This window comes from Cygnus atratus, chromosome 1 (genome assembly GCF_013377495.2).
Source record: "Cygnus atratus isolate AKBS03 ecotype Queensland, Australia chromosome 1, CAtr_DNAZoo_HiC_assembly, whole genome shotgun sequence".
Classification (NCBI taxonomy): Eukaryota; Metazoa; Chordata; class Aves; order Anseriformes; family Anatidae; genus Cygnus; species Cygnus atratus.
In genome coordinates this window covers 188421244-188493332 of record NC_066362.1, presented here as the reverse complement: position 1 = coordinate 188493332, position 72089 = coordinate 188421244, and positions in this window count along the sequence as shown.

Genomic DNA, 72089 nt, shown 5'->3' with positions numbered 1-72089 from the left:
GACAGGAACAAATCCCATGAAAGTGTTAGTTTGTTTTAAACTACTGTGCAGTTCCTTTGCCCTTCAGGGCTACGAGAGCTTTGAGCCACTTTGAGTCAATTCAGATAATGCTATGTTTGTACCTGGACAGTCAAAGGAATTTAGTGGGGGAAAAAGATCTGGAAAAAAACAGCAGAAGATTAAATTCTCCCTTTCCATCACCCTCGTGTACTTCCATTTGAATTCTTTCCTTCTGTTTTACCAAGTCATCTTGTGATTCTTTGCAGGTAAGCATACACAGCTCCCACCCAGCCCTGGTATGCTGACATCATCTTCCTCCTCCCGGGTGGCCCTCGCCGGATGATGAAATACTCCTGAGAGGAGAAGGAAACTCAGGCAGCATCAAATATCAGTCTTGAGTGCCAGCACACCATAGCAGGCTGGTGCAGTCACCCCTGGCTTTCTTTCAGAAACATTTTGGGAATGTCACTTCTTTTTGTCTTATGTTTTGTAGCAAATGCTTGCAGACTGACATTCTGCCTCCTGCCTTGCTAGCCTTTGCACTGCACAGGCTGCACACAGTGCTTATGGGAGTGACTTTCTAACTTTCCTGTTTACAGGGAGGAATCATCTCTTGGGGTTAGGTAGCTTGCCTTCTAAAAAGGAAAATCCTTTCAAAGGTCTTGAAATACTGGTGCGCAAGGCTCTTGCTCAGCTGGCCCAGCAAGTTGAAAGACCAGTTTGAATTCTGCCATGCCCGACAGTTTTAAATTTCCTCCTCTATCCGTGAATCTTCCCTCTGGAGGAAAAGCAGTCAGAGAGAGGCAGAACTTGCAAAATGGATGCTTTCCCAAGCACGGCCTTCTCATTGCACTGCGTCGTTCAACCCATCACAACCAGAACATTGTTCTTTAAATGTGTGATGCTTCTGCACGTGGTCCGAGCCGTGAGACCAACTCCACCAGCAGCTTCTGGAAAGAATTGTGCATGAATCTGCTGGGCTTGCTTATGCTGGAGAGTCCCCAGACAAGACTAACACTGCAGCTGCTGCTGCTCGGGGATCTGGCTGCCACAGCAAGGAGCAATCTTTCTCCGCTCTCCTCTTTTCTGGTTCCCTTTCTGTCCGCACCCATTTCCAGCTGCACATTCCTCCTTCCCCTAGTCCCCTGTTCTGCGGACTTAATCCTCTGCCATTTCAGTGAGTTGAATGGGCTTACTCTGTAATCAGAGCAGTGCCAGAGCAGGCAACAAGGGGAGCAGCAAGGATAAGTGGGGAAGGACAGTGGGAGGAAGAAAAGGTGAAGAAGTTGGATTTCGCTCTACTAATGCAAAAATGCAACCGAATAGCAGGCTGGGGTGCAGGGCAGGGCACGTAGGGTCTAAGACCTGCAGGTACAATGAGGGTAGGAAATTGTGATGGGTCTATGCAGAATGCTGTAGCCTGAGAAGCTCCCGGTGAGCAGCTGTTTCCCATCCTGGTTATATAAAAGTTCAGGACAAAATGGGAGCAAGGAGTTGCTCATTGCACATTCTCATGTCGGAGACAGTCTTGGCGTGAGCCCATGGGTCCCCAGCACTATGTTGGCATACTGCACTGACTATAAAAGCAACCACAGCAGGAAAGCTTGGTGGGTGGCTGCAGGAAGCACATCTAATTTATCCATTTCAATCCCCATGAAATTAGCCCTTTCCTCTACATGGCAAGCCTTGCTCTTTGGCAAAGCGCACAGACCAGGCCTGCTGCCAGGCCCCGGGGATGCCCATCAGGATGCTCTGGGCAGCGCCTTTCATAACAAACCCTCCTGCAGCCCAGCGTGAGATGAACATGGAGAGCTCTGCAGAGCCCAGCTGGGTCACACTCTGCAGGGCTTTCCACACCACCTGTCTTGTTTGGGATATCCCACCAGCTGAACTATCCTATATGGGAGACCTGGTTAGCTCATCTTCTGAGTGGTCCCATCCCAGACCCCGAGCACACCAGCATTGCCCATTTCACATCTGCCACATGGGAGCTGCAACTGAGCCTTTGTGCAGCCAGCTCAAAAAGCCTCATGCTATCAGCGCTGGCATCCTGGCAAGATGACCTCATATTTTCCTGCCCCAAGGCCTTTTGAGCAATATGTATGTAAAAGATGAAGCTGAGCATACTTTTAACTGAATCAGTCCTATAGGTAATCAGGGCCTTATTAGATTTCCAGAAATGCAAGGGGTCTAATAGTTAATTTGTTCTTGGAAGTAGCTTTTTCATTTTATGCTTACCAGTATTTTTCCACGTTGCTCCATGTAACTAAATCAAGTGTTCTGATAACAGTGCTAAGAGCAATGGAAAAGCCAACATATTAAATAAACTTGGCCACTTCTCATATTTTACGTGCCATCTCTTGCTCACAGCCTGTGGGTTTAAATGCTTGGCAGCTGGAGCCAGGGCAGCGAGCGGAGAGCCCTTGGCACTGGAATTCACTCTTCCTTGCTCCAGCTCAGCCTGAGTTTGTCGACCTTTACTCTTATCTGTTCACCAAGGCAGGAAAGCCAGAGCTTTTTGCACAGTTACTTCATACGCTGATCTGCAGGCCAGATGTTTGGAAGCCTATGAGGACCAAGGAAGTGTGGTTTAGAGCTACCCTGCAAGGCCTTTGAACCTCAGGGTTGTAGTGAAGCTTTCAAACATCAGCCAAAGAAAGGACCTGAACCATCCACTCCATCCGTGGCACTGCCATGGCTCCAAGAAGATCAAAAGAGGATTTATTTTCTAGGTTACCAGGACCATTATCCATCTGAACATCACTGCTGCCTGTTTTAATTTCGCTGCATGGGTTCTGTTGCATTTTGGTGCCCACTTTTGGCCGTGGCCGGGTGAGGAGCTGCCCTCCCAGGCTGCCCAAAGCATGGCAGCAGCAGCAACAGGCAACCCAGGGCAGGTGTGGGGAACTCAGGGGCCGTTCGCCAGCACAGAAACCTGCTCTCTCCAACACTGGTGGCAAACTCTGGGGATGCTGTTTACTGCTTTTACCTACACTGACATCCTGCTGAGTGCGCTCAGTAGGTTCAAAGTCAAATTAAATCGGCTGTGTTGTTAGAAGCCTGTTACTCCTACATGGAGGTACTTGAATACTCCATTGACGAGTGCTGTGGAAATGTTAGTTTAAGTAAGGTGAAGCAGAACCACTTACAGACCATAAAAGCAAAAGCGCTCATTAGAGGAAATGACCCTGCAAATTACCAAGTGAGGAGAGTGCTGCCGTCCCACCCATCCTCTGGAAACCTGCCGCCCCCTGCTCTGCTGCTTGGTGTCAGCAAAGCCAGGACATCCTCCCACTGTGATCCGTGCTGCCTATCCCAGCAGGGTCTGACCTCCTGCCTCTGCCAGTGGCCGACACCGCCTGCCTCTCTGCTTCACCCTGCTTGCAGAAACCACAGCTCGGGGGCTCAAAGCTCTCTGCGTTTTGCCTGGGTCACCCTCCAAACCACAGGGGCCCCACAGATGTTTTCACCCAAATTTGCTGAGGCCAGTTATGACACCTTGAGTTGGTCACAGCAGGCCACGCATTTAGTTGCTGGTGAGACAAGTGCTGTAGCTGTCAGATTGTAATTGAGTTGGTGCTACAACCAGCAGTCAAATGTCACTTTACACGGGACTTTAGTCTCCTAAAATCATCACTTTCTCCATTTTTACAAGGTTTTACAAGATTTGTTCATTTCTGAACAAGTTGATCAGCAAACGCCTTTTTTAAAGTCACAGGAAACTACGTAGAAAGTTGTGGTTTTGTAGGGAAGCCTGATGCTGACACAGGAATGACAAGTGTCCTTTTCCTTTTAAACCCCTGAGCCTGTTGCCATTTACTTTGTCTCTCTCTGTTTACCAGGCGGGAGAAGTGACATAGCTCAGGCCCCCCCAGAAGCGAGTGTGTTGTGGCCCCAACCACGCGGGGTTTGCTTACGGCAGAGCCTTCCCCAGAGCCTGGTGTTTTGGTGTAAGTAAACAACAAGCACTGCAAGCAGAGGGAAGATGACTCAGGTAAAAGTACACAGAACTGTTATAGAGCAAACATATGTGCTTAGGGCTCCTCTGAGACTTTAAAAAGGCAAATGTAAAAGGTCTAAATTATCACCCTCTGAGACTTTGTAAGTTCCAATTTAAACAACTAGAATTAAGCTAGCTTTTTCATTTTTTAAAAATAGAAATACCCCTGCTTCTTCAAGCTATGCCAAATAGCACCTTTTAAACTAAAAATATATTACTTTGGACATAAATAGCCTGAATTTCTAGCTGACTTTTGCTATTTTCAGAAACTATGACACTCGGTTCTACTTAGAAAAGGAAAGGGGGGGGGGGGGAAATACCCAAACATCTGAGCTGGACCTTGAAGGGTTTTCATGGGTTGAAGAATTTCTGACAATTTCTCTCTTTCAGAGCTTGCAAAGCATTTCTCAGACACTCACAGAGTGTCAGAGTGAGATCACAGATCTCAGAGTGATCCATTCTTGAAATGTGCTTCTTCCCCACCTACCCTTATGTACAGGGCAGGGTGCTTGGCCAAAACAGGGACTTGCAGAGACTCCAGGGAAGGTCAGTCATGGAAGGCTCTTTGTGGCCTCTTCCTTCATTATGTGTGCACCCACATAGTCACCTCTAGACAAAACGTATCCTCAGATTCCTCATGAACACCCAACTGAACCAATCTGGAGAGAAAGAAACCAATATGCAACAATGGCTTGCCAGGAATGAAGACATATACCAAAGCTGCCCTCAAACATAGGAAGATATTAACTGTTGAACACAGGTTTCCTTCCCCAAACTCTGGGAAAGGGCCCCTGGACTAATGAGGGCAAGCCCAGGTCAGTGAAAGGAGGATGTTTAACATGTAATGACGATTGTCATGTAGTGATGATCCTTCAACATGTAATGACACAGAACCTAAAAATCTACTGAAGACAAAGGAAAGGCAACCAGGTCAACGAGGAAAGTCAGAAGCAGCCCTGAATCTGACGGATATTATGATGGGGAAAAACTGCATGGAGGACCCAGACATGACAGGGACTCCACCACCTGAATCCCGGTTTTCTTTTGCAATCCAGCAAAAACCCCAACCCACGAGGCACTAAACCTCTCCCAGCATAGGGCTACCGGGAGAAACACCACACTCAGCTTTGGGTCCATGGTTTCTTCTTTGTGCGATGGTTCTGGAGACAGATTGCTCAAGTGCCTTAGTCATGAGGGGAAACTTGGGCTTCTAGACCTGCATCTAGACTGAGATGTGCTAAAAGATGACAACTGACCTCAAAGAGGACTTTGAGCTGGAAACCACCCTGGAGTTCAGAATCGAAACCCATAGTCAGAGCCTGTCACCTTTCTGCCTTCTCCAGAGTGTGGATCAAGGCAGAAACTAGTTTTAGCATTAGTAAAATGAGTGTAGACAGTTAATTAGCACTTCATTGGCAATTCCATATTATTTTCTATCCCACGAGACATGAATAGAGCCTAAGTAAAAGTGCTACAATGCAGCATCGTCTCTCTTCATATAGTTATGTTACTTTGTTGGGCAAAATTGTCATGCTTCCAGAAAATGGCAGAGAGAGATGCAATAACACAAGAAAGACAGAATAGGCAACTTTGCTGCTGAGGAAGGTACGTGACACTGAGGTCACTGATGTCACATTCACCTGCCAGCCCGGAGGTAACACGTGCAGTTTCCAGAATATCTATGTCTTCCTGACTGGGTCCCTCTCACCAGCTGGCACAGCCAGTACTGCCCCCAAGTGATTACGCACAGTCATGGAAATGCCTCTTTGGCATCACATTTTAAATCCAAACACAGTGTTTGGAATGGAAATGGTGGGTGACAATAGTCCTTTCATCTTCACTTCACAGGGCCTTTTAATCTTCACTAACAAAAAAAAAATCTCTTGCTTTCCATTTTGGCATATTCCTGAAAGACTTTATGGAGACAGAAGTCAGAATTAATTAAAATGCTGAGCACAAAGCCAGCACTCCACAAATAATAAGCAACACCAATAAATAATGAATGCATTTAGCACTTGTGCAAAGTGTCTGTCTTACTGTGCCATAGCCAAATTCTCTGTTTATCTTCTCTAGGAAGCAAAGATAACACCCGTGTGGCAGCTCAGGTATACCCTGCTGCCCAGGAGTGGCAGCCAGACTTGGAGAGGCCACCTCAGAGCTCAGTGACACTGGGATGGCATGTTGGTGATCAGTGCCCTGTCACTCTGATGAGTGGTTTTGTGCAGTGGGTATCTTTCTGCAGAGTATCCAACAGGATACTTCCATCTTGTCTGCAGAAGTGTCCTCAGTCACTGCCTACCACAGGCCTACATCTTAAGGATGTGACGTTCATCATGTGTCACCTCCTGCAAATGCCCCAAGAAACACATGCAATATCCAGCAGCAATTGGAAAAAGTTAAAAGGAATATCTGAAAGGTATTCCCTTGCCTTTTCCTTCTCCCTGGGGCCAGGCAAAGGTATGAAGAGGGTTGCTGCTCGTAACGCTGGCTTTATTCAGAGAAGTGGCTCGAGCCATCCAGTCCTGTAGCACTGGATTATTTTAATTAACCAGCTCCTTGAGGATTGTTTAAGATTTTACAATCTTATTACACCCACTGATGTAGGAAATCCTGAGGAAAGGGCACAGAGACTCTGTAATAGTCTGTCTGATTCTCAGCCACTGGAGCTGCAAGTTTTGGGGAACTCTTCCCATGTACCAGGCACAGCAAGCTGTGCTCTTGATCCACATGTGAGCTGCGAGCTCCAACTGAGCAGACCAGAGACACCTCAAACCTGCCAGAGCAACCACATGAGGAGCCCTTCCAGTGCCTATGAAGGTAAAAGCCAAGCATCTCCCTCTTCTCAGTAGCCAGGCACCAAAAAGAAACCCACTTGTATTCCTCACATCTACTGTTAGTCATGATACAACATAATATTGACATACAATGTTAATGTACCATGGTTATTCATTGCCCTCTGTAACCACTTGAGCCACTCACTCCATTTGTGAGATATGAAGGTATAGGAGAAAACAAAATAACACCTTCTTCCTCCTCAAAACACATCGTGTTACGTCCCACATTTCCAGAGAGAAAGTGGCTACAGAGAAACACAACATCAAAGTCCTACAGAGAGCCTACAAAGCTAACATCTGGAGAGCTGGCTTTCTTACTCTGAATTGAAGATGACTTAAATGAAGTAATCAACTAAAGATATTTTGGTACAACGTAGTAACACAGCTATTAAATGTAATAAAGATCTTCTTGCCTTTGCTGAGGATGGATGATACTCTAGATGGCTAATTTCAAGCTCAGCGAAGCTCCCTGATTATGCACAGGGCAGCACCAGACTTGTGGGCAAGTCATCACAGCCGCCTGCAAGATACAGCATGGAGCGAGAACAAACGGTTTTATTCAGACATCTGTGGGTCAGGGAGCTTTTCATCTGGTCCTGATTACAGGGGAACAGATTCCTCACTTGCATGCTTAGCATCAGGTGATCAGCAATAACAAGCACTTTGCAGACATGTGCACTAGCCCTGCTCAGAACGAGCTGGGAGGGAGAAGAAATGAGCATCCTGCAAACATCTTCCTCTTACGGGCCATGCAGAAACAGCAATAGGGCTAGAAGTTGGTTCAGGAGCTGGTCTGTCCGCATGCAGCAGTATTTCATGAGCAGACAGCTCTGCAGCTCAGGCCTTGTGAGCTGTCTCTGAGGTGGCAGTGTGACATGGACAACGTAATTATTGTAATTACAAAAGAAAACAAAACGGCATACAAATCTTCCAAAACTTGTATCTTACAGTTGCTCAGTCTCACCAGTGTTATTTTTCTTCTTCTCATGTGAGTGGAAAAAAAAATTAAGGACTAAGAGAGCCAGAACACATGAGCGTTATACAAGTCCATGTTAAAGTGAAGGTGGGAGCATGTGCATCTTGCAGAGATTTAACCATGGACCACAGGGCAGGAGGGGCTGTAATGGAGCTACAAATACATGGATGCAGAGGAGTAAGAGACAGGAGACAGTTAAGTGAGCCCCACATTTAGCACAACAGGTTCTGCAAATCCTCTAAGGTGGTAGTACCACAGTCAAAGACACAATAGAAAAAATGTGATGGTAAAATGTACCAAGTAAACTGATGAAGAACACACGAAGAGACCAGGACTGCAACTCTGAAAGGTGCAGACATGAGGAGGAACAGGATAATACAGACGTGGAAGGGAAACCTTCCTCCCTCTACACCAATGCAAGTAGCAGATGAAGTCTAGCCATCTGTGAAAACCACAAACCATGGCACAAAAGCGGAGAAGAAAGTGTTAAATGTGCTGCTGTGAGGGTCTCTGATGGGCTGCTGGTTTTGGAGCTGAACTCTGGGCCTTGAGGCCATGAAGTGAATCTTTAACTCTGAGATTAGCTGACATTTATTGAGTCATCTTGTGGTTATGTAAAGTAGACTTAGAGGCTTACAGTGGACTGTCAAAGGCTTTGAGAAAAAAACATGAAATCTAGCATTGTCAAATCCAGTGTTCTAAAAAGAAACACACACTAAGTGCACATTTGGCCAAAGGAAAAGTTGAATTTGTTCTTTTAACGACAACATGTGTGTTCAGTCAGTGTGAATTCTCCAGGCTACCTTTATGCACTTAATATCTTTTCTGAGTCCCTTGGAGACATCCCCTGGGGTTTAGGCAGTGCAGAACAGGCAGCCCAGATCTCTGTCTGGGACTCCAGGCATCTAAGTGACGTGAACCCTATATGATACACAGCTGTGCTAGGTTTACCTGGGGATATTTGAAGAAATCAGAGGGACAAGGAGCTCTAAGGACCCATGATGGTCTCCAGACCCAGGTCTAACTAGTGGCTGAAACAGCCCCATTTCAGCCCTGATAAACCTCAGCTCTCCACCACCTGCAGTGGTTCCTTCCCCCATTAGACCAGTGGCACAGCCCTTTACTCCCCTACTCCCTGTCTGCCAACTACATTTATTCAGGATTGACCTCCAGGTTCTTTACATCTTTAGAGCAGCTTTCTGGCAGCATTGTGAGTCTGACATAGCAGGGGTTAAGTACTGCCTTGTATTTCAAGTGTTTCTTTCACAGGGATTCATTTAAAATACACTGTACTGACTTGCATTTTTAAATTCTCTCTCTGGGTAAGATTTAAATGTTAGTTTGGAAATGGTGTGTACCTTCAGACAGCTCAAAGCAATTGCTATTTTGTCTTGAAGCAAGACATCCTATCACCTTAAGACATGTGTGCACTGAACAAGGAGCCATTTAATGATACCTCAGTACTGGGTGAACTCGATATCCCTGTCTGCAGTCTGCTTAAGTGGAGATACAAAAGATGTAAGAGGAGAAATCCCACACGCTGCCAGCACTACAGCACCTATACGTGGGGAGCTGCACCTAAACCTTAAGAGATGTCTCTCTTCATCCTTTTCACACAGAAGAAAGATTCAAGGCTAGTATCAAAGCACAGTGGAAGGAAAAAAAAATGATAACAGGTTTCTGATAGAGTCACAGGTGCTGAACAGGAGCATAATGTAGCAGCTGGCAGAGGCAGCCCTGGGAGCAGTCAAGGCAATGGGGAAAAGGAGTGGACCCAGAGCCAAGGATACAACCCCATGACCCAGAACTGTGCAGAAAGAGGGGCCCACGGGGGCACTGGAGCTGGGGCGATGCCCTCCAGCCTCACACCTTGCTGGGAAACTTTGCATTCAAAGTTCAAGGCAGGAGGAACAGCCTACAAAGATCCCCAAACAGAAATCTATGGGAATTCAGGGAACTCTGCACATCTTTCACTGACCAGCTGGACCTTTTATGACTGTCCTTTCTCATCCTGCCATCACAGCCTGCCTCCACGTACAGCTCCTTGAGCTTCCCTCTCCTCTGCACTGTCCCCTCTGTGTTATTCCTTCTTTTTTTACTTTTTTCTTGTTTTACTACACGTTTCATCCCCCACTAAATAAGGCAACATGGATGGTTTTTGCTGCAGACTGGTTGTGAGCTCTGCCCTTTGGTACTGCCTCTCTTTCTCGTGGAGTGAGATTCGTTTCACGTGTTGGTATCTGAGGCTCTTTGTCGATAGTGAGAAAAAGACATTTCTGGGAGGAAATTCATTTTTATGATGTGTAGCAGACATCTCTGTGCCTTTGGCCAGGTGAGTCATATCTTTAATGTCTATTTCCTTCCTAAATCCATAAGGCTGAGCAGGAGCTGTCTGCCATTCTCAATTTGTACAGTGCCTAGCACAACAACAATCCTTCAAGGTTACTGTTTCATCAGTCTCACGATAAACATGATTAATAACATTTCTGCTCAACAGCAGTGAGTAAAACATTAACTAGACCTCTTTTTTTCCCAAACATTTTGCAAACCCTTTAACCAACTGGTTATTACAGTGGTTAGCTACTTTTCTCCCTACCTGGGCCACTGCAAAGAGATGAAATGATGAAAGATTCATGGGGCCACAAAGAGAGAGCAAAAGGAAGGAGTCAGACTATACAGCCCAACAACCCTACTGCTTACAAGCCTCTGCTCCCAGTACTATGAATACATTTTATGCAATGATTCTTCCATGCAAAATGCATAATCTATTCCTGATGCTGAAAAACAAAACAAAACAAAACACACCGAATTGAGAAGAGTCACAGAGAGTGAGCCAGGCTCCCTGTTGTTTATTCCCTCTTTCTGGTTTTCTGAAGTCTTCAGTCTTTTCTGCACAATGGCTTCAACACTGGGCAGAAGTTGTATGAAGTTCTCTCAAAAGAGAATAATTCCCATTCCCATCTGATCTCAGGCCATGTCCTAGGATGTCGAGCTGTGGGTTTGAATCCCTTTGGGCTGTCCTGGGCCTCCCTTTCTGGATGAGTGCTTCAACCACTGAATTAAGGTTCTTGAGGTTCAAAAAATAAGGTGTTGTTTCTATTTCATGTGGCACAGTTAGGTGGCACTGACTTTAGGGCTTAAGTGTTTTTCTGATCTTGGTACCTAAATCCTGCCCAAATCTCAGCTGAATGAAGCAGTCAGTTCTTTACATCTTCCAAGCATTGGAACAATAGCAAATCAGGGTAGCATAAACAATAGCATAAAGAGGAAAAGAAATAATATCCTATTTCAACAATCAGGACAAAAACAAGAACAAAAACCAAAACAAAGAGAGAGAGGAGAGAGAGTGGGAGAATCAAAGTGATTGCCCAGTGCTGTGCCGTGCCATGAAGATGTAGCCCCCAGTCCCTTCTGGCTTTCAATCTCATGTGTGCTTGTCTGGGGCACACATTTGCTGTCATAATCCATCTGTTCTCTAACAATTTGCATATGATTATTTCTCATAAGTCACTCAAAAGTTAGCAACCTAAAGGTGAAGTACTTTGTGAGTCCCATAGCCACCCTGTGCCTTTCACGTTCTGCCACAGCTTTTCATGCTAGTGCTCCTAGGAATTGCTGACACTGTGGTGACAACAGAACAACTGTCCCTTCTGCCCTGCTCTGCCCTGACAAGGATTATGTTTAGGTTCAAAGGATGACAAAACTAAAGGAGGAAACACTTTTGTAGTAGTACCTGACACAAGAGTACAAGATGGAGATGCGGAGTGACTGACTTAGAAAGTGGGTTAATAGGAAAAGATCTGGGGGTCCTGGTGAAAATGAAGTTGAACATGGAACTAGACGATATTTAAGGTCCCTTCCAACCCAAACCATTCTATGATTCTATGAAGCAAGTGTGCCCTTGTACAAAGATGAACAACTTCATAGTGGGTTCAATTAGCAAGGCTATAGGCAGCAGGTCTGTAGAAGTGATTATTCCCCTCTATCTGGCACTTAAGAGACCACACCTGGGGTACCAGACCCAGTTCGGGGTTCCCCAGTAGAAGGGAAACATTGACATACTACAGTGAGTCAAGCACAAAGCCACCAAGATGATTGGAGCACATGACATATGATGTAGGACATTCTTTCTTTCTCTTCACTAGGATTTTAAATATCAGCCAGAAGTCTTCATGTCATTTGTATGATATTTACTATAGGATTCTCTTCAGCTGAGATAAGTTTGTTGAACATTGGAGCAGTACATCGAAGTGTTTATAAAATTCTAGGTGGACTAAGTTGATGCTTGTAATAAATTGATGAAGGATGGACAATGCATTCTTATGGCATGCAGCCACAAGAAGTGGATTGATATTCTGTGAATGCTGCATTATTTTTACACTTGCAGGCTGAAGGGCATCAGGTCTGAAGCACATTCATTATTGATTACCAGATTCATGATTCAGTTTTTTAAATTACTTTCATGAATTGGTACAGAATATATGCAACATACTAATAAAATCAGAAGATTCACATGCTTGGAAGCAAAATAGATTTTATTTTATTTTATTTTAAAACTGGAATGCAATTAAGAACTAACTTTCATTGTCTTTGTTATGGATACTCACTACTAATTCCATGAAAAAAATTACAGAACCGAATAAACTCCATATGGAATTTATCACCAATGGATCAGATACAGTTCAGAATAACCTTCTTTTGTGGAAAAACAAAACAAAACAAAACAAAACAAAACAAAAAAAAACCATCAACCAGAAAGAATGAAAGAAAGAAACTGCTGCCCAAATCCCTCCTGCAAAGTTTTTGTGAAAAGCTATGTAAAAAATGCAATTATGTAGGCACTTTTCTGTCACCATAAAGTTCACTGGAGTCATTTTAGAATATGCATCCTGAATAAAAGTTTCAGACTCCCGGCGCAATCCTACCCAGGCTTCCTATTTCTCTGTGCTCTGTCTATTTGTACGTTTTCCATTAGATCTGTATCAGAATTTTGCTTCAAGAAAGTTCTAAGCAGTATTAAGGTAATTCACTTTTTTTTTTCTTCAAAATAATTTAACAAACTTCCAAAAAAGTGTTCAGAAAGGCTGAGAGGCAAGATTTAATCTTGTTTAAATTATTTTATGCCCAGGGAAATTTCCACTGTTTCTTACCCTCCAAATAATACTCTTTGAATAACTTCTGAGGATTTATTCAAGGCTCTTTAAAGTGGGATCAATCCTGCACAAAAAACTGAACTATAAAAAGTTCTCTCCATCCCCACCCTTCTTTTCAGCTTTGCTAAATGTGCAAGCTCTCCATGTGACAAATTAGTTCAGGAACTAGCAAGGGAACCATTTCAGAGCTTCTTCAAAACTGTCACAATTTGTTCTAAAAATAATGTACTTTCATGTGTCAGAATTGTATTAGCATCCATTCACAGATAAAGGGGTTATGAATGGGCTTAGTAAACACATCAGTGTTATTCCTGTTTTGGTGAGAAGCTGGCCATGGGACAGACAATATTTACTTTATGTGAACTGAGCATACTGGTGTTTTCTGTGCACGGTCCCTCATTGACTAGGCCCAGAACATAAAGGGATTAATTTTGTAGGGCGCATAATCCGAAGTCATAATGAAGACTTTTCAGAGTAAAAAAATGGTTAAGCCTAAATTCACTCAATGTCAGTCAGATATGTAAGACAACTGATAAATGGGGCTATGCTGAAGCTTTGTGATAAAATACCAAATTTGCAAAATTCTAGTGTGTTTTGGGCTTGCTCTAGTTAGCATTTGGCCACATAACTCAGAGCAGACAGTGCTTTGCCAGTACACGACCAAACTAATTTACAGGGTAAAATGGTTATCACATGCAATTACCCCTTGGAACAAGAATTCCAGCCACAAATTGGAAGATCTAACATCTTTCCATGTAATTAACAACTTATACATATTCTTTCAGTGCAAGCTGTAATTAATATCCCAAATTAAGCAGTGTTTAGATACGTATTACATGCAAGTGAGCTAGCTGATAATCCGATTAGTTAAGCAGTGGTTTTCCTCTGTGGTTTGCAGATCACTGAAGATCAAGGGACTACTTCTAAAGAATTTGGACAGGACAGCTGTGGGAGCATCTCACGTTACACCAACCCGACACAATCCCCAGCAGTCACCAAAACTGCCTGCCCGACTGCCCCACTGCCAGCTCCACTGCCTGCCAGAGGGCACAGGCAGACAAAAAACCAGGGAGCAGCAGGGCAGGTCAATCCTGCTCACTTTCCCAAATAGAAACCAAATTGTTCCTTTTCCGCTGGGTACATTTTCCAATGGAAACGTGGGCTAGATCCGACTCCAAGAAAACAAGTGGTGCAAGAGAGAAAGAAAAATGGGAGGCTGTTAGGTTGCTTTAAGAAAGTCTGTAAGTACTGAAAATGGGATGTAATTAATGTGAAATTGCACCCATGCTACTCTCAATAGGCAGATATGTTCCCTACAGAAGACTCTGCACTGTCAGTGGAAAACCTTGAGGTTCTGCAAGACAAAAAACATGAAAACATGAGCCTTCTCTTGTCCCAGAAATTTTTGTAGTATGAAAAAAAATAAAAATATAAAAGGAATATAATTAAGAGAACTAGTATTAGTAATGTAATTTAGCTGGAATAATGTTATTACAGTGCTGAAAAAATGTTATTTATCCCTTTGACTGCCAAAAAAGCCATTAGGTCTCAGCATCTCCCTGGTGGGGTACCTTTATTTCACAAGATCACATGCTCAATTTGCAGCAGCAATGTCCTCCAAAGTAATCTAGTGCTGCAGAAACTGGAAGTCCATCGGGGACTCAGCAGCCTGAAAGAGGGCACATTCTGCCAAGGAAATCTTATCTCAGATCAGTGAACAGCACCGACCATGATGTGTGCACAGCAAGGAAGAGGGGATGATGCCATAGGCCCAAATACAAGATTCTCACCCTCCATAAAATTTTATGTGAGAGTTCTAAGAGGGTATATAGACCAAAAGGCAAACAAACAGGTTCTAGGACCTTGCAAGGCCTTGTTTGAAGTATTAGAAGTCCCCATCTGGTGGCATGCTGGATACTTGAAATATGAAATCATTATTTCATCATGACATCTCTGAAAGACCACTTACCCTAACACAATGCAAATTGTGAATACTTGAAGTGAGAGTCTGAAAATTTTGTTTGAGATGCAGGCTTTCATTTCTGTACTATGAAATCTTGGACACGTGCTCATGATAGAGAGATGGGTGGAAATGCTTATCCACCTACATTTTGGGGCACTATAGACACCATTTGGATAGGGTGAAGTTTAGCATTCAATAGTTTATCACTTCCATAAAATTTCAAGCTCTTGGGCCTCCTTCTGTACCCGTAGGAAAAGCACAGTGGTCTGGGTGAAAACTTAAAAAGGTCATTTGCCACAGAAGTGAGCTCCAGGTTAGGATGAGGTTGAGGAGGTTGAGTTGCATCCTGTGTTTTCATATAGAAAAACATGATAAAATGGAGATTGTCATCCTTTGCTTTGATTTCTCTGTTTCATGCTGAATCTGGGTCACTGTAATGCTATAGGAGAGCAATGCTGTGCATAGCTGAATAAGAGATGTGTTTGTGAACAACTTCGCCACAGATTTAAGCACAAGGAGAAAGGAAGGATCAAACATGGGAAAGTCAGGATTACAGTGCAGATGTGCTAGTGAGAAGTCTGTCGGGCCTCTCTTTTCCTCCCACACATGACAAATTCCTCACTTTGTTCTCTGGACACTGAATGACCCCTCAACTTGTTGCTTTTTAACATGTTCTTATTAGGGGTAGTAAGTACTTTTCTCTGAAGTCTAATTTGTACTTATACACGGTGGCAACAAAATATCCCACAGGAGCCCTGGAAGCTCTGGTTCAATGCTGTTGAAAGCACATAGGTCTTAGCTGTCATTCACAGAAAGAATATTTTTCACCATAATTTACTCCAGCTCCCAGGCTGCCTTTCATAGCCATTAGAGCCGCTTACAGACCCTTTCACACAACCAAAGTAATGCAAAAAATCATTTGCATAAATAATTATGAGCTGCTCTATTTCCTCACTGTCTCTCCATCCATTTCCAAATGACACCTCGTGCAAGCTCACTTTCAGGAGAAGACTGGGATATATTCTCATTGAGCATGAGGTGGATGTTATGCTCATGCCACAACAGATCTCCCTCTATAGTGCAGAAGGCAGGCTGTTATGTGATAATCTATTTTCAGGTTAATTTAACTAACGTGACCAACATCACACAGCAGAGAAAATATATACAGGGCACATGAAGGATTTTTCTCTTGGTTTTGATGTACTTGTGTTACCAGTGACCCAGTAGTTGTGATAGTATTTCAGCTACATTTTCCATTTCTTATAACTTGTTATAACAAACATATGCATGCAGCTAGTACTTTGTTGTTCATCCACACCATCTTACTTTTAAAAAAGTTGGACCCTTTAGGTTTGCCATTAGATATCTGAAGAGATAACACATTTCTGAGGAGCAGAGTTGGTGGCCTACCTTGGATTATAGCAGTTTGTTGAAGATATTTTTTCGTAGCCCTTAGAGATTTATTCTGCTCTCCCCCTGTCCCAACTAAAATCTGTAATTCTGAAAAGCACCACTGCAAATCACATAAATATACCGGACGTGCTAGTATATATTGAAAATGTGATGTGACTTAAGTGGGTGGGCCTTTATACTTCTGAAACTGAGATCTTGCTGCTGCTGTTCCTTGAGGCTCACAGAATTAATACAATAAAAATCATTGTTAATACAATAAATTGAATACAATAAATGAAATACAATAAATAAATCATTGCTAATACAATAAAAATCATAGCTGTTCATTGTGAAGTGGCACCTGAAGTACGTTCAGACTGAGTGTTTCTACCTTCCTGTATCCATTAAAAGTCAGTTACTCGTGAAAAGAAAGTTTGCACGCTGAGCACTTATTAAATCCAGTATTTCTGTATTTCTGAAACCTAAGTATAATGTTACCTTGTGCCTATGAATAATCTGCAATCTTTTATAACTGAGGTTGCACCTCTCCTCTCCTTGGAGTCTTCCTTCTCCCTTCTTCTCCCTTTCCCTCTCTGCATGCCAAGCTGAGCTGGTGAGCTCCCTGGTGACATTACGGTGTCATAATGATGTCACCCATCGCCACCCCTGCTCTCTCACATCCTTGCTGTGATACACCAGGATTTACGATAACTGTGTCTTGACCTACCTCACAAAGTCTGTTGAGACTCCTTTGAATAGCCCATGGCAGCGCTCCTATCATTACATTTCTATGTAGAAGATGACTCATGAGAGCAGGGAAGCCAATATTTAAAACCTGTTGTTGCAGTGAAGCTGGACCTTGACAGCAGTGAAAGTCCTACCCAAGATGGTAGGACAGCTTAATCAGCTGGGTATTCTCTTGGTAGCAAAGGCAAAACACCGCAGTGATGCACAGCTTATGCAACAAGCAGCCCAACATCCCTGTGTCCTCTGCAAAGATCATTTTATAGAGGCTCTGAATCCTTTCTGGGCCATGAATGTTCAAGGACCACTGTTTCACAAATGCATTTCACAGCAGTGGCAAAAAGTTTGGTACTGAAGCGTCATGCTGTTTACTTCCAGAAATCACTCGCTGATCCCTTTTTATCTCATGTATTAGCTCTTCAAAATTTAATTTCCGCAAAGAATATAACACATGCCAAATTGGTCTGACCTGGGATTTTTCAGTGGATTCCAGTTTCAGGCTACCCACATTATGTAACAAACTTTTCTACATTAATCACACAAACAATCCTTCTCGTGGGCAAATCTATCCAGCCCCCATGCACCGGAGCCTGATGATGCCCTGCAGTGAGAAAAGGGCAAGAAAACAGCAGTCAGTAGGGTAGGAGATTACTTTGCTTCTCCAACTCATCACAAAAATAACAGCAGCTATGTTAAGAAATTGTCATAGGGGATCTAGCCATAGAAAATGAAAAAAAAATATATCTGAAAAAACATCAACTACCAAACCAAACCAAACCAATCAAGCACAACAACAACAGCAAAAATCAAAACAACGACAGCAAAAACAACCACCAAGCCCAGTAAACACAAGCTTGAAAATAATGGGAAGACAAGCCACTGGTTTTAATAAGGTTTGAATAGCAGGGGGCATGGATAATATACTCATTTCCTGGCTTCTGAGAGCATGTATGTTGCAAATCATAGAACAGTGTATTGTGAATCAGCAAGGCTTGTATGCTTTTGAAATGAAACGTTTAATTTTGGAAATATCTATAGACTCCATAGGTGTTACAAAAAATAGGATGTTTATTATCCTTGATAGCATAACCTTGACTTAATTGCAATCTGTTCAGTAACCTTGTTATACTTTTTGCACAGTCTTTATTAAACGATTGCAAAAAGGTCGTCAGTTGCAATGACCTTTAATGACCGTGGCTGCAGAAAGCCTACTTTCTGCATAACTGTGTGTGCACTAGGGGTGTGAATAGTCAGCATGTAAAAGTTTTGGGAGAGACTGGGAGTGAAAAACCTAACTACATCATTTACTTGAAAAAGTTAATGTTTTATACACTGAGATGTGACTGTGGAGGTCAGCAGCTGTCATGGTTTTGGCTGGGATAGAGTTATTTTTCTTCATAGGGGCTTGTATGATGTTGTGTCTTGGATTTTTGATGAAAACAGCGATGATAACACACCAATGTTTCAGTCGTTGCAGAGCAGTGCTCACACAGAGCCAAGGACTGTTCAGCTCCTGGTGCTGCCCTGCCAGCGAGGCACCTGGGGGTGCACAGGGAGCTGGGAGGGGACACAGCCAGGAGCTGGCCCAGACTGGCCAAAGGGACATCCCATGCCATGTGGCGTCATGCTCAGCAATAACAGCTGGGGTAAAGAAGGAGGAAGGTGGGGATGTTGGGAGTGATGGCGTTTTTCTTCCCAAGGAACCATTACACAGGATGAGCCCTGCTTTCCTGGATGTAGCTGAACACCTGCCTGCCAATGGGAGTAGCAAATGAATTCCTTGGTTTGCTTTGACTGCATGCACAGCTTTTACTTTACCTACTGATGCGTCTGTATTTCAACCCAGGAGTTCTCACACTTTTCCCTTTCTGACTTTCTCCCCCATCCTACTGGGGAGAGCCAGTGAGCAGCTGTGTGGTGCTGAGCTGCCTGCCGGATTAAACCACAGCAGCAGCCTACACAAATGCTACCCAGAACCTTAAGCACAGGAAGGCCAATAAAACAACCAGATGTGCTGGAGAGTGCCAGTCTTTTAAAGGGCTGCCCAGAAATGTATCTGTGTGGTGTTCAGATGAACTTCTCCCAAAGTAGCCTGGTTAGCATCATCTGAAGACATACAGGTTCAAATGAAGCATGACCCAAACAGAAATGCACTTCATTTAAATATGAAAAATCAGCAATTATTCCCTTCCTTCCAGTGAGTCAGATTGAAAGATTTTCTCTGCTATCCTTGGAAAGGAGCCCGCAAAATTCTCCAAAAAGAATGTTCTTGATAATAATCCATATTTAATGAAACTGCACGGTGGTTATATAACCAATGCTGATTTCAGAAAGAACCTAATTTAGACTTCACAAAGTACATAGTGCTTGTGTTGGGAAGGCTCAAACATGTTTTACTAAGTCTGAACAGATAGTGTTATTGGCAAGAGATAAATGCTTCAAACAATTTGGTGCTAAGATTTCAAGTCTCTGCAGAAAAAAAGGAAATGTACTGAGAAAAATACCAAGCAAAATTAATCTTGGCTGCAATTTCACTCCTTCTGATAGTGCTGAACAGTGGAATCATTCCATCTTTTAATTACTCAATTCTGTACATTTGTTTCAGACAGTAAATCAGTTGATTTAGATCAATAGTGGACTCATCTTGTAAAAGGACAAGCCGTACCAGATAAGCCACAAAGATAAGCTTTTTATTGCATGCAACTAATGTTCTGCAGAGGTGGGCTAAATCCTCACCAACCACGGAGAGAGCAGACTAGGACTTTAGAAAGAAGAATACAAGGAAACATCAATATACAATTGCAAATATTTTGTGATACATTGCATAGAAAAATGATTTTTGGTTATAAGTAAGTGCTTCGGAGGCAATGCATGGAGTCTGCTCCCTCATTACATTTTGGAAATGAACTTTGCTTGTTCCAGATGCCTGGCTGGCTGCAGAATTCCTTTTAGAGGCTTGCTGGTCAGATGAATATCTGTGAGAGATCCAGAATTTCTCATTTGTGGAGCTCTCTGTAATTAATGCAAATAAGTGTCACACTGTGTGTAGTCAGATATGTGGCTGGATGAGATGTATCTAGGTCTAGGAAAGACTTTTAACGAACACAGGACCAGCTGATGGGATTGGCCTAACTTTATTTATGCCAGTTAGTAATCTTCCATCTAAAAGTGTTGGTTTTGACTCAAGCATGTAAACCAACCCAGTTTAAACTGCCTTGATTTAGTAGGCCACCTTAAGAGGTGACTATGATATGAAGCTGTGAAATACACATAGGCTGCAAATCTAAATTTGGTCTCCTAACCAAACCAAAAACAACCACATTAGAGAAATTCCAGTATGTGTCCCTCTCACCTGGAAAAAAAAAAAAAAACTTGGCTAAGAATTAGGATGGAGACAACCAAGCAGGGTTTGGGAGGATTTGGACATGTGTGTGGACTTTGGCTGAGTTGAGGAAAATACACAGAAAGCAATCTGTGTACACTCACAATCAAAAGTATGTTGTAATGGCACTGGGGAAGTACAACAGCAGGCAGTGCTGCAGCCTCTTACATGCCAGGCTGCAATGAGATGAGGGCACTCATCTTTTGGCTTTTATGGACACGGAGATTATACAGATGATGTGCATGCAGTGCAAGTCGCACGACAGCAAATCAAAGCTAAGTGGAGCAAGAGTGGTGCTGCAGGCAGGCAGGGAAACATGAGCAGACATGGTGAAGTTTCCTTCCATCAAAGATATGCAGCCACCATCAGTGTCAGCCTGCAATATGGATCTCCTGTTTCTTTGTGGGTTTTGTTCGTTTGTTTGCTTGTTGTGTGTTTTGTTGTTGTTCTTGTTGTTGTCTTTGTTTTTCCAGAAGTTAAGCTCTCACAAAGCTGCATTACACCTGCTTCCTTCCACCATCTCTACCACAGGACAGTCAGAGAACCCTTGCAGCTGAGCGGCCACCGCCAGTTCTACTAATGTCAATTCAACATACCTGGAGGCTTTGTTAAGGTTCAGAATATCATATTGAAACACAGAATACCAAAAGGGCAAGATAAAAAGCTCAACATTGTTTAGACAGTGAGAAAGACTGAGAAATGATTTGGCCATATTGTGTAGCGATTTTAATGGAAGAAAATGCCAAGAAGCAGTGAAAAACAGAGTAAAAGCAACCTGCTCATCTCCTTAATGCTTAAGAACAAGAACAAACAATTTTACTTTATGGTATTTGTTCCTGGAATGCCAAGGCACCGTCATCATCTTCTGGAAGCAGGGTCTTGTCTGTGCTGCAAGGCTTTGTGTTATGCTTTCAGGTTTTGTCTGAATACAGACGTTCATATGTAAATATGTGAGTCACTAGCTTGAACAATATCCATATGCTGTCATGATGGTGTTACTTTTCATTTTATTTAATAACAGTATTATTAAGTAATTTAAAAAAAAGGTGAAAAATAATTTGATTTTATCAGGAATAAGTAATAAAAGGTAAAATGCTAATTTTAACAAATCTGTTAAACCTGTAAGCATAAGTATCATTTTGTCTAACTATACAAACTCGCCATAATCAAGAGTAAAGCACCTCTCAAAAATATATTTCAAAACAGCTTCCAGACAGTGCCTGGAAAATCACTGTGCATGTGAACTGCATGAAACGAGGATTTCTGCTATTGTACTCTTGGGTCACTCATATGTGCTGCTCTATGGGGACAGGAAGACTCTGCACATGTATAATAGGGAAATATTGTTGATTCAGACTAGTGCCTTCTCAGTTACAGAGCAACAAGTTCCTCCAGCGATACACTCGGTTTTTTACTACATTTTTAATGAACAATGACATAATTTGCAATTGTCCTGGGCAGACTTAGGATGACATTTATATTGAATTGGAAAAGACACAAAAAAAAAGGGCCTCAAAAGAGCTGGAGAGAATGCCTTACAGTAACAGACAGAAAGGAATCAAATGATTCAGTTTATCAGAAAGAAGTAGTTATACAGGAACGAGGGGAGTCTTTAATTTAGCAGCAAAAACATAAGAATCAATGTCTCAAAACTGAGACTAGACAAATGCAGATTTCTAAATTGGGATGTAGGCAAAATCTAATTGTGTAAGGCCAAAAATATGAATCTTCTGCATCCCCTTCAGCATTTGCGTATTAAGCTTCCTGCTCAGCCTGGAGGTTTCCCATTTGGCAGTGATCTTTGGCTGCTAGATGCCTAGCAAATGTGAGAGTTAGCTGTGGGTACACAAGCAGCAGGATGAATCTATTGACCTGAAAGGCTGCTGAAAGGGAAGGTCTTAACCACACCTGATGGTCTTTTCCACCCTATCCATTTTTCAGACCTGTCTGTCAAACAATCTAATCCATTTATGCAGCTGGAAATTACCCAGGGTGTTTTCATGGATCAGTGGGTTGACCAGTTCACAGGCTGCCCAATGACTCTGGGGTTGGCCATGAAGTGCATAGTGGAAGCAGGTGATCTTCTGCCTCTTGGTGGTGTTCATCTGTTAGATCAGGTAATCTGCCCCCTGAAACCATGAGTGCTAATTGCATCCCCTGGCCAAGCAGGATTCACATTCACATCTGTCTTCTTTGCAAACAAGCCTCATAAACACATGGCTACGGAGGAGGGAGGCAGGAGGATCCTCCTAATGAAGCTTGGCTGCTGTTCCTCAGGAACCATGGGGTCTGTAGGTGAGCAGGCCTGAGAGAGTCTCCTTGTGCAGCCTCAAGGCCTGGGGGGATGCCAGAGGCTTGGGTCCCTCCCTCTGGATAGGTTATGACATACTTTGGACACTGAAGTTATAAAACCGCAAACCACTTTAGGGGTAGGGAAAGGAACCCAAAACCCCTTCCTGAGGTACGAGCTATAATTACTGGGCTGTCAATTCATGCTCCTTCTTGTTTGCTCTGCTTCTGGCCCCAGGTCTCAGGTGAACACGGAAGCTGCAGTATCAGGATTTCCTATCAGAAAGAAATTTCAGGCCTGTTAAACTAAGGGGTTGCATGCCTCAGCTTAACACTACCAGCAGCGCAGTTGCAGCAACTATAAAGCTGCTTGGACGCATCTAAGCCAGCTTTAGATGTGCTCACGCAGATACTGGTAGCAGCCCTCCTGCCAGTGCAGAGCTCAGGGCAAGCTGATTTGTCTTGCTGAGACAAGACACTGCACCCCTCAGACATGCTCCTTGCACACACCATGGATAGTCCTCACATTTCTCCAAGACCCCTCCATGCCAGCCTTATATCTTCCTGCTTAGCCTTTCAGCCCTTCACCTTCATGCTGGGGGCCTAGTGCCCTCAACCTCTCTGTGCCATCCTCCTCCTCCTCCTCGCTGTCGTTTCTGTGAGCTGAGGGTCTCTATGCTTCCTCACATCCTTTTTTCTCTGACATTTGAGGCCTGAGATGTGTGACTTGTTTCTCGGCATGCCAGACTCCCCATTCTTCCTCCTTTTTCCTCATTACAGAATATTTTCTTTCTTTCTTTCTGGGATAAACATTTTTTTCCAAGTATCAACATCTTAGTCTGTACTGGGAGGATAGACAGGGACACAATGTGCAACAGATGGACTTGTTACCCTAGAAGATGGTGCTTCTTTCTTCTCACATTCCTATACACCCACAAATATGTTGTGACTCTGCTTAAAAAGTGAAGTTCTCCTTCCAGTTTTCAGGGTTCTTCTTTCTAAATTTCTTCAAAACCAACAGCATTCTGCACATTATTGCCTAGCATTTTCCCTCAAACATCAGATTACTCAGACACTGCACACAAGAGTTACGTGTGTCACAAACAAAAATAGGTAGGTGAAAAATACCACCCCCCAGAGCTCTTTAACTTTGCTGTGTGTGTCTGGAGAGTTTCTATCTGCTACACTGAACAGGAAGAGAAGAGGTTTTGCTCATCGGACTGCACCCAGAAAGGATGTCCAGGCGTTGGGAAGAGCCCCGTGGTGCTCGCTCCTGCTCTGCTCCAGTGCCATCGTGGTAGCAGCCACATCCACAGCCAAGGAGTGACCTGGAATCTATCTTACTTGCTCTATTAGCCTATTCCCTCTCCTGGCACCAGAGATTATTGTCCTGCTTTCCATTGTCACTCCCCCTTTTTGAAACGGAATCTCAAAGGTAGCAATATTTTATATCAAATAGTTTATTTATTTATTTTTACACTGGAATACTTTTTAAAACCAAATAGTCTGCCAGAATGCAACACATTGGAGATACACTTTTATTGTGAGGGAAACAAAAACTTGGATCTAAGGATATTGGCAGGAATTATTTAGGCTTACTTTTTATTTTCATTCTTCCCATTTATCTCATACTTCCCTTTAATCTTTTGTTAAATCTGTTAACATGCACCGAAGGCTATTTGTACAGAAGCCTCCTTGAAAATCATGCCTGTCTTGGGGTTTTTACTGGAGGCAATGATAATAAAAACAAGCCATGAAAACGCTGAGAGAGAATCTTTTCAAAGTGGGAGGGAAGCATATTTCCTGGGTATTTTCTGAAGTGTTCCAGCATACATGACTATTTATTTCAATGTAAACAAAAAAAAAAAGCCAATCTTCCTTGTGAAGAATGCAGAATCATCCTTAATTAATTAAACTCCTACTGTGAGCTCATAAATGTCAGGATGTTGAATTGCTGTATGGTAATGGAGACTGATTGTTGTTATTATTTATTCCAGGGGAGTAAAGTAAGGTTTCTGAAATCCGCAGCAGCAGCAAGTTAAAAACATGGTGGAAAGCAACCATACTCAATAAGAAGCGTGATGTTAGCAGCCACCTTTAAGCACAGTGGATATGATAAGACTGTGTGAGCCCTGCATTCCCAGGGCACACAGCTGTGAAGGTGAAAGGTGGACTCCGCAGAAGCAGAAGGGCTGCAGTCCCTTTCCATACCACAGCCTGCCCACATGAAGATGCGCTGAACAGCAGTTTGGGACACGGGTCAGGACTGCTTCACCCAAAGCCACTGCACTCAGGGAGAAAAAAAAAAAAAATCTGATCTAGTGGGTGGCATCCCTGCCCAATGTCAGGGGTGTTGGAACTCAGTGATCTTTAAGGTTCCTTCCAACCCCTGCCATTCTATGATTCTAAGACAGGATTTTCTCATAACAGTATGTATGAGAGGGAAGGCAGGTATGCAGTACAAACACACATCTCCAAACAAAGCTCTGACCAAGCAATTCCCTGGGAGATGCTGGGTTATTGTAAGATTTAGCCTCAGTGGTCTGCCAGCCCCCAAAAGTCCTCGTGATCCTAAGGAGCTAGAACACAGTATGGAGAAATAATGATTTCTTTCACCTTTGCAGCCATAGTGAAGACATTTGCAATTTCAGTTGGTACCTCTTTTAGCAGGGAACACTGCTGGAAGCAAGAAACACCTAGTTCCCAGGAAACAAGTAGAAGGAATTTTAACTATTTATCGCATATTCCCAGAAAGACAGATCCAGCTGCACATGAGAAGGAGCTAGTATTTGCAGAAGCCCTGGAGGGCTGCATTAGGGCCATCACAACCCCTGTGCCTAGGGAAGTGTGTGTGAAAGCAGCCACTGCCCTTACCCGGCAGACCCATCCCTGGTGGCACATTGCCACCACTGTGGACTCAACACACCTCAGCAAATCGCTGGACTCCAAGGGGTTAGGCTGTGATGGAGGTAAGCCAAAGCCCAGATCCTCCTTCCTCCTGTGCAGCCTAACAGCACTTGAATAAAAGAGAGGGAAGTGTCCCTTGTTGAACCAGTGCAGCAAGAGCAGTTCATTGAGCAGGACTGCAGTGAGCACACAGGTAGCATCCTCTGGGCGTCAGCGTCATGAGGGACTCTGCATTGATGAACAGTGTTTAGAAGGGAATGGCTGCCCTGTTTCCCTTTCCTCCTGCTATAACCCTGGTTCACACAGGCATAACAGGGGCCATCAGCTGTGCTTTTACATTAGCTCATTTGTAAGGTTGGATTCAATTAGCAGGGCTACAAGAGCTCCTGTGAAAATGCCCATATCTACTGCACTTACTGGGGTGAGTCACATGCGATTATTCACTATTTCACTTAATTCAGCGGTCCTGCTCCCAAACAGCTTTTTGGACAGGTTAATTTTACCTAGAGCACTTGACCAGTCCAGGTCACTGTAAGCCCACAAAGACCTCTGCTAGCTCAGTGCATAGACAACCCCCCAGAGCAAGAACGAGTGGCAGGGGAGGCAGGAAGGGACTGCCTCTTTCACTAGACACTGACAGCTTTTGATAGTTCAAAATGCTCTTGGAACAACAGTTCAAGGCCCGGAAGGGTCAACACTGTAAAGAAAATGTATATTAAATCCCTTTGTGCTACTAGAGCTGCATGGCACACAAATGGTAGGCTTCTGAGTACCCCTCCATCCAACACAGCAATACAACTAAAATTTAGCTGACACCAGGCCAATCTTTATAATACCATTTCTGGTGTTGATTCTTTACAAAACGTGTTGAGACATTTTATAAATAGAAATGACTGACTCTGTGTAACTTCCAAATAAATTATTGGGGTACTTTTTGGAACACTGCATCATTATAATTGCAAAGCAGAACTGGTAGATAGGCTGCAAAATTCCCACAAAAGCAAAAACAAAATCCCTAAAAATAGAAAAAAGTTACGTAACCGCAAAACTCCTTAAGAAAAAAAATCTTCTAAAAACTAACAGAAAAGTTACATAACTAGAACTTAACTACCTCCTTAGAAATTCACTGTCAATCTAAAAAAGTGAGAACTTAAACAAAGAAGTATATACTTAGAAGTACCATAGGTGATCAATGTCATTTCTCTTTCAAGGGAAGACGATTAAGGCTGCGTGAAGGATGAAGTATGAAAAATGCATTGGAATGCCTGTTAAAAGAGGCTGTCAGAAAGCGTGGTGTGTCTTGGATTACATTCACCCAAGGACTGTCAAGGTCAAGAACTTTAATAGCATAAAAGCACCGAGAAAAAAAGGCAAAAGTTCTGAGACTTGAGAGCAAAATACTCCACCAGGGTATCTACTAGCAACAGGCAGGGCTGAAAAGGTTCAGATGGCCACTCCAAAATACGACTGCAGCTTGATCTCCCAATGTTCTACCGAACTACATTTCAAAACTTCATTTACAATTCTGATGTGTTCTCATTGTTGATTACTGCCCATATATGCAAATTCGAGTAAATTAGGATGATTAAAATGCACCTGATTGAGCCATAGCTCCCTGCTGAATGAAACCTTCATTGCAAAACCAAGTGAAAACCACAGCTAAAAACAGCTCAAATATTATGGCGGTTTTTTGAGTGGAAGTGAGATATTTGTGTTTTCTCTCCACTGATGCTATACAATGTGTTAAAAGAAACTCTCATCTGTAGCACAATCATATTCTAGTGCCCCAGCTGGAACTATGAAAAGGTTGCTTATAGGTTCAATAGTAGGTGAGAAAAACATCCATCGTCAACTGCAATAATGACTAGCTTTTCATCCCTGTTTCTAAATGGAAAACAAACCTCTAGTTTTATTGGTACTCAAACCTTCTTTAAAACTAATTTTATTCTATGTGGTTTTCTCCCAGAAATCTTTTCTTTTTTAGCATTTTCAAAATCTTTGTTTTTTTCATGGAAACTTATTACAAAACAACACAAGCAAACAAAGAAGATGTTAACTGTGTCTTAAGAATATAACTGAGTTAAATTCCTGGTGAAAGCCACTGTCTCACATTCTTGGAATATTAATTTTGAAGAGGCAGGAACCCAAAATTTGGGGTCTGTTTCCCTTGAGTACACCAACTGTATTTTAATGACCAATATTCTATTCTAGCACTTAATCAAGCTATTATAACAATGCTCAGGACAAGTCAGTCATCTTGGAGACATGTTTTCAGTTATCTACAGAAAGAACAGATACGCGTTCACCTCTTGATCCTGAAGCTATGCTGGTCTTTTTCCATTAAAACTTCCCAGAGCTCCTGCCAAGAGCAATTACACAGTTGAAGGTGAAAAGAGTTTATCCACTTTTACTTGGCCAACAGAAATTTTAGCAACTTCTCACTACACAGCCCTGGAAACAAAACATGGGAGTCTATCCACCTTTTTTTTTTTTACTGCTGTAATACCAGTTTTCCATTATACCCTCTCCAGCACTAAAAATGGTGAAGAAATCAAGTGGACCATGCAACTCTTCATGAATTTTCCTCATGAATATTGTGTTTTCTAACCTGCCACTGTGTTTTCTAAATTGTCACTGGATCACTTGTAGCATCTGGAATATTCAAAAAGAAAACAGTCCAAGGAGGACAGAGTAGTAGAAAGAGATAACCAAATTTCAAGTTTCTTCTATGGTCATAGAGGATGTACTTTTTCATCTCTTGAGTCAACACTAAACACATTATTTTGTCTGCTGCATTGCTTAGCATTTCTTTATAATCCAGATACCCCTATAGGAAACTCACGTGTAGATCTTGTCCTGCTTTTCCAGCTCATGAAGAATGAAGGTATAATACACTAAAGCCTCCAGCAATTACACAAAAGGTCAAAGATTTCCAGCAAAATCAAAAACATTTAATAGAAAAAGATAAATAAATTCCCTATTTCTGTTTCCTTCCTCCAGAGCACTCACAAAGCAGGAAAAGTCAACCAGAGCATCCAGAAGAAATAGCAGTAGACAAGATGTTAGCAGAGTGAGAAGTTCAGGAGAACTGGAGGGCAGGCAACAAAAGAATTAAAGTATTGCTTCCATTTCAAAGTTTTGGTGTCTGGTATAAACCCTGTACCAGCCGCTCTCAGCAATCTTTAACAGATGTGCTGTGAATTGGTCATTTTTGCACCTCGCATGACTGCTACAGATGTCCAAACTCCAAACACTTACAATGCAGTAGTACCTAAGAAGCTACCACTGTTCCCTAGAAAAATTAGAAAACATAATTATCACAGCATCTGAAGCTGCAGACACAAATCCTCTTCCAAGCTCTGTTGCCCTCCCAGCCCATACTCAGCTGATCTCTGTCTTACTGCTCAAGGTTTCTCTCACACACAGCTGTTAGCAATATCCTTATGTGATCACTCCCTGACCTGGCTCTATCAGAATGAGCTTGAAATACTTAAACTTCTAATCCAGCTCATTTTATTGGGGAGTGTTTATACAAGCAATAACAAGCAGGTGGAGGTGGAAATCTCCTTAGCCAGTAGAGTTGTTCTAGGAAGAGCACGCAATTTAGAGTGCTAATCTGAAGTAATACTTGTAAATGTTTTTATCTTTAATGGCCACCATTGTCTCTATTGAGTAATCTTTATTATCCTTATCACCACAGCATCTGAGCTCCTCCCAGCTCTTTTCACCCAAAGCCTGGGTAGCCCTTCTTTGCTTTCCTAGCCCGTAAGCAAGCATCCTGCCCTTCCACCATGCCAGCCATTTGTGCTGCTGTGAGCAAGACAGGAGGGCACAGGGTAAATTCCTGTAAATTAAGGAGGATGGGAGTTCCAGGTTGCGTTTGTGTTAGTGAGAGTGTAACAGAAAATGTAGTTGATTCACCTCCTTACAACATCCCTCATCCTTGTTTGCTGACTGACAATGTATCAGCCAGCAACCACTAACAAAGGGCACATCTTGTAATATTGACACTCTTCTCCAAGCTATTCTCTCTCTATCCTCATTTTTTTCAGAGATTCAGTGAATTCAAGTGGGATTTGTAGGAGTCTATTAGCAATTAAGGAAGGAAAAGAAGTGCGTTGATGAGGAATCCAACCTCATCACTTACGATTGTTTCTTCTGAAAGCCTTTGATGCTTCTCAGGCAGAGCTCCCTTTGGGAGTGTGATTACGATCCTTTGATGGACTAAGATCTTGAAACCACATGTTCTGCAAGATAAGTTTCTTCTCATGTTCTGGCACGATTCTGATTTTTTTTTTTCCCCAGAGAAAGAGAGTTTTAACCTATGTGTCACCTGTCACCTAGTCTTATGGTTTCAAACATACATAAAATTACCTATGATTTCTTGCAAATGGTGCTTCAGAGTTTTTGTATTCTTTTAACCTCAAATTTCATAATAATCAGATCAGCAAATAATTTTTGGATGAAAACTGGGTGTCATTCAAATCTGGTGATCTGGTATTGTGTTTTCCTGAGGCTAACATTAACTGTCATTTCACTATGTTGTTTTCCGTGCATTATAAAAGCATTTTTGCACTCTGGATTAAATTTAGAAGAAGCTAACACTGTTCTTTAGCATGAAATCTGTTGTTTAGTACTGTCTATACTATAATATGAAGCTTCCATGTATGATGTGTATCAGTAAATTCATGCTTTGTGAACTGTGTATGTGCTAACAGATGAGGTATTAAAGAGCTTGTTTACTGTAAAAAATGGAGTTCTGAGCTTTGAAAGAATATGGAGCTTTTTCACTTCAAGTTTGATTTCCTCTATTGTATTTTATGTGACAATTCCATTAAAAGAATAACAGACAGGGGCTCTACCACCAATGAGTGATGATCAGGAAAGAGAATAAAAGGGGAAAAAAACCCACATATATGAAATATGTCAGTCATGTGAACGACAGTACCGAGAGAGATGCAAATGCTATGCTTTCTGTGGGAAGTACTGCAATCCATGTAAAATAGAACAAAATTAGAGTTGACGTCCTTCTTAGCCTAAAATGTTTTATTTCAAATCATTATTCTTTCTTTATCCTATAACACTACATGGTAAATTACCACCTTTTCCTGTGTATTAACATTTCTCAAAAATCTCCTTGCAAGAATAGTAACCATTTCCCCCTTGTTTTCATTTCCTTCATAGATATTCATGCAGTCCCTTAACTTTTTTGTTAGGATGACTCCTGTTGTTATCAAAAAGGAACAACACTGAGATATGAAGTTACTCTAGCTCCTTCTTTAAAAATTCCCTGTATCATTTTATCTTACTGTCACCTCTTGGTTTGTATTTTTTCATGCACCACCAGAAATGTACCACACTAAGGCTGACAGACTACTGTCAACATACTGCATTGCAAGCAAGTCTTAACCATTCATCCACATTATCTGATGTTACTTTGAGAAAAGGAATAAATAAAAGAAAATAACAATGAACAGTATTTTTTTTAATTTATAATATCAAATGAGTTCACTAAAAACTACCTTAGCCCTCAACACTGACTATTCATGGCTTTGGAGAGAAATTCTCTTCAGAGTATCTTCAGAGTATCTTCCTCAGGGAAGTAAGGTGCTATAGCATCATCCCAAAGCCTGTATTGGAATAAAACTTGATTTTGAGACTACTTGGAAACAAATTTAACAGGTATTGCAGACAAGTGTTTTGCAAGCAATAAGCAATTGATGTGCTACAACTATTGAGCCAGGTCATTCACTGCTCTCAAGAATCTAATTTTGAATTTTAACTCAGCAGAGCAATTCTAAGCTCTGCTTCTGCAAGTCTTATTTTTTTTACAGGCCTATTTTGCATGTACTTTATGAAAAAATAACTAAACTTAGTGGTACTTTCACAGTATCTGACATGAGTGCCGTATTTTCCAAACTAGTAATGACTTAATGCACTACCAGAAGGTAATTAATAAATCCTGTGACTCTACAAGCGTACCACACACTTCTTCCTGTAATAACAAGCTTTAATTCATTTTTGTATTTATTGAAGAACATTAATGAATATGACTCTTTACCACATTTCCAGGAAAGGTGGAACAGAACAAGAAAAAGTCCCTTCTCTGTAAATAGACGTCAGTTCATAAATAGTTTCAGCAAAGAGAACAGTTTGTCCATTCTTCTCCTGAGAAGTGGGTCAGAATGGCCACTGCTAACCTAAGCCTTATGGCTCAGCTCAATGTTCTTATGTCACGAAACGTATCTGAAAAGTCATTCTGTACTAAGCTGCCTGATTGCCCTTTGTATTTGAGCTGGAAAATCAATGGAGGAAGCCACACACAGAGAGCTAACTGGGACCTCTGGATCCCCTGAAGCCCATGAGTGGGAAGGGGTGAGGACAAAGAACAGAAGAGCCTCAAGAAGCTCCAGAAAGTTCACAGAAAATAAAGTCATATCTGAAAATCTACCCAAGTAGAGCATCATTTCAGCTACTCAAGATGGGCAGAGCTATGAAAGCTACCATCACAGACATCTGACCTAGTGTGGATGCACATCTTCATGGATCTTGTGTTGTTTGCAGCTTCCCCTTACGGTGGTCCAGAAATCATGCCTATAAAGCTACGTGTGTTCCAGTATAGCAAACAGTGACAGGGTTTGGTCTCTCACCATGAAGGCAACTGGCCAGTTTTGACCATATGACCATTATGAAGGTTCCCAGAAAGGGCCACATCCGCACTCCTGGGTGCAGAGTGCACGCTGGCTAGTCTGTGTCTGACCTTGCCGGGGAGCATCCTAACACACTGGCGATAAAGACAGCTGTGACCCTGGGCCTGAGCCCATGACCTCTCCCTGCTTAAAGCTAATACAGACAGAGCCTCTGTGTAAGTTTATTCCGAGGCACAACTTCTGTGTATGCTTTCGTTTGCTTCCCTGGAATTACCCAAGAAAATAAACTCAGAGAGAGGCACTAAAGTTTTTAGGATTGGGACCTCTGTGTGGCCCATAAACTGATGGCAACTTATAAACATTTAACTTCCAGTGCCTCACAGTCTATGGAAGACATCATGCACCTTGGTTTTTGTCAGTTCTGTTGCAGCTTGCCTGAGATTTCAAATCTAACTTTTGTTTGTTTTTTGGTTTTGTTGTTTTGATTTGTGGATTTTATTTTTCCTTTTTTGGCCATTTTAACTTGAGAATGAATTAAAAAGAGGTAGGAGGAGGAAAGAATTTGCTGAAAAAAAAATGTAAATGGAAAAAATCATAAAAAGAAAGAGATAAAGGATATCTAAATAGAGATGTAAGAGGAGAGAGAAACCATCTGGGAGTCTGACTATTCAGTGATTTGAATCCACATTAAATTGTCAGGCAATCAATCACGCTGTATGAAATTCATGAGGCTGGTAATTCCTTTCTATAGAGCCACCCAGCAGCACAAGTCATTAGTACAGTGTCAGTGCACTCCCCAACTACTATCTGATCCATGCCATAGTTTATCTGAAATGTAATATCCAGAGTCCACAAACCCTACAAAAAGTTATTCAACCATTTTTACTTACACATAAACAGGTTAAAGCTGTATTTTCTTGCTGTGTTCTGTTTCTACAGCTCTCATAGCCACTTAGTTTGCTGTGAGCATTACTCTAATGCTTGTGCTATGGTTGCAGATAGAAATTCCTATCCAGCTTGGCTTAATGGCATTAGTAAACAAACAAACAGAAGGACAGAGGCAGTCCCTGGACCATAAAAAGTTTACAAGCCAAGGAGATGTGCCAGGCAAAGGGCAGGAGAGAGGAAGTACCATGCTCATTAAAAATGAGGAACCAGCAGTAGAGAGCAAGAAGTAACTCCCCTGCCAGTCACAAATAAAATTAAGCCCAGTGCCTAGATCCCACTCTACTGCCTAAAGCAAAAGCTGCTTTGTGCAGCCATGGAATTACTCCAAACAATGATACTGAAATGAATATTACGGACTTGTGCAGAAGGCACATTTCAGACAGTAGTTCATAGCAAACCCCATTCTGAGAAGTATCTTAGTGATATTTCCGAGTAGCAAAAATCATACACATGCAACACAACTTCTCCACCCGGCTGAGCTCTGGCACGGTAATGTTGGCCACGCAGCACCAGCTGTGCTTCCTGCACCCCACCTTCACTGCCAGCACTGCCGAGCTGCGAGGTCTGCCTGCAAACCAGGATGTGCTCCGTCCTCCTCTGACCCTCCATATACACACAGACCCCAAATCCTCAGCGCTGAAGCACTTGGGAGAGAGACCCAGCCTGGGTGCAGGGGGCAAGCAGGGAGCTGCAGCCGTGCACCTGAGCACAGCAAGTGCTGAGGTCCCAGCACCGGTGTAGCACTCCCTTATGGATCCCAGGTAACATTGGAGGGGAAGGGAGTTGCAGAGCACAAAAAGGAGCGCTGCCAGATGGTTTATGGTACAAACCTCCCCCTTCTTTCATCTCCCAGACCTACAGTGCTGCTGGCAGTGGAGGAAGATCAGGCTGTGGGTGGGAGACTCACCCAGAGGAGGCTGGAGACCACCAGTGCAATGAATTCGTCTTAGAAACAAAGCATAAGAGAAAGATTATCTTCAGAAATCACCAGGCAAATAGATTTTGAATAGAGAAGAAGTGGAATAAATGCACAGACAATTCAGCAAGGGGAAAACATTTGTCAAATCTTTCCTTTTCACTTATTTGTCTGGCTTTGTTCAGTGTAAGCACTCCTGCAAATAGTGCTCACTAATTATCTTTGGTCAGCAAGATCAATCACACAGTCTTTGTCTTTTTGTCAGCATGGCCCAGCAAATTCTCTTAATCCGCAATATCCCTTCAAGAAATCTTCATTTTCTGTTATTAAAGCAAGCCCAATGTCCCTGCACTATACGTTTTAGACTCTGAGGGCTGATGCTTCCTGCCAGAGGCATAATTTCAGTTCAAAATGTGCAGAACTTGTTGTTTCTACATTTCATTTTGCAACAGAAAGAGAAAAGTGTGTGTGCCCTTTTGAAAACTCTCCTCTGAAAAATGCATGTTATGGAGAAAACAAGGTCTCTGCATTAAATTATACTTTCTTGTCCTTCATACCAAATAAAGTGAGATATATATATATAAAAGTAATAAAACAGTGCAATATGTATTTGACACTGCTCTCAGGAGTCAGAATAATGGCCCCTTACTAAATTTCAGCTTGGCTAAATTACATTTGGCCCAAATATCTTTCCACAGCTTTGGGTGTGTTTCTCGACTCCCATGACAAACTTATGTGGTGATACTGGATGCTGAGAAATGTTCCACCTTCCCACCTCGACATGGATGGTTGTGTGGTCATGCCTGCACACCCATGTGCAGTGTTATGGCCCGGTTTTATGTATTTTCCAAAAAGGAGACCTATAGCAGCACGTTTTTGCTGTGCTCTGCAGTATCTGTGTGCTGGCCCCAGTGTGCAGGAGCCACCTCTGCTCCCACCTCCTGCTTTCAGGTTGAAGCCTGGAAACCTCTCTGCAACCGTGTCAGCAGCAGAGCAGGTGAACAGAGGAAAAAAATAGTTAAGCAGACTTTTCTCCTGAAAAAATGCATATTGCAAAAAGAGATGAAATGTTTGCATTTGTGAAAACTCCCAATGGAAGGATTTAAAATCCTGGAAGAATTCCTGGTGCAGAGCAGCCAGCTGCCTGGCGGCCCCAGCTGGACGAGACACCTCTCGAGGCAGATGCACCAGGCTGCATTTCCTCATGGTTTGTCATCCGAGTAGTGGCGGAGAGTTTTGCGTGCGGGTTAAAATGAGGAGATGAACAGTGGAGTGCCAGCGCTTTTTTTCAACACAGTGTTTGTGTTTCCAGGGAGGTAAACAAGAAATACCCTCTCCAACCCCTCGGCTTGTTGCAACCGGTATGAGTCACGCAGCAAAAGCTTGGGCTAACATGGCACACACACACATCTCTTCTTGGATTTGAAGAGACCAAAATGTTTACGTTTTTTTTTTTGTTTTGTTTTGTTTTTTGTAAATAAATAACAGAATCAAGACATAGATAAGTGATTTCTGAAGGAGGCAGGCAGTGTTCCTGAAAGCTCAGTAGTTTAAGTGTGCTTCAGTGATGTTTTTGTTCTAGCCAAATGGTTTATTTATTAAAAGGCACCACAGCTACACTGGTCACTCATTTACCAACGCAACACACAGACCAGTCTCTTTATTAAGGTGCTCTTCATCCCTTCAGCACTGCCAATAAACCCCAGTAGGTTCTTCCTGTCCCTGTTTATAGAAATCGTCCCAGACAAGCCTTCACTTTTCATAAGCACTGCCTGGTGGCTCTCTGTGTGACTTGGGTTTTAACCAGCTGCCCCAGCAGGGGCTGGCAGGATACAGCATGTCCATTTTGCATGTAGCAGGCTGAATTAATAAAGGGCATGGGTAAGAGTTTTGCAAACCTTAGGCTATTGCAGGACGTTTGGCATTTCAAATGCTCAACTTTCTGACAGCCTCTAAGTCATGCATCGGTGCTGGTTGGGAGACTTCCCTGGGGAGTACCCGTAGCACCTTTCCCTCGTCCTCCTCTCTTCCCTGTGACTCCCTTTGGTCTAGAAGGCTGCTAGGCTGGCTGAGTCTTTGCTAATCCATGGTGGCCTCTCAGGGGACCACGAGACAGAAGCCAGCAGAGTTCTCCTGTGTCCTCTTACCGTCCCTTGTCCCCACCAGCCGCAGCTGTCAGTGTTGAATCGCATTCTACCAGCCCTCAAAGTACTCTGCGTGGCTGATAACTCTGCATCCTGAGGCAGCCCATACTTTTACACATCTGGCCCTAAATTACTTCTACAGAGTCATGCACAAAGGTTGCAACAGGGAAGAGAAATAAATCTTTTTTTTTTTCCTTCTTTCTTTCTTATTTTTTAATCTCAGAGAGTGCCAGAACCTCTGGGACATCCTTCCTCAGCTAGGACTATGCTTCAGGCTTCAGAGAAAGTCTCTTTTAATAACAAATTTGTTCATGTTTTCACAGCATAGTTAAAACTATCCTGAAGCAGAAGAAAGGACAAACCTCATGAAGAATTTCCTCTTTTGTAGACAATCCATTGGGTTCCTCAGGGATCAAACAGAATTTTCTTTCCAAAAATGGGACACAGAAGCGGAAAGCTGTACCCTGCATCACCTGGCAGGCAGGTACCTGAACCAGACCTCCTTGGATGCTGTGAGCCACAGGACTGGGCCAGCCCAGAGCTCAGTGCAGGCTCCAAAACCCACCATGAGCCGCATGGCAGCTTCTTGCCGAGCACTTCGCCGCCACAGCAACCTGAGCAGCAGAAATGAAACTCCCTCTTTTACTCTGGTGTGGGGCCAGGGCCATTTCCACAAGATACAGGCACAATGGTCACTGTGTGTGTATTTAGGGGCTGGCCACATCCTCCTGCTGAAAGTCGGTGGGTGGTATTCACCCCTTCCATGCCCTCTGTGGGGAGCCACCTCAGAGCATGAAGGTTACAGTAACAAGTCATTCCTCTTAAGGTGTAGTGGTCTTCAAAAATTATTTTGGCTTTCTGATTCATCCTTCCCTTGGATGATTCTGACTCAGAGTAGGGGAAGTGTTAAATATATCAGCCAAAATGCATTTCTTTTTCTTGAGGTTAAGATGGAGAGTCCAGTTCCATAAAGACAGACTTAAATTATTTTTTTTTCTTGAACTATTGATAAATGTTCAGAGGAAGGATCTGACTGAATTTCCAGGAAAATGAAGTAATCAGCTTTTCTATATAAATTGAGCTGCTGGCATCATATTGAAGGGGTTTCAGTAATCAAGTAATGGCTTGCAGCTAAATATGACTTGATTAGATAAGTAATCTAGTCCAGATGAGACTGGGAGCCCTCCCACTGTTTTATTCATGCTATCCCCACATGCAGACATCAGGTCACTGATTCTGTATTCTGATGCAAAGTGGCACAACGAAGATGCACCGTGTAAAAAGTCAGTTGCAGAGGACAGGTGTTAATCCTGGGATTAAACGCTGGTTTTAAGCAATGATTTGAAAGGCGCAACATGCATATTGGATACTCCAAATGAATGAATCTCTAGGCACAGTGACGATTTTGCAGAGAAGCAATTCCAGATGGGATCTGACTCACCCTGCTTGGTGCTATGGAAATATGTTTTTGTTTTAGAGATGCAGCACAGCCCAGTTTTTAGGAAATGGTCCAGGGAAGTCACTTTCACGGCTTTACATCAGGACATACCAGGCTGGCCCTGAAGTTAGGTTGGTTTGTATAGGGCCAAAGTCTGCCAGCCCCCTTGCTCACACACCACCCACTGACAGGGAAAGGTACTAATCAGTTTGAGCCAATGTGACAGAATTGCACCCCAAATTAACATCTGATGTGCTAAAATGTTCTACTGTAAACAAAAGTCTTTCAGGGACTCTGGCAACTCTGGCAAAGGCTGAATAGAGGCTACAGAAATACAGAAATACAATAATCAGTGACAGAGAGATGCAGTGTGACATTCCTGAAATGTGATGTTTGAACTTGTGTCCAAAACTTGTACAGCTAGGAGTTCAGGCCTGATTCAAAGGAACAGAACTTTTAAATCACCTTATTTAAGGTTAAGATCCTTTCCTTGCCTCCCACATGATATATTCCTTCATACTATGTGCAAATCCTACCTGGATGGAGAAAATAAAGCCAACGAACCATGAAATCCGGTCAACTTCACAAACATCTTTCCAGTATTATTACTCCTGAACTTTGTGAGACATTATCACAGAGTTGCTGCTTTGGTACTGCAGGTATCTATCTCTGGATCAAGGGACCAAAGACATGCCTCCTGCATCTCTTGTACCAAACACATATCATCAGATTAGAAGTCTCCTTGGAAATCAGACCCTGTGAGCCAAATTCTGTCTTTAGATGCAATGTTACAATCAAAAAAGTCATGACAAAACAAAGAGGGAAGACAGTTTTCCAAGCAAGTTTAAAGAGTGTATTATCATAAAATTTAAAATAGCAATTCAGTAATCAACAACTACATCAGGTTCTGCCATTCATTTAAATGAAAGAAGACCTTACCCAGTCTTACTCCTGCTGGTCTAAGTAATAAATAACCAGTTCTCACTGGTTAAAAAAAAAAAAAAAAAAAAAGGAAAGAAAGAAAGAAAAAAAAAAAAGTCTTTTACAGGGGTATGACTTAACAAGAGACCTGAGGATGCTCCAGCCTTCCCAGTGGCACTGCCTGGCACAGCATGTGCACCCGAAGCTACATGCCATACACACCTCGCTGTATAGTTCCCATTCCCCCTTCCCCATGCATTCTCCATATTGAAGCTCCCATGTTTTAAAACTGTGATTTGATGCAGGCTATATAAAAGTAGCTGTACTGGGACAAGAGAAAGGTTTATTTATTTGAATATCTTGTCTCTGGTTGAAAGTGAATGTCTAGTACATAATAGTATGTATAAATATATGAACAAACAAACAAACAGCAAGCATATGGTGGTTTCAGCAGAATGTTTTCCAGCCTTCAGGGACACCATGAGCCAGAGGTGGTGTCCTTATATAATTATTTGTTTCACTTCGTCTTTGCAAATAATATCACATGCACCCGATACAGTATACTGCAGTTTGTACGTATTTTATTATTCTTAAAACAAAAAAATGCCATGTGACATTTTGAAAAGCTTACTCACGTTCCACAGAAAATCCAGATTTTTGATTTTATAAGAAAGCCCTTTTCCTCTTGTCAAGTATGTAGCAAATTTTACATTAGTTAAAACAGATTTTCAAGACAAGACAATTTTGGGATTATAAAATATCACAGTTCTGGGCACAATCTGTTTTTCTTTCCTTAGACAAAGAAAAATAATTTCTTAGGCATCCAGGAAAATGTTTGGGTTTTAAAGGAATGCCTACAAATATTACAGATATAGCTATGGATTTATTCATAATGGATTGAATAGGCTCTGTGGTAGTCCATTACCCATCATTACAGAACACTTAAAACGAAGAAGCTGTCCAAGATCTTTGAAGTCCTCCAGCAAAAGCACATGAGCACACCAGATGATTACTTACCCGATTATATTACAATGGAGGAGATAGGACACAAGTGATTAGACACCGAAGGGATTTGAGACACAATGCAGTTAACATGTCATTCCAATAAATGTTTGGCTGACTACAATATTTCAAAGCAGAGGACACAGTTTTGTGGATCACGGGCTCTCTTTCATGTCCCACAGCTATTCTCACAGGGCAGCTCAGAAACTGTTCCATTTTAATCCATCCTGATTAATGCCACAAAATGAGTTTTCCTGACACCTGTAATTTTGCTCTGCTGGGCAGTGATTGAAGAGGATGGGCTTTCATCCCAGTGCATCAAATCCTTGGCAGCCTGCTACAACAAAGAGTTAACCATCTTCCCCAGCAAATGAGATGAAACTGTAACTTGTTTTCTTTTAATTAACTCCTCACCAGATTGCTCCAGGTTGTCCTGGCACCCCTCAGCTCCAAGACAATAGCAGCGCTCCCAGCTAGGGTAGGACTTTGGAGCACTCGAGTTTCCTGGGAGTAGCCGCGCTCTGCATGAGCCAGGTCATGCTTTTCTCACGCTGTCTGGGAACACTTTTGGAAAGACTGATTATGGGCACAAGGCAAGTCGAAGGTATCTAAGGCCGTTTAGCCAGACTCAGCATGCTGGTGAGTCAGGATGACCAGCAAAGGTAACATATCAGCAGCCCACACCAGCGCCGTTGTTCATAATGAATTCCTTCCTCTGGGTTTACTTTCCGCTGATTACTCTCTAGGTTTTCTTAGTTTGTCATTACTGCCTTAGGGCTTCCAGCTCCCACTTCTGTTTAGTTTTTGTCCCCATGTGAGCTTGGTTGCTCTTTTCCACACAGCCTATTCTTAGACTGTGGAGTGGAGCAAACCACAAAGCTTATGAAGAAGCTTTTAATGCACAGTGTTTCCAGGTTAGTATGAAGAAGATTTGGTTTAATTTTTAGTTAGTTCTATGTGGAGCCAGGAGTGGGACTCGATGATATTTGTGGGTCCCCTCCAGCTTGGGATATTCTATGATTTTGTGACAAATGACCAAGAAGGAATACTGCAGTGATGCCAGGAGGTGGACCCCGAGAGGAGTTTGAGGTCATGACTCCAGCACAGGCTGTTCCTGGGTAGGTGCATACACATGGGGACACTGTACACATCCAGAGCCTTCTGTACACATTATAGAGAGGAATTTAATGCAAACAGTGCAAATGCTTCCTGGCAGGGGCAGGCACCAGCCCACATCATTTAAAAATGCACGAGAGCAGAATGACTTTCAGGAAGGAAGTGAAGCTACACACTGGATTACAATGTGTGCTCCTACAAAATATACAAAAAGCATGAAAAATATGTTCATATAGATTTAAACTTAAAGAAGAGCATACAATAAGTAGGTAAAGCGTGCCAACATCATGTCTGGTTGGGTCTGCCGTTCAGTGCAGTGAAGGGACTGTGCAGGCAGTCTGTTTGCTTGGGCACTCCCATTCTTTCCTCTGATCCACAAGTGAATAAATCAAGGTTCGGACAACATTTTCCATTAATTTCTAGTGGGGCAAACTTGCCTCTCTACTTCTGAAGTGAGGCTGAAAAAGATGAGAAAAAAAAAAAAAGTCAAGTCTTCTCAGACACCTAGCTTTACAACAGGAGAGGTAGTCATGCTAGCCAAGGAAATCATTTTAAACTTTAGAGATTTAGACAAGGAAAACATTTTAAAATTTAAAGATTTAAATAAAAGTTATGATGAAAATGACTTTTCAATTGTTTAGCATCTGTGTTTCTTTAATACAGATGGCTTTTATAAAAATATGCCAATTTATCAGGCTGAAATGAGACTTTAATTAGACCATCTAGTTCTCCATTGCCAAATCTTCATTTATAAGATCTCTAATATGCACTGTTACATGGGTTGCTACGTTCAGACTGCAGGATTCAAGAGCTGGAGTCAGTCCAGCACTTTGAAGTCTGATGATCCGAAGGACTAATTTTATTCTGGATTGTTTCTTGCCCTAGCAGAAAAGGCCTTCAGTTTGGGGTAGAGCGCTGAACTATCTACTGCCTTTTAAACTTCCTGCTCAGCAGCTCAGCCAGGGACACCAAATGAAAAGACACTGAGGTAAGAGTGTTTCTGCTGGCAGAGAATCACAGGAAAACTTTAAGCTGGGAGGGATCTATGGGGATCTCTCTTCCAGCTTCCTACTGAAAGGTGAACTAACTCCAGTAGTGAATTGGTTTCCTCAGTGTCTTTTCCAGTCAAACTTTGAAAATTCCAAACTCTCTCTTTTCAACTTATTCCAGTGCTTCAAAGCTCTCATATTGAACACATTCATCTGTACATCTGGGCAAAATTTACCTTGCTACAGCTTTCTGCCATGACCTCTTGTGCTTTCACCGTGTACCTCTAAGAGGAGCCTGGCTTTCTCTTCCCCAGACCTCCTTTCTAGGTAGGGGGAAGCAGCAAATAGAGCCCCTTTACTCTTCTTATCTCCAGGCTAGGCAAACCCATTTTGCTCAGTGGCCCTTTCTGTGCCATGTGCCCCAGCTCCCTGACCATCTCAGTGGCCTTTCTACAGACTCTACCCCGTTCCTTGACATCCCTCTTGTACTGGAGAGCCCAAAACCAGACACCATACTCCATATGTAGCCTCACAAATGCTGAGTAGAGGGGAACGATCACATCCTTCAGTCTAGTGGCCACATTTCTGCTTACAGAGCTTCAGTGTGTGTTCAACCATCATTGCTGGAATGGCCCATGTCTGATTCAGTACTGTAGGGGTCCATTTTCATTTCAATTTTCCAGAAGATTATAGCACCAGCATTACCTGCCTTCCATCTTCATAGCTGAACTGCTTTTTCTGTGAAAATGAATCACTTGGAAAGACTATCTCAGGTTCCAGAACAGGTGGATAAGCAGTATTACGGAGAATGAAAGTAGAGATGTCTACACCACTAATGGGTACGTCTGCATGCAAACAGTGTCTCTCTGCTGTCATTGTGCGTTTCAGCAATGACCACAATGACAATTATGTCTCACATCACCAGCTTTCCAGTCTCTTCTGGGAGGGAATGCAGGCAAGAGAAGCTTCATCAGTTACCCCTGCAGTGTTCAGGGATTAAACTCTTTCTGATTTTCTGGCACTTTGATCTCTTTGATCCCAAGAGCACTTGTTTGTCTTTCACAATACTATCAGTGTTTTACCATCACACAGCCATGAGAACCATTCTTCTTCATCTTTTCAACTCCAGCTCAAGATCAGCTTCTGAAGATGGAAGGTTATCTTCATCAGAATGAATGACACTCTTCCTTCTTTCTGGTGTTTCTTTATATGGTTCATTGTAAAGCTAGAAGCTATAGAACATTTTTGTTCTCAAAGTATTTAACCATTGCTGAGTATACCAGACCCAAAGGATAACTCCCTGCTGCGCTATGCAGAGCAGAAATTGATAGGTTCCAATAAACATCTTCTACAAGTATAGCATGAAAACAGAGACAAAACTATAAAATTAATCATCAGACTCTGCAAAGTCCACAAAGAACTTGCTGCAGCTGAAACCTCTGGCCCCAGGGGTTGATACAGACATGTTGTGACCTCCATTTTATTTTACTGGCAAAATTACTGTTAAGGTATTGAAAAGTACATGAGCTAAAGATTAAAAGGAAATAAATAAAAAATAAAAAAATAAAAAAGCAAGATAAAAACACAGGCAGAGATGTATTTTTTGAATAATAGTTGGTAATTGTTAACAACTCAAGCATTTGAGAGGAAAAATACTGAAGTGAAACAAAACCCTAAGGAAAGAAAGCAGAGCACTGGCAGATGGCAACTCAGCAACATCAAGGACCAGACAATTCCAAGTTGGCCAATTCCACAGGCCAGCTTTTCCCCACTTCACTGATGACTGGCTGTCCAATAAGTAATTGCCCGATACTTGTAAGCTGTGTATGTTCTGCTTGCAGAATGTCTTTGTGCACAGTAAAAATACCTGAACAAAAACAATCCCGGTAAGGTGGGGTTGCATGGCCATCTTTAATGGCTTGAGGCTGATATGAAGAAGCTCCAGAAGCAATTCTTCTCATTCACGCACACACAAAAGCAAACAGACAAAAACAAACCCACAAGTGTTTTCTATTTATCTGAACCCTTAGCAAGAAAAGTATGTGCAAGTAATGCCATTGTCCACATGACCTTCTCAGACAATTTTAAGGGATTTATTTCATTTTGTTTAAGGCTTGGTGGGTGTTTGGGAGTTTGGGATTGTTTTTCACTACTTTCTCCCACAGTTCCTCTGTGTGCCTGGAAGACTTCCTTAAATCTGCCAGGTGACCAAGGAAGTATGGTGGATACTGCTAGATACAGACCCATGAGGCTGAACAAGAGCAATACTAACCACAACACAGTAAGGCTATGCTGCAGTCAGAACTGTATGCCTAAGTCAGGGTACCTGCTCTAGTACTTAGAGATGTCCCAGTCCTACAGTTACCACCAGCTCACACTGCTGTGCTAATGCGGCTTTGCTGCCAAGAGTTGAGACAACTTAACTGTGTTTACAGAACAGAGTTCATGGCTAAGCAACCGCAAAATGTTTTCGTAGCTCAATTCTGCATGCAATCTCAAAGATCTTCCTGTTTCTGACCTTTACTTACAGAAACATTATGGCACAGGGAGGCATGACCAATTAAGCACTTCTCAGGGAATCTAGTTTTGGTCTAGTTTTGGTGGTGATATGGGTTTCTGTTTCATATATTCTTCACCCTTAGAGAATCTGAAGGGAAGAAGAGGATTTTCATTTAAACGTGTGAATATTAACTAGCAAATTGTCACCTTAGTTCCAGACGACCACTTTTAACAATGAGTTTTAGCATTTTTTATAATGGCTTGATGTGGAATCCATTTTCTTCATTTCCTGCTGCAAAATGTAGCAAATTGCTTAGCTGTTCTGGGGTTCAAGCTCAAAATATGTCTCTTGGTGGAATAGATCTTTACAGTTTTCATATCAGTTTAGCTTTCTAATGTGCTATGGGCAGTCTCTAGATGAAAACTGTGAAAGACGGCATATATTAAAATATCATTGTCACAAGGAAATTCAATGTTTTGAGGAGTGAAACAGGGAATATTTTCAACAGTAGACAACAGTTTTTAGCAAGACATTTAACAAATTCCCTAAAAGAAAGCAGGCATGTAACCTGGGATTTTGCTAGGTCAAAGCTAATAATCCTTACTCTTATTCCAAGTGCTGCAAGTTCATTAACGAGCACAAGTTGCCATTCACTTGATTTTCATGCAGTTCCCTTGTCATATATTTATTTTTCAATCTACAGAGGAACATATTTCTCTCTTCACATATAATTCTCCTGAATGTGCAACAGAAGAAAATCTCCCTGACAAACGCATTAGCCAGCTCGCACTCAGTGCCCCCAGCACAGTACTCACTGTTTTATTAATTCCTGTCATAAGCTGCAGCATTTTCTTGACAGACTGCTACTGTGTCTACTTTCAAAATAAGAAGCAGCTAGAAGAGAGCTCATACATACTGATGTTGAGGCTGCTCCCTGCTAGCAATGTGGAAAGCTCCAGTTTCAAGGCTCTCTGCCTCTACTGCTTTCTGGTGGGCTTCTGGTGGAGACCAGCTCGTACGGCAGAGCTCGTGCTTCATTAAACAGGGAGCCAGGGAGCACGGAATAATAAAGTCTATTCACAACAACATATTAACAGCAAGGCTAAATGAAACACTGTGGAGCTTTTAAATTTCCAAAACAGCAGTGCTTACAGGCCTAAATAAATATCCTTGAAAATAAGTTCTATCAAAAGTATCTTTCCCTTTGCCGACCAAGAAATAAATTTAGAGTATCTGTGTTTCCTTTTCAACAGCTGTTGGCCAAACAAGTGAGTGACACACTGTATGTACAAATCTTCCATCGGGCTGGGGCCAAGCTGGGGTGACTCTCTGCAGTCCCCTTGCAGCCCCAGTCCTAGGCCAGCGGTGCCAGAGGGCAGTATGCCAGTCCTGGTCATGAACAACAGGCCAGTTCCTAACTGTTCCAGTACTGTGCTCCAAGAGATGTCCTTTTCCCTGCTTGATGGCTGCACACACAGACTGAAAATGAGAGGCAAACAAGCAATTCAGTAGAAAGAAGTCATTTGAGGCAGATGAGAAAACAGGCAGTACCCAAAGAGAATCAGCTCTCATCTTTGTTTAACAAGTTAATAAGATCACTAACTCCAAAGGCTGGTGAAGCAGCTGTATGAGAACGAGAAGTTTCAATTCTTCAAGGTTTGAGTAAACAGATTTCTTGCTTTGGCTTCACAATGGCATGAGACCTTTAAGTTTCACTTAGAGATCAGCATTCAAAACAAGCCATAAGCTCAAAATGAACCTCAGCTGGAATCAATGACTTCTTCTGAGCTTCCACAATACATTTGGTATTTCTTAACACATATCCTAATTGAGCAACCTTTCTCTGGAAAAGGGAGAAAAGTCTTCTTCAGTCTTGTTTTCAAGCAGCATTTCAGACCATGTTCTTATTTAATTGTAGCAATACAAATTTCATTGGAGAATCTTGGTTTTCATTGGAGAATTCAGGCTTTGATTTCCAGTCCTTGTAATCAAACCATAAATGACAAAGGGCAAACAGGATTCTAATGCTAGAGAACTGAGTTTTCAACTACATTATATGAAATGATTTTACACTTACTATTTTAATACCTTCTTCTTTATAGACTGTTTCCCCCTTCAATATATCATGTTTTGTTTCTCAGTCTTTCCAATTCACTCTTTGGATTAATATATTTAGGAGAGGGAAGAGTATGTTACTTCAGCTTTGTGAGAGTTAAATATCAATTGTGTGAGTGAAATAAAAAATATATTTTGTCTTCTTTAAAAAAAAAAGGATGTTCAGCTGCAGATATTTTGTAAAGGTGCATATCCACTATGACAAAGAGAAACATTTAAAGCAGATATTCATTCATCAAATCAAATAGCCAGCAAAATTCTATACATCTTAGAAATATTTTATTTTTGTGCCCAACTTTGAAATTGCTTACAGCATTCTCATTTCAAGGTTTTATTCAAGACTCATCATCATGCACATCTGGGGTCTTTGCGATTTTTAATCAGTTCCATGTAGACAATCAGTAAAGATGATACATTGAATAAGTCCAGTTTTCACCTTTATCCAGATTCTTAATGTGGTACAGATGCCTTGCCTCAGTATAGCAATTACTTCTGTACTTTAAAAGAGATTCACTTCAAAAACAGAAATATTTTGTCTGAAATGACAGAAATGATCAGAAATGACTTTCATTCTTTCCCTCCATCCAGTGTCAAGTCTCAGTGGGAACAGATGTATCAGTTTGGTAATACCTGAACTTTCACCAAAACCTCTAGCTAGCCTTAAGAGCAGAACTGTAGAGAAAACAAAACAAAACAAAAAATTCATATTTGCACACACTGTAAATCATTCCTCTCTTCTTAACAATATTATTCCCACATTCTCTCAAAGGGCTTACTAGTTACTCATACCATTGTCAGAAACATTATGCTTCTGACTAGAAATAAACATGTTTTTGGAACACAAATCTTATGTAAGAAATTTTGCCCATGTGATTCAAAACTAATTACTAATGTTGACACATTGCTAATCACTTATGGTTAATGCTTTTTTTTTATCTCATTAAGTTCTACAGGTATGTTATATGTACATATTTGTGAGCATTTTCTGAAATGATCTGTTGCTTCCATTTGCTGTTGGCCATCTAAATGAAATATGATAATTTAACTTTGCAAATTGTGTCAGACTTACCCTAGGTCAGGAAAACTGCCTTAGCTCTGCTCTTAATGGTATCTCTAGTATAACTATTGATTTGCAGTAAATAGTGTGCGTTTCAATTCCAGATCCTAGTAATTTTCAAATGCATGACAATATTGATCCTTCTTGGTGATTGTTTTGCCCATTGCTTTCCACTATAGTTTCTAGTCTTGTCACTGAAGATCACTTTCAGAACTATTTTCCTAATGAGATAAATTCACTGAAGTCTGAGAATGAGAAGACAATTTAAGATAATAGGTTTTCGGGGCAGAAAAGCTTCATTGCAAATGTGAAGACCACTCATTGTAATTTAGGGCCCACTTCAAGGTTTTAGCTCCTCTAAGTCTAAGCTTTTAAATATATTGGTAGAAGAAAGTGGAGATGAGTCTCACTCCTCCACATAAAAAGCCAGAGGAAGGTGCAGTCTGCAGTGACACAGGTGCACAGATAAGAACTAGAAAATGTACTGGCCACTAAAGGGATCTCATTAAAGAGCTTCATTTTGATCCTGTGGATTTCTTACAGCTTTAAGCTATATTTTTATGTGATTATTGAACAGCAGCAAAAACAACAAAAGGATGTCACTTCCCTCCACAACTAGCAAACTCACTACTTTGCTTTGAAGTGACAGTAACAACATGCTAGTTCTCAGAGACTGTTCCGAATCACCTATGTTGTTGTTCACTGCGTTCAGATCTGGGGCCCCCAGCACAAGAAGAGCATGGAACTCTTAGAAAGAGTCCAGAGGAGGGTCACAAGGATAATCAAGGGGTTGGAGCAGCTCTCCTGTGAAGACAGGCCGAGGGGCCTTTTCCTGTAGGCCCCCAGTATTTAAAGGGGGCCTACAGGAAAGCTGGGGAGGGACTCTTTGTCAGGGAGTATATTGATAGGACAAGGGGAAAGGTTTTAAACTAAAAAAAGGTAGATTTAGATTAGATATAAGGAAGAAATTCTTAGAGGGTGGTGAGGCCCTGGCACAGGCTGCCCAGAGAAGCTGTGGCTGCCCCATCCCTGGAGGTGCTCAAGGCCAGGCTGGATGGGGCTTTGGGCAACCTGGTCTGGTGGGAGGTGTCCCTGCCCATGGCAGGGGGGTTGGAACTGGGTGGTCTTTCAGGTCCCTTCCAACCCAAACCATTCTGTGATTCTCTGATCCATAAGACCCTCCCCAGGGGTGCCTGAGGGGTACTGTGCAGCGGTCTCTCAAAGGCCCAGGCAAGGAATCCAATCTGGTGAGAAAACTCGTGTCTGGCCACATGAAGTGAGCAGCTGTCTTTTGGCTAGCATCAAAGTGCTCCTTCAACAAGGGAAAATAGGGACAACAGGTCTGAATGGCAGGGTGTACTCTTCCTAGCCCCTGTGAGCAGAGCGCCTGCAATGAAAAGAGCTATTATGGGACACTTTCAAGCCAGCATTTATAATGTAACCCCACTAACTGAGTCATGTCCTCCTTTCAAATACAGAAGAACATTTTAAAAGCAACTTTACCCAAAATGCCAGAAATGCGCAGTCTGTCTACTGCTCTGCATACTGGTTTCTAATGATGCCAGAGGGCACAGACACGTTTCCTAACCACTGAAGCTGGCACAGCTTGTGAGACACTTACACAAAGTGCAACTTCTGCACAGAATGTCAGGGTGAAAGGCTGCAGCCCCGTCCAACCACATGCTGTGCTGCAAAAATGCCTTGTCTTTTTCTTTTGCCATATTGAACACTGCTCTAGTATTACTGCTGTGGGGACAGATAAAGTACATCTTCACAAGTTTGTCCTACACCTCCTGGGGAAAATTTGGTCAGGCAGGCTGAATGGTTCAACTTAGCAGCACTTTTCTCTAACACCTTGCTTTTTGGTCTGTCATCTCGGCTACTTGGCAGAGGTCTTTAATAATAAGTAACGTCTGTGTCACAGACAGAGACTCTTTGCTACGTCCCAACCGGGGAAGCAGGGTCTGCTTTGTTGGTTTTCATCCAGATGACAGTGGACAAATATCTCTGTCCCTCACTCTCTTCCAAAATCAGACCCAGAAGGAAGCAATGGAGTGCTGGAGGGTAGTATGGTAAGGATGGGGCCTGCTGTATGAATCAGAGTTTGTTGTGTGCACTGCTGGTAACAAACTTCAGTTCCTTTACTGCCTACTAGTAAACCTCTTCCTGTGTAAGGTTTCAGTCTTCACTGATTCTCTTTCATCACCAACAAAAGGCCTCTGATTTCTAGGAAATGCCCCAAACCAGTTTATCTGTGGCCTAGACCATCTAAATAGTACCCCAAATAATTTATAGAACTATTACGCAAAATAGTGATAAAATTGTGAATACTGACAAAAGAAATATTTCTGTTCAGCTGCTAATGTTTCTACTATGCATAACTTGTGTGAAAGCAAAATTTAAGCAACCTACTAGTGCATAACATTTCTTCCAGCTGCAGGTAACACATGGCTACTGCCAACCCAGACCAGGATTAAGTCTGTCTCCTATAAATGTCTGTTTGTGTGCGGCCATTTCCCAAACATCTCTCAAATTTCCCTCTGCTCACCCATTCACTGTGCTGTCCCAGCCTGTACCCTGTTAGCTTTCTGAAGCTTCACACCATGGTTGGAGGGCTGCTGTGGAAAACTGGCAGAGTTATAGTTGCCAAAGGTGACTGAGGCTTATGGTGGAGATAAGGTGGGTAGTGGCAAAAGACAACCAGAGTTTCTTTGCTTCTGTTATTTTGGGATAAATACGTGTGCCACAATTATGACTTTCCCAAGTGGATTTTACTGCTTGAGTCTTGCATTTTAATGCTTTAATATCTTATTCTTTAGGCAGGCTGAAACTCAGTGATATGCTGAAGTTAACAGACATCTTCTAGGCAAGCGATATTAAAACTGATTCGAAGTAGCTAAAAAACTACAGATTCAAACCCATGCAAACACTTCTTCCCTTAAAGTCCAAACCTAGACTACTCCATTCTGCTGTTTCTTCTTTAATAAGCAGAACAACGTTTTCCCTCACTAACAAATGCATCTTTATTGTTAAATTCTTTCAAAATTCTCTGGTTTTTAGCCAGTAAAAGCAAAAAAAAAAAAAAAAAAAAAAAAAAAGTTGAACCCTTTGATCTAGAAACTTTCAAAAGCCTTGTTTATATTTCTATTTTCAATATCATTTTCTTTGGGACTCTATGTTTCAATTTTAAAGAGGCAAAAGCAAATCAAATATAAAACTTACTTAATTTGATGTCATCTGAACTGTTGTTTTGCAAATGAAATGACAGTTTCAAGCAGTGGCAGAAGCACAGTTTCCCCTGAGTTTCAGTTTGGCTAGAGAACCAAAAAGTGAGTTCCTTATAGAGTTCAACCCATAAGGATTTCATTATTCCTGAAGAAAACGCAAAACTCTCTAATATTTAACACTCCTTTTCCTGAAACAAATTATGAACCATGAATTTAAAATGTGAACTTTAGAATCAGCTATATATGTTAAGAGATTTGTTTTGTCTGGATTTATTTGTTGCTATACTGCAAATAACTCAACTTCTGAACAGATGAGACCTTTCATGAAATAGATGTGAAACTGAAAGCATTATTTTTGAGGAAACATTCCAGTCAATGTGATGCAAAACATTTTATACCAGAAATTGTGTTCCTATAAAAACCAAGAAACTCGGAATTAAAGATTTCATGACAGCCTGAAATTTATTCCTTATGTGAACATGCATCACAATAAGAGCTTTCATAATGTAATCACAAAACATTAGACAGTGTGACAAATCAATTTGTAAATGATCTAATAGATGAAATTACTTTTTTTTTTCTAAATGGCATATTTCGCATATATATTGAATCCTGCCTGAATTGTACTGAATCAAGTATTAGTGACAGAGAAGGATCTGTAATTGAGAACCCCAAATTCTGAAACTTTAATTTATTAAAAATACTAAGCAGATCTAAGAAGCCCACCAGCTTGCTTCTTACAGAGTCCTAGCCAGTTTTCATGTAGTCAGAACTTTCTGTTACTTTGTCCTGATTCTCAAACAAGAAAAGCACTTATAGGGAAAGCATCTTCCCACCAAGGGCTGGTGTTTTAGAAGTATATTAAAGTTTTATTTTTCAGCACTTGGCATGGCTACTGGAAACAATAGATTTCCATAATTTTTTCTCACATTTATAATTTATAAACATACTTTTAAAAAAGTATTATTTCCAAAGACTGCAGCTTCATCCCATTCCACAAATAGGCTGATTCTTTTCCAGCAGGATATTTGAGCAATACTTTACTGTGGCAAAAACTTTAAGTAGCACCAGTGGAATGGAACCCATACTATTAATGCAAAGAAGATAAATTATGATCTCTGCATTTCATCAACGGAGAGGTTAGCACTGGAAATAATTATCTACAGGAATGTAATAGTTTTGTATTGGGGTGGGTACGACCAAGTGTAGGCTGAGTTAATCATGTTTTATTATGATTTTATTTAATTAGAGGTAGTAAAATTTATGGTACAAAGAGTTTTTATCCTAAAACTGACAGATTATATTCTCAGTATCAAACTAAATTCTTCAACTACAGTTATTAATAAACTAAGTCTAAACAAAGGATCATAACAAACATGATTGTGTGTTTGGGGGCCTAAGTTACAAAGCCCTGTTATGCATGGCAGAACCTGACTAATCAGCTTTGGAGAGTCTAATGAATTTATTTTAAAGTAAATTCCTACGAGGTAGATAGGTGCAAAATATCTTTCTCTTGTAAAAATACATCAAGAAGCTGCAAGCACCATGAAGAAAATGAGGCTGCAGCTGCCAATTTCTGATGAAATTATAAAATCATCACATCCTACTATGTTTAACAGTAAATTTTTAAAATGAAAAACACTCCCTTCCACACTTTAAGATCATATCACTGTCAATTTTTAGGTCTGTACATACACACAAAGGCACTCTTCCTCCTCTACCCTGTTGAGGTGACAGGGACTCCAGTACCACCTCCTGTCCAGAGAGAGGACAGAAAGAGAGGACATCTTCTGCTCATCTACCCATCAGATTCCTTCCACCATCTCACAGTCCAGATCTGCTATGAGCTGCCCAGCCTCACATCCTGAATGGACTTCTCCAAACTAACTTATCATCCTCTACAACCCTTCTTTCCCTCACTTCTGCTGTTTTGCCCCCACTTCTGGCCATCTTCTTCACCAAAAATTTCTCCATTCCAGACTAGCCCCTCATCCTTCTCTCTCCCTTTGAGTACATTCCCACAGCATACCTATATGCCCTCTGCTTACTTGTCCTTGGTCCAGCCCTCACTCCCCACCTCCCTTCCCTCCCTAGTCTCTGTATTCTGTTAACCCTCTCCCCAGGCTTCCTTTTGCCCCAATCACACTCTCCTACATCCGTGCTATGGCTTACTTGTATCTACAGAAATACCTGACCAGTCACTTAAGCATCTAGACAGGCAGGCAGGCTTGGGTATTTTTAAGAGAAAGGAGACAGTTGCCTCTTACTAGACACATTATTATAATAAGGGCAGCAGAAGCCAGCGTTCACAATCTCCGGAAGTACTCTGATAGTCTGCACAACAGAAAAATTGAGACATTTTAATAGGGGTGCAGAGTGGCCCAGAGCAATTCAAACCTTAAATGCGTGAAAGTGTAAGAAAGTGTGATATATGAGCCCATCTCCATATCAGATTCATGAAATCATCTGCTACCAGATACCAAAGGGCAGAGGAACAGGGGTCCAGTCATCCAGATGCTCCACAGAGTCCAGAGCTCCAGGTTATCAAAATAAATCTCTTTAACTGAGAAAGGATTACACTGACTTGACATGATTCAGTGTTGTTCTTCAGTTATTCTTGCTGGAATGCTGGCATAAAATGGAAGCTTGCCAACATGAAGATGGATGACAGCAGGAGTTATGGTGGGCAGTAGGCCACGTCCAAAGTAGACTCCAACACAGCACAGGAAATTGATTCAGATGATGAGCAAGAAGGCCCAGCAGAAGTTAGGAAACTTTGCACTGGTGCTCTTTCCAAAGCAGGTTCCAAGTTTCACATCTCCATGGAGGCATCTCATGCATTTAACAAGATGCATACATTTTTAATCAGAACATGATCCATGGAAATATTTTGAGAAACAGAAACCTTTGTACTTCTCCATGTTTGGAGACTGGCAAGAGGAGGCCTTTCAAAAAAAAAAAAAAAAAAAGACAATACTTGTGACCCCACATTTGAAAGTTTCTTTGGAAAATGGTGTGGACAAGAAACTTAGAAAACTGATAACCAGTGTCATCCTTACCAATGAACAGTCCATTGGGTGCTGTTGCTGGAGCTTTCTCCAAGTCATTGTGCAAAACAAGCCACTGAACAACCCACATATATATGTCTTAGATCTACTGCTACTAAAATGACACCCAAGCATCAGCACACAGGAATCAATTAGATCATTACAGGAAGAATTGAAGATGTGAAAGACGTAGTAAGATCAAGTTCCCCAAAACAAAAAGATAGTCTCATAAATTCTGCATTTCTAGATAATTTGTGGTCAAGTTGGTTACAAAAATATCTGGCAGATTTCAAGGGCAACTTGGATGTGATGCCATCTCTGTCCCAAGAAACAATGGGCTGTGCTCAGATCAGAGAGGTTTAAGCAAGCCCTTCTTATAAAGGTAAGAAAAACATATTCACAGGAAACAGAATGAGATTACGTTTAGACAGTATTTTTGATACCTCATTCAATTGAACCTATGAATAAGCATGTAGAGGAAATGGGAAGCAGAAACAGTTGCATGAGGTACTATGAGGACAGGAAGTCTGCTCACAAGGAGCACGTTGCATTGGTTCACCACTGCTGAGCATTAGGGTGAAGGAGCAGATAATGCAGACACTACAGTTCCCAGAGAAGCTGTGGATGCCCCATCCCTGGAGGTGTTCAAGGCCAGGCTGAAAGGGTCTCTGAGCAACCTGGTCTGGTGGGAGGTGTCCCCGTCCATGGCAGGGGGGTTGGAATTAGATGATCTTTTAAGGTCTCTTCCAACCCAAACCATTCTGTGATTCTATGATAATTACAACAGCAAGATTTGAAAAACTCTTTTGGAGTCTTCACAGACTGTTAATATTGCCATCTGAAAAATGCACATGGATCCTACTGTCAACATTAGTAGAAGTTTGCATTTTGGCAGTGTAGTCGGAAATTTGGTGCAAAATATAAAGCTTGTGCTACTGTTCTCTTAAGAGATCATATAAAAGCAACAAATATATAAACTATGTAGAGAATTTTTAGGGGCCTTCCACAGAAAATAAATACTGTCCTTTAATTACAGGGAACAATTTCACAAAGAGAAGTAGAAACGTTCAGTGAATTTGCTGAGAAGCGAAATACTTTCAGAGTGCTTTAAAAGTGCACCAGTACTCCTAAAGCCAATTATGTGGACCCATCACTTCCTACTATCTGCTAAATAAAAGGACCAGAAACAGGCCTACTTCAGTAAGTACCCAAATCTTGACCTTTAGGAACACAAAAACCTCAGGCTGTGGATATGCAGAAATTAGCAGTTAAACTAGGTTACAGCACTAGATTGGCAGAACATTTGTTCCATTGATCCTTGTTCTTGTTCATGGCTTTGTGTTGATTCTTAGGCTGAAGTCTTTTGTTCTGGTAAATAGCTTCAGGAGAAGAGAAGGGATACAACAAAGGCATTTAGCTTTTGAAGGGGCCTTTTCATTAAGTTATTTCTGTAAACAAAGAGAAGACAATGATACTGCTGGTATTCACTGGAATGTGTGCTGCTTTCTTCCTTCCGTATTCCTATTGTTTCAATTTCACTTGGCTTTACAAAACGTGGCACCAAGGAGAAAATAAACCTGTGACCAATATAATTTATGTAAAACAGAATTATCCAAACTAATTGGATCCATATTTTTTTTTCTCCCAAAAGGAGCAGGAAAAAAATGGTATCATTGTTCTGATGTTTTTTAATTAGTGTCTGAGAAGTATAGTGCTGGGAATACGATGCTTCAGAAACCTGTGACTCATCAGCTCTTCTTTGAAAAGCTAAACATGGGAAGAACTTTACGAAGAATTTATTTATATTGTTAATGTCAGAAACAAATATTTCAGAGGTCCTGACAAAAATCCAAGTTTCACATCTAGCACTGCTAACACATAAAGATCTAACAGAGGAAGCAAAGGCAAGAGAAAAACAATGGCACAATGGACATTTTTCCGGATATCCCACAGTACTGGCAGCGAAACCACCACGTTGCATTTGTGTCTTCTGGGGACCTCTAGCGATGCATTTGCTAGTTGCAGCATAAGGTTTTGTGAAAGCCGCATTCCCAGCAGCCTGACAATTTAGGTTTGCACATATGTTTAGCATTTTGCATGTAAACAACTGCTTCACCTGAACTAGATTAAGGGCGCTTAGAAACTCAGCGGGAGGGTATTTGATTTGAGAGTTTGATGCAGCCTGGTACAAAGTGAAAGGTCATTCACAACCCCTCCATCTGATGAGTTTTCAACTCCCACACAATGACCAGGGTCAATCTGATCTGTGCATTTGATTTGTGCCCATCCCCGCTCTGACAGTTTAATGGGCTGAGAAAGCACATTTGGATTAATAATCTGTTTTAAAGGGTCATTTTTAACTTGATTTGAAACAGCTATTTTTATAGCGTGAGGGGAGAGAAAGGTTTATCTACTGTGTTTAATTTCAAGTTTCCTCCACAGTTTCTGGCTTTATTCAAAAACAAATACAGAAATGCCAAAACACCTCAAAAATAAAATGTGTGCTTATTTGTAACATTGGAAACAAAATTCCTGCAGAGCATCTGTTCTCAAAAGGCTTCTGCGCTGGTTCCTGAGGGGAAATATTCCACTGAGCTTATGATAAGCCATCAGATCTTACAGTCGTATCTATAACAAAAATTAGATTCTTTTTTTTTTTTTCTTTTAGTGTTGCAGGATTCTGCTGTATCCGTGGGCTGCAGCAATTCCCATCCAAAAGCACCCAAACCATTCTCACTACCATGCTGTTTCAATGGTCTAGTTCACAAATACTGAAAAAAAAAACATATCATATAGCCTGGTGTATTAAGGACAGATGAGATCAGAGCTGCCTTACCTATATATGTCAGACTGTATTTCTGTGACAGGAGCTGAGCCATCCCCTGTCTGGTGGGAAGCTCACATGTCACAAGTTCATAAAAGTGCATAGGGACCACTGCAGCTCTCTTGAAACAGACCCTAACTCTTGTTAAAGGAAATCTTTGTTTCAGGAGTTCATAAAACATAACATTAGATTGTTCTAAAGCAAGTGATAATCATTAAGCTCTCAAAGTGCTTTTACAAAGAATATGAGCATATCTGGTGGTAAAATGTCTTCTTACCAGACGTCAGGTAAACTGTCCCTTGCTCTTTGCTAATGTTCTCTACATTTTCCTACACAGTGTGCACTGCACTAAATAGATGCCAGCTAGTTCTAAAACTCATAGAGGAAAAAAAAGTACTGAAGTCTTCCTTATGAAGATAAAACTCTGGTTCTATTAAAGTCATAAGGAGTTGCTACTGATTTTAATAGTTCTAGGGCTCCAATAATCAAATCTGCTAAGCTGATTTTATGTAAGTTCAAAATCTATTTTTCAAGTACTCAAATTAAAAATAAACTGCTGGGAAAGTGTTTTACCATGAGCTCACATACAGAGCTCATGGTAAAACATGGGTATAGAGATTATGAAGAAGCTCAGTAACAGAAAAAATAGATCAAATAACAAAGGGAATTTCCTAAAAACAAAGGCAGTTAGACCACAGGATAGTTTCTTAAAACACATATATATATATATCTTCCTGACAGTGAACCCATTTCAAATTACTTTCAGATCAATATCCCACTCCACCAAAAACAAGATCTTTCTGGTCTCTTAACTAAATGAATATGATGGTGGCTTGGATAGCAAGAGTGAAACTTGATGAAGCAGTCTGACTTTCACAAGAGTTCTCTTTGTGATCTAGCTGAGCTCTGCTAATGGGAACACAAGCACCAGCCTTGCGAGCCCTTGAACTTCCAGTCCCAAGTGAAACAAATCTTGATTGCTGGAAACTAAATACATTCAGGTATCAGACAATCAGGCCAGTAGCTTGTTCAGATCAAGTCTCAGTTTAGCTTGGGCAATTTCTTTCCCAGCACATCAAAAAATGTAGAATACATGAAAACGAGTCTTCTAAAGCCTTTTATTGCTAAATCACTTCTGTTGAAACTGAACTGGAATTACTGATTTATAAATCCTTTGGGGCAGAAATTCTTTACATCCATGTAGATAACATCTAACAGAATGTGGCTCCTTTATGAACATATTTTTTTAGATGTGAAACAAATGTAAAACTAACTATTAAAGCAGACCTCTATTCACAGATATGTCAGAAAGCACCCTATGCTGTCAAGGTCAGCATTTTGCGCCAAACATTGTATTCCCCTGCTGTTAGTGCTGCTGTGGTTCGTCAGAATTCAGTCTGCAGTTCTGAAGCACAAAGGAGGTGTAGTGGTGTATCCATCCTACCTACACGAACGTGCATGTCTAGCCCAATTCAGTGGGTATATTCCATTGTAAAATAACTTTTGCCTTGTTTAAAATGCAAAAAAACTAAAGTTGGAAGTAGGCCGGGTAGGTTCCCATCTGCGTTCTTCTCCCATATTCAGCAGGTAATTGTTGTAAGTTTAAAACATGAAACATGTCCTACCAACAGGGACTCTTTAGGCAGGCAATGGCCCAACCAGAACAGCACAATCCCTGCCTGTTTGTGATGTTGCCATTAACACAAGCATCATACACAGGTGTATTTCAGCAAGGGGCAAACCAAGACTTTGATCACTGAAAATGCTCTCGCAGGTTACTGGAGTAACAAGGGCACCAGGGGAAGGTCCAGTAACCTCAAGGGATTGCAGTGACTCAGCCACATTAGTAGCAACGAATATCTTTATGCAGATGGTGCCGTGGTTTTCTACATCCTCTCCTACCGTTACTAGCTCCACAACTTCCTCTTCTTTTAAAGGTCTGAACTCACAGCTTTCTAAATGCTCCATGACACCTAGGGTCAGGAGCACAACTGCTCCAACCAGGGCATCCTATGAAGCTGAAGACCATCCCCTCATCTGGAAGAAAAGAGTGACCAAGGGATAGATTTCTAATCCCCCATGGAGACCTGTGAATAAGCATGCTTAAACCAGCTTCAGTGTAAAAGATTTTAAATTGCGTTGCAGGTACTACTTCCCTTAACAGGCTGGATCTGTGCTTTTCTGACCATACGGTCAGTAAATTAGGGATTGCTACATTCTTAATAGTTTTAAAAGAATATAACTGCACACTCATTCTAATTCTTTGAACTAGGCATTATGTTGAAGCTTCTGAAAGAAATCTTCCTTTCTGCTTGTCTAGAAGAATACAGCAGCTCCTCTGTTACCTGCCTGCATCCATGCTTTTGTTTAGGAAATAGATCCAGCATGGCTTTATACTGAATTAGATCTAAAAAGAGTGATCAGAAGCCTGGAAAGCTTCTTCCTGGATTCACAGAGCTTTAGATCAGATGCCCCATGACCAGAGCACTGCATCCTTTTACCACATGAGGTATTCAGTGCTGTGCCCACCAGAGGCTGTGGAAGTTAATGACTGCTGGAAGGTGTCCTTCCCAGGCTCAGAACCAAACATTCCCTCTGTTTGGCTTTGGCATGTTCAAGGAATTAAAATGATGAAAATTACCTGAGATAGGAATTTTCTTGTACTGGGTTAGATTCATTCTAACCACCAATCATGGTCACTCAGCTTTCCAAAGTCAAAGAACAGTCCAGTAGCTGTAGGAATTTGGATGTGGTAAGCTCAGTACACTTCTTGGAACTGGTGTTTTAATGTGTATTTATCTGTGATCTGAGAATGGAAAAGCTGACAAGATATTGTGAGAGCTATCAGCTAAGTGGGCATCAAACCAATACTGGACATCAGGTAATATTTGGGTAACTTGTTAATTCTTGCTCCAGCTTTGTTTTCTCTCTCTCTCAGTCAAATAAATAAATAAATAAAAAGCACAATACTTTGCAGATGCACCTTGCTAATACAATTATTTGGATAAATATCTATCTTTCTGGTTGAATGAGAAAACTGAGCCACATCTCCAAACTTTTGGAAATCCACATTAATGACAATCATATGTTGAGCAGTATATATCTGATCAACAGACAACTTGAAAACTTTTTTGTGCTTGTAATAACTTTGCGTGTCTTGGTTCTACACCTGATGAGGAGCCCGTTAGGCCCTGCAATAATTTGTAATTTGCAGTTAACAACATCTGCATCATTTTTAGCTGCAGGAATTTTATTACTTTTTTAATTTTTATTTTTTTAGGATGAGTTTTCATATGTCTGGGTACATTTTACAGTGAATTTCTTCAGTAATATTTGAAATGACTACTTTCTGTTTACAGCATTAAAATGTACAAGAAAAGAACTACTGGGAAATCCTAATGCAAACATTGGAAAAGGTCAGGCTTTCACAGCAAATTTCCATAATTCATTATAGATTCACTACACACTGATAGTCTGCAGTAAATTGTCCTGCTGACAAAACTGGAAAGCACAGTGAATGGAACAAATTGAACTGCTCGCAACACAAGGACAGCAATGAGATTACTAAATGGTACCAAATTAATTCCTCAGAAGAGTTCAGGCTGCAATCTTGGATTCCAAGTTTTCAGCGGAAAGAAGGCAATTACAATTCCCCAAGTGATTCAGGTCATGTTGCTTGAGTTATACATGATGCTTTATGTCTAAATTAAATTTCTTCTAAATTATGGATTCAATAGGTTATGAATGGACCCCCCATTTAAAGCAAGAGTTATCCTGCAATGTATGCAGTGCAACTGAGAGGAGGCAGCAGTGGCAGCTTTCAGAAGCTGCTGAATACTTTTCTGTACCCTGGCTAAAGCCAGGCCTTTGTCCTGTTGCTTTAATGATTTTACTCAGTTTTTTCTTTATTTCAATGTGCTATCAATGATTCTCTCTTGCTGGTGAGCTTTGGGTGTAGAACCGGGCAGAATCTCAAATTCTGGAGATCATTTACTAAACTTACATCTTTTTCAGACTGGCTAAACATCAGCACAAACAAGAACATTAGTCACCCTCATGACTAATGCTCATAAAAAATATTTTTAAGCTCAGAAACACAGCAGCTTGTATAATCCATCAGTTTAGACAAGAAGTTATGTAATTACTGGACTAATGAAGTGTGCATTGCTCACAGACAGAAATGTTATTCCCCTCCTGCTTTCTAAACCTGGTATTTGACAGTATCTTGCCTGGAATCTGGGAATGCTTCCCACCTCTTGCATCAAGGTCCATTCTCTGCCTGGGTCCTGGCTGCTTGTTGGGATAAGCCTCAGATGTATACCATCCCCTCTCTAGGCCTTAATCCATCACACTACTTCCACTGGAAAAACACGAGTAGCTGAGGCTAGGTGGGATCCACTGCCCAGTCCAACGTACCTCCCTGTAGAGATGGCCGAGGGACCAGGACTTCTGGGACAGCTCTAGAGTACACCAGGCCCATGGTTTGGAAACGGTAACAACTCTGTCCAGTAAGAGAGGGCTAAGCACACACACAAGTAACATGGGCCTTCCTCCAGCAGAGACAATATCATTTAGTTCTAACACAGAAACTTGGTCCTTATGGATCTGCCTTAATGAGACCTTTCAGTCATTAAAGTCTGCAATCAGTGACTGCTTCAGAGACGTTCTGCTGAAAAATGCTGAGAGAAAACTGTGAAGAACATGTTGTCAAAAAATCAGTAGGTATTTCAAGGACCCAGTAACTGAAGGGAATGATGCCTGATGCCAGAAGGGAATGATGCCAGTGTAGTTAATGTTCTCCGTAATTCAGGGACAAACCCAGGTCCAAATTCCTTTGAGGTAATGGGCACTGAACCCACTGAGTGCTTTAGTTTCCTCAAAGTACAGAGATTCATTGAGTTGAGGAGTCATCAGTTAATGGTTACAATAGTGTACAATAACAGTGTGATCCCAGAATAGCTAACCTGAGTTTGTAGAAGGCTGGCAACTCTTGCAAACAGCTGATCCTGTCATTGGTTTCGATCATATTGATATAGATCAAAATGAGAGGTTTTAAAAGTGAAAATAAACAAACAAATAGAAAAAAAAATCACAGCTGGCTTAATGTTGAACCAGAGAAAGTGAAAGAGGGTAGATTTAAATTGGATATAAGGAAGTATTTTTTCATAATAAGGGTGGTGAGGCACAAGAGCAGGCTGCCCAGAGAAGCTGTGGATGCCCCATCCCTGGAGGTGCTCAAGGCCAGGCTGGATGGGGCTTTGGGCAACCTGGTCTGGTGGGAGGTGTCCCTGCCCATGGCAGGGGGTTGGAACTGGGTGGTCTTTCAGGTCCATTCCAACCCAAACCATTCTGTGATTCCATGAAAGAATTAAACCTCATTTACTCTTCAGTGAAGGAAGGTCTACAGGTTGCACATAGACAAGTTCATGATCTCCCAGACCACAACTTCAGGGTTCTGTGTTTGCAGGAGATGACAGCACTGTCATCAGGCAAAGGAAGTGGCAGCCACAGTGTTAAGTGCTGATGCCACACCTCTGCTTTGAGAGGGAAGTCGTATTTTGGCACCCAAACGAAAGAGGACATTTTCATAACTGATTATTTTTGTAACTTTTGGTCTATGTAAATCTCCTGGCAATGCATTAGGACCTTAAAGAGGTTTAAATGATGAAAGCCTCTCAGCTTATCTTCAAGCTTACCTGGAGTTACAGTGTTTATCCAGAGCTTGGGTATATTGTTGCCTGAAGGGTAACAAGACAGTCAGAGAACAGATAACAAGAAGTCTGTCAAACTGTATGCTCTATACCCTGTGTTTTCTGCACAGCTCACTGTTTGGTTCAATTTACCTAGTGATTTATAAACTTTAAATGGAAGACTTCAGCTCATTCCAGTCCCGTCTTCCAAACGCTGTATTTTCATTTAGCCAGGCTGTGCTGTGTAATCCAGAGCTTGGGGCAAGGGTACAGCAAGCCGAGCCTGGGGATGGCCAGCTGAGAGGATTTGCTGCAAAAGCTAGGTTTTAGGGTGTGGATTTGATCACGTCTAAGTTGGAGACAGCTAAGACTGCCTTGATTGAGGATGCTTAAAAGCACCAAAAGAAGTAAATGGCGTGGTCTTTTCAGAGACTTGCATGCCTATCTGTGACTGCTGGCCCTGATCAGTTAGACCAGTAGGCCCGCTGAAGGCAGCTTTTCTGCTGCCTCCTCTCTGCTCACAGAGGGCCCCAAAGTCAGCAGGAGGGACAAGTTTCCATTTCTGAGTCCAGTTAGTGAGATCTGGGGAACTTCACAAGGTATCTTGTTTTTCCTAACCCTCCAGGATCAGTAACAGCAGGGGAGCCGGTGCAGTCTGACCCGCCATCAGGTGGATTAACTGGCCAGTTTCCTTGTGAAACAGGTGAATGGTGCACTATGGAGTCTCCACAACAGCCAGGAGCCCACCAAGGGAAAGGATTGTTTTTCTCCACTTGTAAATACAGATTTTTAACTATACTTTTCTGTCTGATTCTCAGGGATTTTTTCTGAAAAGCATGGTTAGCTTCAACGTAGCAGTCAAAGACACTGCTAAACATTCCCTGCTGGTGAGACTGATTGTGCAAAGACTCACTGGGATTTACAAGTCTGATTAGAAGTCACTGGCGTTATAAGAGACTTTATTAGGATGTACCTCAAGAAATGTTTCTACCACATTTTGTGGCCACATTGCAAGTGATGTAAGTAATGCATTTTCTCGACTGTTCACCCCCAGCACTTGGAGGTCCCTGTTTCTGCTGCAGGGATTGCTCAAATTCTTCTAAAGCTGCATCTAAATTATCATGATTTACTGAATGGTATATTAAGGTAAATAGACACATATTAATGCTCCAGGTTGTAATGTGATTCACAAGAGCTCTTATCAAAAGTAAAAAATGAAACTGTCAGCAGGAAGAGTTCTTTCAACGCTAGTTAACGTGATACATCCTTCGCTTCTGCAAAAAAATGGGCTAACTTCAAAAAAGAGCAGGAGCCTGGATACAGCTTAATGTTAAGGTTGTATAAACATCAAACCAGAGTGCTCATATTGTAGGACCTCTGGGTCTCATTCATCCCTACACCATCTCTGTCTCATTTTTCTCATGCATTCTGCCATGTCAGAACTGCAGTAGAAAGCACTTTAGGCCAGGCGCCACATTTTTTTATATTTTGTAAACCACCTAGGATGCTTTTAGCTGCACTAAGACAATGGGCATTGTATACAGAAGAATGAATGATCACTGCTATAGAGGGAGATTTCTACACACTGCCCTAAGTTTGCAACTGCTCCTCTTACAACAAAAACAGTGGTAAGAGCTCTGGATATTGTTCAGTAAGGCACTAAGTGTCTAAGCGAGTTTTAATACCCCTGTACTACAATGATTACCAAAGCATTAAACATCTGCACTGGAACAAAAACTGAATTTCATAGGCAAAATACATAGCTGTACTATCATTTTTTAATGTATTGTCATCAAAATCAGCATTTCATATAAAGCAACTTTGTCCCTTTTGGTCAGAATCCAAAGTTTCAGTTCCACAAGACTGCTCCTAAACTCCCCGCCACACACACACACCTCTTTATTTTGGTGCTGTGCCGTCACCTTTTCCAGTCTCCGTAATGCTTGAATCAACAATTCTTTGTCTTTAATAACAACCTTGCAATTTCTGGGTTTCTAGCCATTCTCTTTAATGGCTATATTCAGTTTTCAGAGGTTTTGTGCTGCCTGTGGAAGGACAGATGCTCCCTGATCTAACATCGAAATATGTAGACAGATTATTCCCAACTGGGCATAAAGCCTGCCAGTCCAATGTTGATCCATTGGTGCTCTTGAAAAGATTTTAACCAGCAGTGAGTGTATGCTAAATCAGAGCTTGGCTTCAGATGGCCATGGCATTTCTGATGAAGCACCAGGATCCCCAAAGGCAGGTGGTTAAGTCCACTTATGTCCAGGCCTTTCCCAGAATATTTTAATGCTGAAGAACAGTGACCAAAAGCTCCCAGGCAGAACTTTTGCTTGTCCCTGAATCAGATCCATCATCACCTCTGCCAACACTTAGCACAGCTGCAGGAGGCAAGTGTTGTCCCACTGGGAGAACTTCAGCCCCTGCCTATTAACAGGCTGCCAGAATAGCCTGGCATGTGCAATACAACATATATGAACATGATACAATACTGATGTTAATGGGGCTGAAATAACTCACACCAACTATATACCTGCCAAAGGCACAAAGGTATTGCTAATAATTGCGAGAAAAAAAAATGACTTAAATCCAAAGCAGAATCCTTGCAACTTCAGCTGAAATCCTCAGATACATGGCATTATCACTGACGGAGGTATAGGTAGTCCCATCAGCACTCTGCCTTGCTTTCCAAGGCAATGGGAAATGACCTGCAAGAACAGCAGCACAATACAGTAACTGACTCCCTTCCTTTCTCTTTTTAAAGCTTTAAATGAGAAAGATGTTCTGGCTCTGAAGTAAGGACTGGAGAACAAATATATTTTTATACCCATAAAAAGTTATTGCCTTGAATTAAATGTCATTTCAAAGACCTTTCTTCATTTCCAGCAAATAATCACAGAGACCATTTTCGGAGTCCAGCCAGAGAGCAGAAACGACCCTTAGGATTTTGGTCACCAACCGCTTACTGACGGAGAAATGAGCATAATGGGAATGTTTTGCAGAAACTGCCTACAGAACTGAGTGGTGTTTGCATGGAGTAGGCAAAGAGCTTCAAAATCTCCAGTAAGCTGGTTAAAAACAGAGGTGCAGTGGAGAACAGTAATGGCAAAATTTATCCAGTCATCTGCAACAACTAGTCTGCCCAGCTGTAACCAGTACTTTCCTATAAATGGAGAGACATTTCATCTGGGAATTACAGCACAGTTTAGCAGCTTTCACTTTATCCTGTCTCTCTCTCTTCCTGTCTCTCAGCTGAGCTGCTACAAGGAAAAAGAAGCTGAGAAGTGTCATCACAAGCCATACAAATGAGTAGCATCTAGAACAGAGTAAAAGAAAGTGCTAATCAACAGACTATATCAAATATAAAAGAACTAGAGCTGGTACAGCTCAGAAGAAAAACAAATAAACGACTAGAAACAGCTTCTAGTCAAAGGACCCATCCTGAACTTTCCATGTCTTCAGTGAAAAGAGAAAGGGTCAACATACACAGGCAGAGCTGACCCAGAGCAGTTTTGATTTTGTCATGCTGTTCTGAGTGTTGGTCATTTGCTACATTGCAAATAATGGTCCCTTTTTGTCATCGAAAGAACAATAACTGCGACACCAAAATGCTTTTCATGCCATTCAGTGCAAGTCACTGCAGTGATTTTGTTCTGGCCTCTGCTTAATTCTTCCATCACGATTGCTGCAGCATTTCCCAGCACATCCAAAACACTTGGATCCGTGGTTCTTCTCCCTTAGTCCCAGTTGCACAATGATTTTGTTTACAGCTTATTTCTTCTCTCTGGATACAAACGACTCCAGCCCTTTCACAGTCTGACAGCCCCAGATGAAGATCACAAAGGATGGAGATGTTTGCTACCATCTGCTGGTAAACTAGTGCTGGGGGCCAAGCCAGCATCACAGACCTGTCTGCTTTTCTACATTTGTTACCTGACCCCTTTTGAGTCACATTTATTTAGGGGTTTGATTGAGGCTAAGAAAATGCTGATATTTTTGTTGGGTGTCAAGAAGCCAGAAAAGCCGGGCATGCTATATTGTAAGCAAATAAACAGGGAGAAACAGATATTAGTCCTTCACAGAAGAACAAATCTCTGGTAGCAAGACCTTTGAGGAGGCATGTGGGAGCTGCGGAACTCCCAGAAGTGTAATGACAGGCAGAAAACCTTGGTCTGCCATCACAGCTTGAGGTACTAAAGCTCTATCGTTGCTAGAAATAACAATGTCATCGCCTCAGAGAGTACTTGCTTCTATGGCAGTAGCTCCCAAATGATGCATCATAATCCCGAGTGGGGCTAGGCAGTGTGCAGTGTATTTCGGGGTTGCTGAGACAAGAAATGGGGTCCAATACTATTGCTGAACTGTTAATGTTGTGAAAAGTGAACGGAATTGGTCAATCTCTTCTTTGGCTGCATCAGAAAGTGACAAAAACAACTAATAAATACACGAAATGGGGTGCATCTGTACCCAAGAGCAGGGACAGAAAATAAACACATCCCTTGTGCTTGTCAGTTCATAGAAGCTGATGTAACAATATGGCTGGTGTGTATATTGGAGAGGTCTTTAAAAGCTAAGTAGAAAAAGCATTTCAAGACAGCCATAGCTGTTTCTGGATGCTTATCAAGGAACTTTTACTTGGAAGTGCTTAGCAACTCCATATTTATCTGAAATGAAGTTCAATGAGAAATGCACTGTTCTGCAAGCTGAAAACAACATCCAAGTTAAAGAACAAAGTGAAATTCTTCCCTGCAGGTGCTGAGCATCCCCAGCTTCACCATCTCCCCAGCTTCAATGGGATCTGGGGGGCGAAGCAGCTCCCTGGGGTAATTGAACACCTTCCTAGATTAATCCCTAGAGTAATCCATTGCAGCATGTACCACAGTCACACTGCCCTCCTCCTTCACTCAATTCTCTGCAGGTGAACTAGAGACAGGGACTGAATGAGCACCGCAGACCTGTCTGCTTTTCTGCATTTATTACCTGACCCCTTTTGAGTCACATTCATTTAAGGGTTTGGTACGAGGCTAGGAAAATGATGATATCTGCTGTGCGGCAAGATGACATTTGTCATCACCACACTGTCCTGCTGCTCATGGTCTGCTCCTTTGCTAGGGTGCACTAAATCCATGCATTTAGATTGTGAGCTTTTCTGCTGAGGCCTTTTTCTGTTTGCACTGCATTTATCTCAATGGCTTTTGACATCGGGGGTTACTCAGGCACCACCACAACAAAGCAATAACAAACTGCACTTACTCTCACAGCACAAGGCAGAGCAAAGCTCTGTGTAAGCCCAGCTGAGGCTTTTGAAATAGCAGTGGGGAAGGCTGCTGCGTGCTGCTGCCTGCTTCCCACGCCTTGCCTCCCCTCCTGCCCTCCCCGGCCGTTTGCAGGCAGGGGCTCTGTGCTCAGAGAGAAAACACGGGCCCCCTGATTTTTCTGGTTTTCTTATCACAGATACCGCTTGGTTTGTAGGACTCGAGCGTTGTTCTCACATCCCTAGGGAGGAATTTACATCGCCATTTCTCAGCAGCCGTTCTGATGACAAGTCCCTGCCCCAACGGCTGCAACTGGCAGGGAGGGCAATCCATTGTGCAGCCTTCGAAATTTGGCATCAAGCTTCTGTTGGCTCCCAACCGCCTGCAAAGCAGCCCCAGCTCATTCATATATCCATGTCAGGCAGACAAAGCGCAGGGCTGAATTGGCAAGAAACCCCGAGGTAGGCTGATCCCCATCGAGTGAACTTCCTGGCCTTGAATAGAAAAGCACAGAGCAGCAGTTTTTGGTGCTTCCCCCCTACACAGTTCAGGCAGGATCCAACAAAACAGACCCATCAACAGTGAGAGGAAATCAATGGGATTCACGTGCAGCTAATCCTCAGCGAGTGAGCACATTCTGTAACTAAAGCTGGTTGTACCCTGTGAGTCTGAATTGCACTCATCTAAGCAGCACGTTGTCTATTCCCTGGTTAGGAAATAAGTGGTAGGAGTTTGTTGGTGGATCAATAGCTGCATGATCTTGTTATCTCTTCCTAAAGCCAGATATATGTCACAAAGAGGTGCAATTCTAGACTCCCCTAATGCTAGCAGCAAAGGATGGAAAGTGCAGCAGTGATTCACACGAGCGCTACCTGAAAAGGCCTTTGAAGAGGGACTCTGGCCAAGCTGATAGCAGCCACAGCCTGATTTGTGTCACCCAGACGTATCACGCAGTGCTCAGCCCCCTGCTCTCCCTATCAGCCCTGCACCTGTTGACAGATCGAGAAGCACCAGCAGCCTGTGCTCTGAGGAACTGGCAAACGAGCGGAGGCAGACTGACACGGAGACGTGAGAAAGAGCAGCCCCATCCCCTCCTCCAGGCTTCAGAACAAAGATGCTTGCGGTTTATTATAAAGATGCTTCTTCCTTTGGTTTTCAAGCACTGGTGCCTACTTGAAAAGGCACGTTCAACTCCAAGCCCTTTGCACTTGTCAGCACCCTTTTCAGCTGTCACTTCCCTCTAAGTCTTCCTGTACTCACGCCCTCCCCCACTTCTAATTAAACTAGTTTTTACAAAACAATATTTTGACAAAAGCAATGAGCTTTATGCACTACAGACCGTGAAATGCCTAGAGCAGGAGTCTTGTCTTTCTCCCACAGTTTCTGAAATATCATAAAAATGATTATTATACATATAATTAGAGTAGGCTTCAGCCTTAATATTTTTTCACCAAAATTTCTAACTAGAAATTAATTTCTGATAGAAATAAAAAGTGCATAGCATGGGGCAGAAACATAATAATTTGAGACAAAACTTGCACCATTCTTCCTGTCCATGTCTCTGTCCTCCCTCCTCCAGCAGTGATGTGACCTCTTTCAGCTTCAAAGGATTTAAATTAACTTGCAGTACCAGTGCTGTTCTATCTGATATAAGGACATAAGCAAGGCAGGGTTGTAGGGAAACAGTATCTTTCATCAGCCTCCCACTGTGAAAATAGAAGGCTTGTGTGCCTGAATCCTTGTCAGATTTTTCCAACTGTAAGAGTTGGTCAATAAAAATATTACCTCCCTCCACAAAGGCTTTTTAAAATTAACTTTAAATTTATTGGATTTTTTGTGTGTGTGTGTGTGCATTTTGTTGTTGTTGATTGATTGTTTTTGCTTGTAAGCTTTACTCCAGAGCCATCTCTTCTGTTGGCTTGGCATCCCATTTTGGAATATATTCCATATAATTGTGCCTACTTTTTAACATATTTTTACTTCCAGGTAGGTACATCACAGCATGGTAAGATCCAGTCTCCTTTTCCATCGCAATTCCTTCTCCTACATGCTTTGTAGCCTAAAGGCAGAGTTACAAGTCCTCACAACTCTGATATGAAGGCAGAAAAATATAATATACCATTAGCAAGTGTAGGTAAGGCCACTGTATTTTTTTGAAATTAACCTTTCATTACCATTTAGTGAACACTCACTTTGGGAAGATAAGATTTCCTAGTAAGTAGGGAATCTGAAGTAATACCACTGTAAACTCCCACACAGAAAGAAAGCATCCAATATAATTTATTTCATGTGAATTTTACTCCAAACACTCTTTGCCCCAGCAGCTGATTTTTATTTAGGATTTATTCTACAAATGGTACAGATCTGGGCTGGGGCCACACTGTACCAGGCACTTTAAAGGACTTGCAGTAACACCTTCTGGGCAGTGTCTACCTCACAAGCCAAGAGAAAAGACAGGTCAAAGACTGAGAAAGGGATACAGCAGAGATATATGACAACTACTTATGCAGCATAATGAATCATGCAGAGCTGAAGGAAGAGCAGCTACCCTGCTCTGTCACACTATCTAGTTACTCATAACTGGCTCACATCTTAAATACATAATAACAGATGGAGGTGAGGTTCCTACAGTTACTGCTCTGTAAGCAATTGACTCTAAAATGAAGTTTTTAAAGCAGCACTTCAGAAGATAGTGAGTGGGTGTATTATCAACCTGCACTACAGTGAAAGCACACACTCACTGATAAAGAAAGGAAAGGCAATGATGTTAGTCCCATCTCATCCTGACAATGCTGGTCTCTTCGAGATGAGGTTGGAACATGTGTCTCAAAGAAATGAAGATCTGATCTGAATCTCTGAATGGAAGAAACAGCTGACCTGCAAAGCAGCTCTGGCTTCTGCCAAATTTTATTACAATCACATGCCAGGTAAATTGTATGTCTAGTTTTTTGTTTGTTTGCTTGCTTCAAGTCATTTATTATGGGGTCACAATTTTTTTCTAAGTTATTGTATCTTGATGAAGTTGACAAATCCTCGTAATCCCTGTGTTATCTAGGAAGCCTGAAATATTTCCCCAAAACACTGCCCCGTCCTTACAGAAATTAATGGCTTGTGTTTATATACCTCTCAGCATTTGCTGTCGATATAAATACAGTAGCATTTCCAGACTAGAATGAGCAAAGTGGCTGTGCATTTGGCTATTTTAAAGTCAAACAACAGAAGCTTTAAAAGGCAACTAGTATTCTCTTCTCTAAAACCAGATCCATTTAGTCTGTCTAGTTCCAACCAGTGGTGCATACGCCATTTTGCAGTACAGTTCCCTTAAAAGGTCACTACTCCCCTTAAAATTTTGTAAACATGTCTTACAGTTGGGAAAACACTTAAAATACTAATTTCCTATGCCACCAGCTTCTTTACATGATGCATATCTGAGCTTACCTTCCATGTGACGGAGGGGCAGGCTGCCAAGGTGAAGGTAACTTTCTCTGTCACCACATTGAAGGTGACCCGAAACATGCTTTGTATTCCAGTAGCCTCGGACCCGGGGCAGAAATCTTCAGCGATGGCCACACTGCTCACTTGTGTACATGCTGCCAGTCTCCTGTCACGCTGCGCTATACGTTCAGCAAACCCATAATGTTATGATCAAAGCTGAAGCCTGAAACAGCTGTAAGGGTCCAGCTTTTCCCAGCAGCCTTGCTCCTGTGTGTCAGGACTAATCAGATTAGCTGGTCTTACTTGTCTGAGTTGGGACTAACAGGTTAGCAGAACAGTTTGGGTGGGGGAAGGGAGCAGAAAATAAATCAAATTAGGGCATTTAGTAAGCAGCTGAGATTTCCTTCCTGCTTGCCTTTGTCTCTTTACAAGGCTCACACAGAGCCAGGACAATGCACCACAAAAAATGCAGCTTTGTTTTAGAGCAGCTCTTTGTATAGGAGAATTTCCCTAACTTTGCCTTGATTTGATTCATTTTTGGTTGCCAGTGATCACCAAGAGGAGAGCTCTCACACAGTGGCCTGGATGTTGTGCAGATAAACAAGCCTCAGACAGAAAAGACGAGTATTGTGCTTTTTTCGTCCCACACTACCCACCAAGGCAACACGCGGGCTGTGCCAAGAGATCAGTCACACGACCTGCTCTGCACAGTGCTGGATAACGGTGGTCACAGATGGTCAAATCTGAAGACTAGGGCAAAAGGGTCAGAGGGACAGGACAGGAGAGGAAAATGGACCAAGTCATGAACCTCAACCACTTTGGAGTAACTTTCCATCTCTCTGAGTAAGGCAGATTTACCCTAAGGGGAAGGAAAATTAAAAAGGAGAAAGAAAAAAGGCAAATCAAGTAGTGCAGCAGCCTCCTTCCCACCATTAGCACTGGATGACTAGATGCATGAGCTCTGATGATGACATGACATGGGAGACGCTGCACATGGAAGATGCTTCCCTGGTGAACACAACCAATGCAGTCAGCTCTGCCTGATACCATCACACAATAGTACTAGCATGCAAACAACAGACTTATTTTGGGAAACATCTCTCACCTGTATTTATCCTTCCAAGAAATAAGTCTATAGTTCAAGCTAGTCACCCAATTTCCTCTCTTGCCAA